The 72,089-nt window shown below is 37.2% G+C and overlaps 2 protein-coding genes and 2 long non-coding RNA genes across 4 annotated transcripts; all 4 read right to left on the reverse strand.

Annotated features, from left to right (window-relative positions):
- Positions 1-18,636: 18,636 nt before the first annotated feature.
- Positions 18,637-20,879, reverse strand: LOC127103040 (uncharacterized). Its single transcript, XR_007794747.1, has 2 exons — positions 20,304-20,879; positions 18,637-19,013 (listed from the first exon to the last, which is right to left on the reverse strand). It is a non-coding gene; the product is annotated as an uncharacterized LOC127103040 (long non-coding RNA).
- A 319-nt stretch (positions 20,880-21,198) lies between these two features.
- LOC127104102 (mannosyl-oligosaccharide 1,2-alpha-mannosidase MNS3) lies at positions 21,199-22,659 on the reverse strand. The gene is made up of 4 exons (XM_051041314.1): positions 22,542-22,659; positions 21,807-22,004; positions 21,548-21,678; positions 21,199-21,448 (listed from the first exon to the last, which is right to left on the reverse strand). The coding sequence occupies exons 1-4, from the start codon at positions 22,653-22,655 to the stop codon at positions 21,199-21,201; spliced, it is 693 nt and encodes a 230-aa protein (XP_050897271.1). The 5' UTR covers positions 22,656-22,659.
- Positions 22,660-23,712: 1,053 nt separating this feature from the next.
- LOC127104103 (UDP-glucose:glycoprotein glucosyltransferase) lies at positions 23,713-25,167 on the reverse strand. The gene is made up of 6 exons (XM_051041315.1): positions 25,122-25,167; positions 24,993-25,065; positions 24,892-24,909; positions 24,482-24,644; positions 23,933-24,067; positions 23,713-23,853 (listed from the first exon to the last, which is right to left on the reverse strand). Exons 1-6 carry the CDS (start codon positions 25,165-25,167, stop codon positions 23,728-23,730), a joined length of 561 nt encoding a protein of 186 aa, XP_050897272.1. The 3' UTR covers positions 23,713-23,727.
- Positions 25,168-28,788: 3,621 nt separating this feature from the next.
- LOC127103041 (uncharacterized) lies at positions 28,789-29,471 on the reverse strand. The gene is made up of 3 exons (XR_007794748.1): positions 29,264-29,471; positions 29,063-29,109; positions 28,789-28,925 (listed from the first exon to the last, which is right to left on the reverse strand). It is a non-coding gene; the product is annotated as an uncharacterized LOC127103041 (long non-coding RNA).
- Between the last annotated feature and the right edge of the window lie 42,618 nt (positions 29,472-72,089).

Raw genomic sequence — 72,089 nt, forward strand, 5'->3', positions numbered from 1 at the left:
TAGAGTTATTCTACAGAGTCGAGTCAAATGCTCTGGTCATGTGACACCGGGGTTATGGGATTCGATAGATAATTGATTATTATTTACGTTGTTTATGATGACTGACATGTTGAGATGTTTTGTTGAGATAATGTTGAGCCATTATTATGAATAGTTATATGATGAATGATAATATTAATGTTGTTGTCCGCTGCGAAGTTTTAAATAAAATAAATAATATGTTTTATGTTGTGATGCGAAAATTGTTATGTTGTAAGAAATGTACACTCTTCTACATGTTGTACTCTGATAATCTATTTCAATATGTCGTTTGGGTAGAAGGGTGTTACATTAGTGGTATCAGAGCATTGTCAGTCCAGTCGAGTCATAGTGTGATGTTTTCCCTGTTGGTCGATTAGTGTAAATGACACTGTCGATATTTAACGGTTGTGGTTGTGTTGTGCAGAGTATGGCTGGAGAAAACGACCGTGTGATTGCTGAGGCCTTGACTGCTATGGCGCAGGCTATGCAGGCGCAGCAGAATCCGCCGGTCGACGAGTTTAAGAATTTGGGAAGGTTTCTGAAGAATAACCCTCCTACATTCAAAGGGCGCTATGATCCAGATGGTGCTCAGATTTGGCTGAAGGAAATTGAGAAGATTTTCCGGGTGATGACGTGTACTGAAGCGCAGAAGGTGCAGTTTGGTACGCATATGTTATCTGAAGAGGCTGAAAACTGGTGGGATAACACCCGACAGAGGATTGAAGTACCAGGTACTGAGATGACTTGGGAAAGGTTCAAGACGACCTTTCTGGAGAAATATTTTCCTGCTGATGTGCGATGTAAGAAGGAGATGGAATTTCTGGGACTGAAGCAGGGTAACATGTCTGTTGCTGATTACGCTTCAAAGTTTGAGGAGCTGGTACAGTATTGTCCTCATTATAATAATGCTGATGCTGAGGAATCCAAGTGTGTCAAGTTTGAGAACGGGTTGCGTCCCGAGATCAAACAAGGCATTGGTTACCAGGAGATTCGTAGGTTTCCTACACTGGTTAACAAGTGCAGGATATTTGATGAAGATAGCAAGGCTAAGACTGCTCACTACAAGAGTCTTAGTGAGAAGAAGAATAAGGATCGTGGTAGTCCTTATGCATCTCCGAATGGTAAAGGTAAGCAGAAAGTGGTAGATACGAAGAAGCCAAGTGGGGGAGGATCTCCCATAGCTGGTAAATGTTTCAAGTGTGGCGAGCCAGGCCACCGTGCTGATAGCTGTACCAAGAAAGTGCTGAGATGTTTCCGATGCGGTCAGGCTGGTCATAGAGTTACGGAATGTAAGGATGCTGGTCCGACATGTTTTAATTGTGGCGAGAAAGGCCATATCAGTTCGCAGTGCTCGAAACCGAAGAAGGCGGCTACTGCAGCTCATACTACTGGTAGGGTGTTTGCTCTGAGTGGGACTGAAACTCCTAAAGAAGATAATCTGATTAAAGGTACTTGCTTGATTAATAATGTTGAATTGCTTGCGATTGTTGACACTGGTGCTACCCATTCGTTTATTTCGTATGAGTGTGCGACCAGGATTGGTGTGATTATGTCGTCCCTAGGCGGAAGTATGGTGATAGATACTCCTGCTAATGGTTCTGTGAAAACTTCTGTGGTCTGTCGAGGTTGTCATTTGACGATCTTTGAGAGAGAGTTCGTGGTTGATTTGGTGTGCTTGCCCTTGCACCAAATTGATATTATTCTGGGAATGAATTGGCTAGAATTCTATGGCGTGTTTATCAACTGCTATGGTAAGACGGTGCGGTTTTCTGAAGTTGGTGAGAATGATGAGGCAAGATTTCTATCTGCTAGGCAGGTGGGGGAATTTGTGAAAGATGAAGCTCAGATATTCGCTTTATTTGCGTCTCTGCAAGCGAATAAGAAAGTGGTGAGTGTAGATTTGCCTGTTGTCTGTGAATTTCAGGATGTGTTTCCGGAGGATGTAAGTGAATTACCTCCAGAACGGGAAGTCGAATTTGCCATTGACTTAGTACCAGGTACGAGTCCAGTGTCGATGTCTCCTTATAGAATGTCGGCAACTGAATTAGTTGAATTGAAGAAGCAACTCGAAGAATTACTTGAGAAGAAGTTTGTGCGTCCAAGTGTTTCTCCTTGGGGTGCACCAGTATTGTTAGTGAAGAAGAAAGAAGGTACGATGAGGTTGTGTGTCGATTACCGGCAGTTGAATAAGGTGACTATCAAGAATCGGTATCCATTGCCGAGGATTGATGATTTGATGGATCAGTTGGTTGGAGCTCATGTTTTCAGTAAGATTGATTTGCGGTCGGGTTATCATCAGATCCGAGTGAAGTCAGATGATATTGCGAAGACTGCTTTCCGTACGAGGTATGGTCATTATGAATACACTGTGATTCCGTTCGGTGTGTCTAATGCTCCAGGTGTGTTTATGGAATATATGAATCGTATATTTCATCCGTACCTTGATAATTTTGTTGTGGTGTTCATAGATGATATATTGATATATTCTAAGACGGAAGAAGAGCATGCAGGACATCTGAGAATTGTTTTGCAGGTGTTAAGAGAAAAGAAATTATATGCAAAGTTATCTAAATGTGAGTTCTGGTTGAAGGAAGTGAGTTTCCTTGGCCATGTGATTTCGAGTGGTGGGATTTCTGTTGATCCGGCTAAAGTTGATGCTGTATTACAGTGGGAGACTCCGAAGTCTGCTACTGAGATACGCAGCTTTCTGGGGTTAGCTGGTTATTATCGCAGATTTATTGAAGGCTTCTCTAAGTTGGCATTGCCGTTGACGCAGTTGACTAAGAAGGGTCAAGTGTATGTGTGGGATGCAGCTTGTGAAGCGAGTTTTGTTGAGTTGAAGAGGCGGTTGACCAGTGCTCCAGTGTTGATCTTGCCTAATCCTGGTGAGTCCTTCGTTGTTTATTGTGATGCTTCTTTGATGGGTCTTGGTGGTGTTTTGATGCAGAACGGTAAAGTTGTAGCTTATGCTTCTAGACAGTTGAAAGTTCATGAGAGGAATTATCCTACGCATGATCTAGAACTTGCAGCTGTTGTATTTGTGTTGAAAATGTGGAGGCATTATCTGTATGGTTCCAGATTCGAAGTGTTCAGTGATCACAAGAGTCTGAAGTATCTGTTTGATCAGAAAGAGTTAAATATGAGGCAGAGAAGGTGGTTAGAATTACTGAAGGATTTTGACTTTGAATTGAGTTATCATCCCGGTAAGGCTAATGTAGTTGCAGATGCGCTGAGTAGAAAGTCTCTACATATGTCTATGATGATGGTTCGGGAGCTTGAGTTAATTGAACAGTTCCGTGATATGAGTTTGGGTTGTGAAGTTTCCGCCGATAGTGTAAAGTTGGGTATGCTGAAGTTGACTAGTGGAATTCTGGAAGATATTCGGAATGGTCAGCAAGTTGATGTCGCTCTAGTTGATCATATTACTATGGTTAACCAGGGTAATGGTGGTAATTTTGAGATTGATGAGAATGGCATCCTGCGATTTAAAGGTAGAGTTTGTGTTCCTGAGGTGTCTGAATTGAAAAAGAGTATTCTTGAAGAGGGACATAGGAGTGGATTGAGTATCCATCCAGGTGCAACTAAAATGTATCAAGATTTGAAGAAGTTGTTTTGGTGGGCTGGTATGAAAAGAGATGTTGCTAAGTTTGTGTATGCCTGTTTGACTTGTCAGAAGTCAAAGATTGAACATCAGAAACCGGCAGGTATGATGCAACCTTTGAAGATTCCTGAATGGAAGTGGGATAGCATTTCCATGGATTTTGTGACGGGATTGCCGAAGACGGTGAAAGGTAATGATTCTATTTGGGTGATTGTGGATCGATTGACTAAGTCGGCGCATTTCTTGCCGATGAAGATTAATCACTCTTTAGAGAAGTTGGCAGAGTTGTATATTGAGGAGATAGTGAGGCTGCATGGTATTCCATCCAGTATTGTGTCTGATAGAGATCCCAGATTTACTTCTAGATTTTGGGAAAGTTTGCAGAAAGCGTTGGGGACTAAGTTGAGGTTGAGTTCAGCTTATCATCCTCAGACTGATGGTCAGACTGAAAGAACCATCCAATCCTTGGAGGATTTGTTGAGAGCTTGTGTGTTGGAGCAGGGTGGTTCTTGGGATAGTTATTTGCCGTTAGTGGAGTATACTTATAATAATAGTTTTCATGCTAGTATCGGTATGGCTCCATATGAAGCATTGTATGGTAGGAGGTGTAGAACTCCATTGTGTTGGTATGAATCAGGTGAGAGTGTTGTACTCGGACCTGAGATTGTGCAGCAGACGACTGAAAAAGTTAAGATGATTCAGGAGAAAATGAAGATTTCTCAGAGTCGTCAGAAGAGTTATCATGATAACAGGAGAAAGGCACTTGAGTTCCAAGGGGGAGATCATGTGTTCTTGAGAGTTACTCCGACGACAGGTGTGGGTAGAGCTTTAAAGTCTAAAAAGCTTACTCCGAGGTTTGTGGGTCCGTATCAGATTTTGAAGAGGGTTGGGGAAGTGGCGTATCGGATAGCTTTACCGCCGTCGCTTTCTAATCTGCATGATGTGTTTCATGTATCTCAGTTGAGAAAGTATATTGCGGATCCTTCGCATGTTGTTCAGTTGGATGATATCCAGGTGAGGGATAATTTGACCGTTGAGGTGTTGCCAATTCGGATAGATGGCCGAGAAGAGAAGACCCTGAGAGGTAAGAAGATTGCTCTAGTGAAAGTTGTTTGGGGAGGTCCAGCTGGTGAGAGCTTGACTTGGGAGCGTGAAGATCAGATGAAGGAGTCGTATCCGGCTCTATTTGCTTGAGGTATGTTTTCGAGGACGAAAACTCTTTTAGTGGGGGAGAGTTGTAACACCCCGATTAAAATAAGAGAATTATTTAATTGAGTTAATATTATTTTATTAATTTAATTAAATAAAGTTGAATTATTGGATTATTTTTATTATTATTATAGATGTTATTTATTTTAATAATAATTAAATAAATAAAATAAATGGAATATGAAGAGTGGAAGGGTAAAAGTGGAAATTGGATAAAAGAGGCCAAAGTGAGGACTCAGGTTGTTTTCACGTGTTTTGCCTCAGAGTCAGAGAAAGGGGGGAGAAACGCTGAAGAGAAAGAGAAGGAAGAGGAAAAGGCCAAAGATTGCTCAGAGCTTCCTTCAATCCAAAGAGGTAAGGGGTCTGAACCTTATTAAATAATAATATGCTGAAAATGGTGAAATATTAGATGAACGAAATTGGGATTTTAATCGAAGGAATTCGTAGAAATTATATGCAATGATGTTAGGATTTGTGAAATCGAATAGGAGACTAATTGTATTAGATGATATGAGTGATTTTGTGCGAAATTTGGACTGTAGAAGGATGAATTTGGATAGATCTCGTAGCAGAGAAGCCATTGCAGATCTGGAGATCTGGTTTCTGGTCATACGCGTATGGCACTAGGCAATACGCGTATGAGATGGCCTGGTACGCGTATGGCACTAGGCAATACGCGTATGGATGAGGAAGATGATGTTTTGAACGTGTTTTGGTCTCTGTTGGTACGCGTATGGGAATGTGATACGCGTAGCATACGCGTATGGACATGGGCAATACGCGTATGGATTTGGGCAGGCGTGGGCAATACGCGTATGGGCATAGGCAATACGCGTATGGGCAGAATTGTGGTCTTTCCTGGGCTGTTGTTGTGCAGTTTTGGTTGTTTAGGCTGAGCGAGGTAACTTAGCTGATGCATAGTATACGAGGGATCAATTCCCGTTGCTTTGAGTGGTATAGACATTAGTAGAGTGTGATAATACTGTGTTTGATTATGTGGCATGATGTGATATGCTTTTGTGATAGAATGTGTTAATGATGATGATAACATGACTATATGATGCTGTTGTTGCTATGTTGATTATGATGCATGCTTGGTGTGCATGCATTCATGAAAGGCCGATGCCTAGTGATGAACGGACTGAGTTCCAATGATGTTGTTGACTCCGGGCTTGTTGAGAGGCTTGGTTCCTTACGGGGAACTCGGATTCTATGGTGATGAATCTGGGAGTGGTGATCCTGTAGTTGGTCACAAAATGGGTATACCGAGTCGTGTTGAGTCATGCATGGGTGTGTGCATTGCATTTGATATGTTGTTTTGTTGATGTTCATGAGTATGTTGATTATGATGAATATGATGAGCTGTGTTGGCATATGTGAAATATATTTATGTTTATATTCCTGTCGTTATATTATTATTTAATAATGTAATTCTCACCCCTTCTGCATGTGTTTATGTTCATCTATGATGAGCAATGTGCAGATAAAGAGGAGTAGCTATTGTTGAGGTTTGAAGGATAAGTGTAGAGTTATTCTACAGAGTCGAGTCAAATGCTCTGGTCATGTGACACCGGGGTTATGGGATTCGATAGATAATTGATTATTATTTACGTTGTTTATGATGACTGACATGTTGAGATGTTTTGTTGAGATAATGTTGAGCCATTATTATGAATAGTTATATGATGAATGATAATATTAATGTTGTTGTCCGCTGCGAAGTTTTAAATAAAATAAATAATATGTTTTATGTTGTGATGCGAAAATTGTTATGTTGTAAGAAATGTACACTCTTCTACATGTTGTACTCTGATAATCTATTTCAATATGTCGTTTGGGTAGAAGGGTGTTACATTAGTGGTATCAGAGCATTGTCAGTCCAGTCGAGTCATAGTGTGATGTTTTCCCTGTTGGTCGATTAGTGTAAATGACACTGTCGATATTTAACGGTTGTGGTTGTGTTGTGCAGAGTATGGCTGGAGAAAACGACCGTGTGATTGCTGAGGCCTTGACTGCTATGGCGCAGGCTATGCAGGCGCAGCAGAATCCGCCGGTCGACGAGTTTAAGAATTTGGGAAGGTTTCTGAAGAATAACCCTCCTACATTCAAAGGGCGCTATGATCCAGATGGTGCTCAGATTTGGCTGAAGGAAATTGAGAAGATTTTCCGGGTGATGACGTGTACTGAAGCGCAGAAGGTGCAGTTTGGTACGCATATGTTATCTGAAGAGGCTGAAAACTGGTGGGATAACACCCGACAGAGGATTGAAGTACCAGGTACTGAGATGACTTGGGAAAGGTTCAAGACGACCTTTCTGGAGAAATATTTTCCTGCTGATGTGCGATGTAAGAAGGAGATGGAATTTCTGGGACTGAAGCAGGGTAACATGTCTGTTGCTGATTACGCTTCAAAGTTTGAGGAGCTGGTACAGTATTGTCCTCATTATAATAATGCTGATGCTGAGGAATCCAAGTGTGTCAAGTTTGAGAACGGGTTGCGTCCCGAGATCAAACAAGGCATTGGTTACCAGGAGATTCGTAGGTTTCCTACACTGGTTAACAAGTGCAGGATATTTGATGAAGATAGCAAGGCTAAGACTGCTCACTACAAGAGTCTTAGTGAGAAGAAGAATAAGGATCGTGGTAGTCCTTATGCATCTCCGAATGGTAAAGGTAAGCAGAAAGTGGTAGATACGAAGAAGCCAAGTGGGGGAGGATCTCCCATAGCTGGTAAATGTTTCAAGTGTGGCGAGCCAGGCCACCGTGCTGATAGCTGTACCAAGAAAGTGCTGAGATGTTTCCGATGCGGTCAGGCTGGTCATAGAGTTACGGAATGTAAGGATGCTGGTCCGACATGTTTTAATTGTGGCGAGAAAGGCCATATCAGTTCGCAGTGCTCGAAACCGAAGAAGGCGGCTACTGCAGCTCATATTACTGGTAGGGTGTTTGCTCTGAGTGGGACTGAAACTCCTAAAGAAGATAATCTGATTAAAGGTACTTGCTTGATTAATAATGTTGAATTGCTTGCGATTGTTGACACTGGTGCTACCCATTCGTTTATTTCGTATGAGTGTGCGACCAGGATTGGTGTGATTATGTCGTCCCTAGGCGGAAGTATGGTGATAGATACTCCTGCTAATGGTTCTGTGAAAACTTCTGTGGTCTGTCGAGGTTGTCATTTGACGATCTTTGAGAGAGAGTTCGTGGTTGATTTGGTGTGCTTGCCCTTGCACCAAATTGATATTATTCTGGGAATGAATTGGCTAGAATTCTATGGCGTGTTTATCAACTGCTATGGTAAGACGGTGCGGTTTTCTGAAGTTGGTGAGAATGATGAGGCAAGATTTCTATCTGCTAGGCAGGTGGGGGAATTTGTGAAAGATGAAGCTCAGATATTCGCTTTATTTGCGTCTCTGCAAGCGAATAAGAAAGTGGTGAGTGTAGATTTGCCTGTTGTCTGTGAATTTCAGGATGTGTTTCCGGAGGATGTAAGTGAATTACCTCCAGAACGGGAAGTCGAATTTGCCATTGACTTAGTACCAGGTACGAGTCCAGTGTCGATGTCTCCTTATAGAATGTCGGCAACTGAATTAGTTGAATTGAAGAAGCAACTCGAAGAATTACTTGAGAAGAAGTTTGTGCGTCCAAGTGTTTCTCCTTGGGGTGCACCAGTATTGTTAGTGAAGAAGAAAGAAGGTACGATGAGGTTGTGTGTCGATTACCGGCAGTTGAATAAGGTGACTATCAAGAATCGGTATCCATTGCCGAGGATTGATGATTTGATGGATCAGTTGGTTGGAGCTCATGTTTTCAGTAAGATTGATTTGCGGTCGGGTTATCATCAGATCCGAGTGAAGTCAGATGATATTGCGAAGACTGCTTTCCGTACGAGGTATGGTCATTATGAATACACTGTGATTCCGTTCGGTGTGTCTAATGCTCCAGGTGTGTTTATGGAATATATGAATCGTATATTTCATCCGTACCTTGATAATTTTGTTGTGGTGTTCATAGATGATATATTGATATATTCTAAGACGGAAGAAGAGCATGCAGGACATCTGAGAATTGTTTTGCAGGTGTTAAGAGAAAAGAAATTATATGCAAAGTTATCTAAATGTGAGTTCTGGTTGAAGGAAGTGAGTTTCCTTGGCCATGTGATTTCGAGTGGTGGGATTTCTGTTGATCCGGCTAAAGTTGATGCTGTATTACAGTGGGAGACTCCGAAGTCTGCTACTGAGATACGCAGCTTTCTGGGGTTAGCTGGTTATTATCGCAGATTTATTGAAGGCTTCTCTAAGTTGGCATTGCCGTTGACGCAGTTGACTAAGAAGGGTCAAGTGTATGTGTGGGATGCAGCTTGTGAAGCGAGTTTTGTTGAGTTGAAGAGGCGGTTGACCAGTGCTCCAGTGTTGATCTTGCCTAATCCTGGTGAGTCCTTCGTTGTTTATTGTGATGCTTCTTTGATGGGTCTTGGTGGTGTTTTGATGCAGAACGGTAAAGTTGTAGCTTATGCTTCTAGACAGTTGAAAGTTCATGAGAGGAATTATCCTACGCATGATCTAGAACTTGCAGCTGTTGTATTTGTGTTGAAAATGTGGAGGCATTATCTGTATGGTTCCAGATTCGAAGTGTTCAGTGATCACAAGAGTCTGAAGTATCTGTTTGATCAGAAAGAGTTAAATATGAGGCAGAGAAGGTGGTTAGAATTACTGAAGGATTTTGACTTTGAATTGAGTTATCATCCCGGTAAGGCTAATGTAGTTGCAGATGCGCTGAGTAGAAAGGCTAATGTATACTGATATTCGTTCAATAGGCTATAATGATGGATGATGTATAAATAGATGAGATTAGATGTCCGGTTTTTTATAACAAGGTCCTACCGGTTCCTCGGTCTCTTGCATGAAAATTTTACCTCGTATCCCTACAATTGTATCCATATCCTATAAATAATTTTTTTTTATCAAAATACCCTCGTATAAACAGGGTATATTTTTCAGAAATAATTTTTTTCAGTTGCGTTTGAAAACTTTCGGAAGAGCATTTTTTGGCATTGTAAATCGGAACACTAAGAGTAAATCTTCCGGTTCACAAAACGTATACCGGAACACTTCTTCAAAGACTTCTGATTCGCTGCATTTTTTGGGCATTGAACCGGAACTCTTTAAGAAAGTCTTCCGGTTTGTAAGAATATATACCATAACTCTTTCTTAAAGACTTCTGGTTTGCATGAACTAAACTGAAACTCTTTTAAGAAGTGTTCCGGTAGTCAATCAATTTTTTTCCACACTGGAACTCTTTTAAGAAGTGTTTTGATGCGTTTTTTTGTTTTTTATTTATTTTTATTTATTTATTTTAATTATTTTGTTATAATATTTTTTTTATAGTGGTTCGAAGACGAGGTGCAGATGGTAGGATTCCAGACCGCAGTTTAGGCCGGACGCATCTTCATCTGCAGTAGAGCCGGCTGGATATCTATGAGGGTCGTACGATAAGTCTCTTTTGGTAAAATACGAGCATCATGTTGCTCGCCATTTATGGTTTGGTGAGGTAAATAAATGGGATATATTTGAAAATGAATAATATTGAATATTTTAAATTGTGTTTTCTAATATGTGTTTTAATTGTTTTTAGGAAAGAGGTCTGAAGAAAGAGTTAAAGGTTGCTGGACACGGGCTAAAGCTGACATTGAGGGTTCCACTAGCTCTTCTACAACAGGTGGAGAGTTGGGTATCTAGATCTGGGTTATCTTCACTTCAAAAAACTAGTCTGAACAAGATAGACATAAATCTGGTATCTGTATTTGTGGAAAGATGGCATCTAGAGACATCTTCATTTCACATGTCGTTTGGTGAAATTAGCATTACTTTGGATGACGTCTCATGTCTGCTTCACTTGCCCATCAGGAGTGTCTTCTGGAGTCCTCAAGATGTCACAGAAGAGATTGTTGTTGACTACTTAGGAGTGTCACATGGTGAGGCACAATCACATGTTCGTAGTTGCAAAGGTTCTTATTATAAATTGGAGTGGTTATACGATTTATTCGTACAACATAGAGCTGCTTCTAGCTGGGCATATGCGACCAGAGCATATTTGTTGATGTTGGTGGGTTCCATAATTTTTGCCGACAAGACCTTTACACTTGTCGAGGCACGATATCTCCTACTGTTTACGGACTTAGATAGATGTTCGGGATATAGTTGGGGAGCAGCTGCACTAATTACCCTATACAGATACCTTGGAGATGCGTCCATGTTCAGTTGCAAACAACTCGGTGGATATCCTACTCTCCTATAGGTATATAATTTAATTTTGTTTATTAAGTGTTGGATTCACTTTATAAAGTATGTTAACTTAATTTATTTTGTTTATTATGTTTTTATTTTGTAACAGTGCTAGATTCACAAGTACTTTCTAACTGTTGGAAAAAGAGGAGAGAATTGGAAACCAGCTGATAATTGTGGTCTTCCTCGAGCGATGAGATGGTCCAATAGGCAAGGAGTCCCGAAGGTTGATGATTTACGATCTATTTTGGATGGGCTGAGACCTGCCGGCGTCATATGGCGTCCATTTGAGGATCATAGAGGATGGCGTCAGTTTAATGAGTTATGTCTGTACATGGGGTGTTTGAAGTGGGGTGACATAGTTGTTCGATACTTGCCTGACAAATGTTTACGCCAGTTCGGGTACAAGCAATATGTTTCATCCCCGCCTCTTGATTGTATGATGGCGACTGATATTGATGTTGATTGGATTGGTTACCATCAGAGCGTTATTATTGTGATCCGTCCAACTACCCTGGCCACCACTCCATATGATATAGAAGATGGTTATCTGGAGTGGTATTATTGTGTTTCGCATCCACGTTTGGTCTCTCCCCATCGTGACGAACCAAGAGAGGTACCAGTTCCTGTTTATGACGCAGGACCATCTGATCCTAATTGGGCTCGTGTATCTACATTATTTCATCGTTATCTGAGACAAGTTAATACCGAAGAGGAAGATCCACAGTTTGTTGATTTATTTGAAGCTTTGCATATTTCTCGTTCACATTGATTTATGTATTAAGTTTTATAACTGAATATAATAGATATAATATAATATTCATATTTTGATTACATATTCATGTTTTGATTACATATTCATGTTAATATAGGCGTAAGTAATTGCCAATGTTGTAGACGTCCTGCAAATCCTAACATCCAAGACGTTGCTGCCTGACAACGAAACTTCTTCCAATCTAATGTGACCGGTGGCAACGGAAACCCCTCTTTCATGTTAACCTGATGACAATAATTAAAACATATATTTAATAAAGTGAAATGATTAAAATATTAAGTCATATAAAATCAAATACGTACCTGAACCCAATGTTTTTGGTTAACAAAACCAATGCAATAAATGGAGACATTTGGTGAATGTGAACTTGTCATAGGAAATAAAGTCATGCACGGATTGCCTAAACAGACAAGTACAACATTATAGCGATTCACTATCAAGTAACCCATATCTGGTAGAGTCATCCATTTTTCAGGTGGCTGTGAACCAAAGGATTCTATCATCAAAGATTCTCTCACTTATGACAACAAATTACAAAATAACTTGTCATACAAAGTTGACCTATCCTTGTCTATTATTTCCAACCCCAAGTCTCTGCGAACCATTGACCAACCATCCTCACCATATCCATGCAATGATGCAATGACTCTAAATCCACAATTACAATCTGATTCAATATTAACTACATCTTCAATGTATGACCTAATATGATTAGGAAATTGAAGAGTGAAATGTTTTTGTGATTGTGGTTGCTTCTTTGATAGTTTTAATTTCTTCGAAGTCTGTGATGGTTGAGATTGCCTTTGTGAAGATTGAGATGCCTTATCAACATACTCATGATACGAAGGGTCCCTATAAACATCATATTCTGCTGGTTTTTTCCCTTTCTTCTTCATTCCTCCTTTGGTTTTTAATTTCTCGGGTGGTGGACACAATGGAGTCATTGTGGGATATACAAGTTCACATACCCTACTCTTTAATTCCCTTTTCTCAATAACATCTATTTACCTAAACCGTTTCCACAATTCATCTATTGCACAAGTCATATCCACCTCTGATCCATCATTTACACCTACCTCTAACTCAACTTCCATAGTTAGTTTCCTCCAATGAACATGAACAACATCTATGGGTATCGGTATACCACCTAGTGCGTATCTTCCTAACTCACAAGCATAAGGTAACCCATACGATGTTCTAAGAGTACAACCACATATTTTCCTGTTAGTTCCAACATAATCAACTCTCAATAACTCTTCAGCAATACGTCTCAAAGCAGCTCGAGACACTGAACCACGCAAATAACCATAAAATAGACTTATGTGTGCATCCTCAACTTCGTAAAAACTCTTTTGAAAAGAAGCTCTAATGTTGCCCAGTTGTAACCTCAAGTTGTTATTCATAGCTTCCCAACATTTGACCATGTCACCTATACTGTTTCCTAACATCTGCTTTAACTTCCAATGAGCATATTCAACCCTAAAAATATTGAAAATAACACATAAAAAAATACATAGAAAAAATATCACATATAAAAATAACATAGAAAAAATTATAACACGTACCGATAAGTCGTCGTGTTACCCAAATGTAGCACTCGATTAATCCATGCTCCAACAAATTTATGTCTATGTCGAGTCAACCATGTGTCTTTCACATAATTAATAAATCCACTATAATCAACACATGCTTTCTCAAGTTGATGCAACCGTTGACCATACTCAACCCCATCACTATCCCAAACAACTTCCATCCATAATGTGTCTATCGTCTTTTACAGGTCATTCACCACATGTTGTTTGCATTTTGCACAAACATTTTTGTTAATGTGAAATCTACATAGCAAATTAATCGACCTGGGAAACACAATTTCAATTGCTTTCATCAAAGCAAGATCTCTATCTTTCAAAATCACTTATGGACACAAATCTTTCTTCACAAACAATTCTTTTAGTTTCTCCAATACCCAACAAAAATTCTCTGTCTACTCAGACTCCATATATGCAAATGCAACATCAAAAATCAACTCGGTTGATGTCATGCCAACAATTTCAAACAAAGGTTATCTATATTTGTTTGTCTTGTAAGTGTTATCCATAACTAACACAATAGGAAAAATATTCAACAACTTAACTGAATCAGGATGGGCCCAAAATATCTCTCTCACAACTTCCGAGTCATCCTTTTTTCTACTCCAATACACATATCCTGCATCCTCAATAAGCTTAAAAAAATGTTGTATCTCACTTCTAGGACCTCTTATCTCTTTTTGTATCATAATCTTATGCCTGTATACTTGCGTAATTCGAGAGACATTCTCAGGATCTCGGTCTTACAAGGAAAGCAATATATGTCTATGTGGTACATGTCTCTTTGTCAAATCAGCGACATGTTGCTTCTCATCTATGGTCAACCTACCAATAAAGGAATGACCATCTAATCTATCAGGTAAACCATGATTATGGAACCCACATTTTACATCAATTTTCCAACCAGACCCATCTTTCGCTGGAGTCGACCTGATTTTAAATGGGCATCCACATTTCTTGGACGCACTTTGGGTTACACTATCAGTATTCTTATTTTTCCCACCTTTATCACAACCAAATATTAATTTGTTACTTCCCCCTCTCTTGTCTGTTTCAGTATTTGAACGAGTGATAATAACGGTTACTTTATTATCGATTCCAACCTCTTTAATCCATCTGATCACCTCTTCTCGTGTACCAAATCTTTCAGTCGTTAAAAACGCATCAAAAGTATCTACACATATTTGGGGAAGATTTTCCATTCCTGCACAATATAAAAAGTCAAAAAAAAGTTTTTAAAAAAATGCAAACCGGAAGTCTTCAAAGAAGAGTTCCGGAATACATAAAAATAATATCGGAAGATTTCAACAAAGAGTTCCGGTATGTGTCACTTTGTTTACCGGAACTCTTTGTTGAAATCTTCCGGTTTGAAAAAAATACATATCAGAAGTCTTTTTCCAGGAATTCTGGTGCGAGGGTAGAATGTGTAATTTTCGGAAGTATCAATTAAATGGTAAAAATGAAATGGTAAATTGGTTAAAACCAATTAAGGGTAAAATTGGTATTTTTAAAAAATTGTTGGGGTATGAGTCTAAACTTAGGGGTATGAAGTAAAATTTTCCTGTTGCATCTGTATTATAAATTGGGTCTTACAATTGAGCTTTTGTTGGGTCTCACAATTGAGTTTTTTTTTGTCTTTGGTTGATCCGAAACAATTGTCTCACAAATCCTTATTGTTAATAGATGAAACAAGGATTGTATTTCCCGGGTCATTCTTAATTACCTTCTTAGTCTTTCTAGTAAGCCTTTAATTTATGGAAGTGACAAACTCACAAATCAAATAGAGATTTAAACCGGCTAATATCAAAAATCAAATAGAGATTTTCATAGGTTAATCTCAATAACCAAACAGAGATATTACTCAAGAGAATCACATTTTTGAATAAGAACAAACACAACACAACACCGGTACAATCAAAATCTTATAAGTATTTTTCACTCTCTTGACACTAAAACAACTTTGGTGAAAGAATAAAAAAAGTAGAAGAAGAGAGTAGAAAATGAGAAAGAAGAGTTTCAATTTCGAAATCTAGTGTAAAATAAAATAAAGATAAACTATATTTATATAGAAAAAGATTTGGCTAAAAAAGGAAACAATTCTAGTTGTTAATCGATTGTCAAAATATAAAAAGTCTTTTAATACCACTGTCATTAATCGATTAAAGACTTTCTCTAAATAATTAGAAGCATTACAAATATTTTAATCGATTAACTCTAATTTGGTCATCGATTAATCAGTGTAAAAAGCACTCTTAATTGATTAAACAATGCATTAATCAATTAAGTTCACGTATAAAAAGTTTTTTATGTGTTTTTTTAAAATAAAAGTTGTCTTAGTATCTTGAGAATTACTCATATACCTTTACATTAAATTGAGCAATCAGGCATGCGATATGCATGGTACCAGACGAGCTTTCATACTTCATATATTTCACAACTTTGGAGCTTCAAGTCCTTTTGCTAGATTCATCAATGACTAATCACTTAGACTAGAACTTGACTCTTCTAACTGATGAGACTTGAGATAACTTCTTTGATCATATGTCATCATTAGAGGTTGTTGGATATTTGTCACCATTGACTTCAACGAACACCGTTTGACATAAGGTGTTATCACCAACAAAACCAACAAGATCATCTAACGATTATAGGCAGTTGTAAATGCAAGCACATAAATCCACATTACCATCTCTTTTTACGATGACAACACATCTCTCAGGAAGGTGGTAAGAATAAAATATATGGATAAAAGATTTGAGTGGTTAAACTTCTCACAAATAAAAAGAGTATACTCTACTGTCTATGAAAGTATAATTCTCCTTCTTTGGCAAAATGAAAAAGGAGGGGGAAATGTGCAAACACGTAAATCATGTAAAAAACATAGAGAAAGTAAATAAGAAGAATGGGAAGAAACATTTAACAAGTTTAATCCACGCATCATTGGTTTAAGATTCCTAATTCAACTCTTATTAAAAACAAATTTTCTTTAGGAAGAGGTTTAACGAAAAATATATGTCAGTTGATTAGATGCGGACACAAACTCAAATACGCAATCCCCTTTTTCAACACGATCCCTAGTGAAATGATGTTGAACCTCAATGTGTTTAGTCCAATAGTGGAGTACTGATATTTTTGTGATGTTTATGGTACTAGTGTTGTCGTATTTTATCGGGACAACTCCGAGACCAACTCCCTAATCACTCAGTTGTGGATAATGCTACCTTTCCTATTTCCTGTTATGCCAAGAGACAAGCAAGTTACCAAGTAAGTGGCACATACCGCTGATACTTCTTCAGATCCAATTTACAACCAACGAAATCATAATAAAGTATCCAACCAAGGCATAATTCACTCCTTTAGGGTTTGCTTGAAAACAAGCACAAATACTTACAAAAAAATGATATAAGGACGATATGCAATAAGGTAAAGAAGAGATTCGATCATACCTCAATATTTTCTTTCTTCAACTGGATTTCATTCCTCACTTTATCCAAGCTAAATGAAGTACTCAGAGAGTTGAGAATGAATTTTTTTATCCATGATTAATCTCTTCATTAGTTCTTTACAATACTTGGCTTTATTAGAGAATGTCCCTTCTTTAGATTAATGAATTTGTAAGCCTAGAAAATACCAAAGCTCACCCATCATCGACATCTCAAATCCATTATGCATCATATCAGAAAATTCATTACACAAGGATTCGTTAGTATCACCAATATGATATCATCAACATAAATTTGAACTAGTAAAATGTTAAGTTAAATTTTTTTGATAAAAAGAGTTTTATCAACCTTCCCTTTTTGAAAAAATGTTTCAAGCAGAAAATTGCTCAGACGATCATACTAAACTATATGAGCTTGTTTCATACCATAAAGAGGCTTTTTGAGTTTGAAAACAAGATTAGGGAAAGAAAAATTTATAAATATGGGAGGTTGATATACATTTCCTCATGGATGTAACTGTTCAAAAACTCACTTTTTACATCCATTTGAAAGAGTTTGAAATTCATGATGCATGAGAAAGCTAAAAATATCCCCATGACTTCTAATTTAGCTACATGGGCATATGTTTTATCTAAGTCTATGTCTTATTTTTGATTGTACTCTTTCGCAACGAGTCTTTCTTTATTTCTTAATTTGAGAAAATGTGTCTATGAACTCCCCCTAAAGGTTCCGTGCAATACCTCCCCCTGCAGCTAAATCCGTTTTAGCTGATTCACATGTGTTTATTTTCTTCCACCCTAAGTTTGGGTGTTGTAAACTAACCATTGTAATTCTGGGAGCATCTTTATACCTTATCTTGATCTTCATTATATCCAAAACGTCTAACTCTATATTACGATGCACTATCAAACATTTTGGGAGGATGAACTCATTTAAATATGAGCCAAGATAGTACCCATCATTATGTGAACATTAGGGGTAGAGTTACTAAACTTCCTCTCATTTCTGGGCACCCAAATGTGATCATGAGTTATGTGAGACATGTCATACCCAAAATTTGACCTCCCCTTTTTCTTTTTATCTGGCTCGTGATCTTTAAGTCATCTGCATAATCATGCCATATTCATCTATATCATTCATTCACATTAGCATTTTCAAAATAGACATCATGGATTCCTAGGTTTCTTGTTAGTTATGGTTGACATGGAATTAAACTGATGGAACTTTGATGGTGCATATAAGTGGAGAGGATTATCATTGAGATCTTGAAACCCTAATTCTTGGTGCTAGAGATCTTAGAGATTGCAAAATGGTATTTGGTTTGATCATGAAGCCTAATCCATGGGTTTTAGTACATATGGAAGGTTTGGTTTGCATCAAAGCTTTGGTTTGCATCATGAAACTCTAATGGTTGGTTCTATACACTTGTGGATCATGTAGTTTGCATCTTGATATTGGGATTTATTTTAGAACCCTAATTCATGAAAGGTGATCCTTGATCACTGCGGATTGTATCATGTTATTGATCTTTGGAAACAATTATCAAGTGTGATTTTGGTCAAGCAGAAGTCAACTTTAGGGGTGATTATCTATTGACCATGAAATCTTGCATGGTTTTTGTTTTATTGATTATTTGGTCCAAAGTAATGTTTTTCAAAGTTCATTCAATAAGGGCATTGCAAGTTCCTATTCACAGTTATGATTTAAAGTCAAGATTCAAAATCAAGCTTGGAGGAAATTCATTAAAGATCAAGGTTTTGAAATTCATTTTTCATTACAAAAGTCATTCAAGGTTCATTTCCAAATATCCAATTACATCATAGAAGTACAAAATCCAAAAACCTAAAAAAAATACAACTTTGACCTACAATTGACTTTTTCGTCAACTCTACTAGTCCTAACCCTAATTACAAAAATATCTTCAATCCCAAGCTACCCCTAGTCTTGTTCTTCATGATTCTTGATGCATCCCCATCTCTTCACTACATTATCCCATGCCTTGATTAAATCCATGCCAAATCCATGCCTTCACTACATTATCCCATGCCTTGATTAAATCCATGCCAAATCCATGCCCAAGCATTCTTCTATCCTATAAAAACAACCCACGATTAGCATACCAAATCAAAATTTAATTCCAAACCATTCAGACACAAACCATAATGCACATAACCAAATTCAGCATACCTACCACACTCATAGATGCAATTTTCTAATAGTTGAGTCACCCATCTTTAGTCTCTAAGTAATTAACATAACATGTCCATTAACACAAATTAATTGGTTCCGCAACTCTAGACAGTTGACATTTCCAACACCAACAGTTAACAATCATCAATTAGCATAAACACAACCAAAATAGTTCATTTAATTCTCCAAATTCTAACCCAAGTCAACCATTACTAGCATAAAACAAGTTGCATAAAATAGCTAGTACACTTATCATATCCATTAATGCTCAAGATCAACAAGCCAGTCACAACAACTAATGAGTTTTACAACTGATTTCAAAATATTACAAACCTTAACATAACATTCTAATATCCATCATAATATCAATCAGATTTCAATTAAGTTAAGTCTGCTAACATACTAACCTATTGACTTCAATTTAAAGATGATGTAATGACAAGTTATTAACATTCTAATTCATTAATGCATTTCACAAAATCATCAACTTCAAGTCTCATAGCAATGCAAGTTTTCATGACATTTCAATTTCAACAGTCCACATACTGATCTAATAGCATTCAGTCTCCAATTCACGAGCTTGTCACATTAACAGCCCTACACCAAACTGACATTAACCATTTTTCTATAACTAAACTCATTTTCACTAACTGAAATTCTAACTATACTAACTGCATTCAAAACTAACTAAACATAATTTAACTATGTTAATCACTGCTAAACAACCCTAACTAAACATAACTGAGTTCCTAAATGATGCAGAACAGAGTTTATCAGCTAACCAACTTCAACATGAAATTTCTAACAGAGATTAACACTACCATAACCTCTGCCCCAATTGCCCTATTTAGTTACACTATCCACACTTTATAAATAATCATCATCACCAATCACTACGATCTTCAACCATTTTTTGATACAAAATCATTGCTCAATCATCTTCATCTCCCTCATCCATTCTCTCACTCTCTCTCTGAAACTCTCACCCTCACCATACGCTCACCATCATTATTGTTAGAGCTTCAACATTTGAAGCTCTAAACAATTGAGCTGAGACCTCTCATACACTCCTCTCACGCACGTGCCAACAACAAGTCATAACAACATCAAGAATCACAACCTATATACTACAACAGATTGGAAGAAGAGGAAGAGAATTGAAGTAAGAAGAGTTCGAAAGCGTGACGTTTACCTGGACACTCTTTATTTTTCTTCGAATTCGGCCTCATTTTCTCCCTTGCAACGATCTTCGGGGCAGTTTCCTACATGCAAGTAGGTGCTTCAGTTTCCTCTTGCTCTTACTTTAATTTCAATTACCAAAATATAGAGTGACACCTGAGGAATCAAAGCCCTAAGAAATTAGGCTTTGATTCTGCCTATAATGCATTTAATTTTCACTTAGATAGTCTAGGGTTCCTAAGTGTATTTGGCTCGGTTTGGATTTTGAGTGGAAATTGGGAGAAATTAACATGATAAGATGAGAGACAAGAGAACAATGATGTGTGGATGTGAGGTTTATGTTGATTGGCCCTCCGCCGTCGTCGGAGGCGATTTTCGGGGCGACATAGCTAATGAACTCTGGCCAGTGTTATTTGAGGTTGAAACACGTTGAACTGAATAGAGAGAATGGAATGAACAGAATGGAATGAACTGTTGTTGAACCTAGGGCTGGACAACGGGCCGGGCCGAGCGGTTTCGGGCCCAAAACCCTCACCCAGTCCAACCCACGGTTCATATATGAAGGCCCATTTCTGCCCAATATCAACACGGTTTGGACGGGTTCGATTTGTGCGGATTGCGGGTTTGTTTAAGCGGTTTATTCGGGTTATTAGGTTGATTCATTTTAAGTCCAATGATACATTTTGAGTATTTGTTCAGAAACTAAAATTATTCTTATCATATTAAAATTAATACTTAAGTACTCTTGCTCAGTACTCCTTTACAACCAGAAGCACTCTTGCAACCAGAAGCACTCTTGCTTAGAGTCAAAGAGATGCCATAGTAACTTCAAAGAAGCATTTCACATTGTGCAAACGCGATCTGGATTTCTAAAAAACTGTCTATTGAAAGCATTTGATGAATAAAACTCATTTCTTTAAATTGATTGGTATAAGATGTGCTTCTGTGTTGAAAACAAACTTGTCCAATGGAATATGGGAGCTTTCCCCAAAAAGCAAGTATAAATACTTAAGTGTTTCTCCTAGAAAGAAAGTCTCCATTTTATCTCTTTTAGGAGGAGGAATAATAGTTACGTCGTCCAAAGAACTATATCCACCGCTATCGATCTTCATGTACTTTTCAAAGGCTTCAAAGATTTGCCAACCCCATTCACGATATCTGTAAAACAATATATACACATATGATTATTTCAGAAAAATATTAAAATGAAAATTTAAGCCCATATTTGCTGTTTCTTGTGTAACAAGAAATAAAAACATTGAAGAGGACATGAGTAATGGAGCACGAGATAGCATTATGTGAGCATGAGATAACATTATCCTGGGTTTCAAAAGCATACACCAGAGGCTACATGTTAGGTCTCCATTTTCACTATATATAATGCAGCACTAGAAAATAAAACCACGAGCAGCATCATTGAGAAGAGGACATGAGTAGATAATGAAATTCCATGCTGATTTTGAGTGTGATCTATTATAATTTAACGAGTCAAAAATGTCATAGAAGTCCTACTAACCTTGGTATGAAAGTAAGCAATTTCAGGAGCTAGACCAGTTGAAGTCACTGAGTACATCTCAAAGCATGTTTTAGCTAAATCTTCTGCAAGCTTCAAGTTTTCTAGGTCTTTAAAGTTAAGCATATTGTTTTCCATTGCCTGTTTCTTTGTAAGGCCTTTAGTGGCACCAAGTGCAAGAGTTCCAGATAAGAAACACACCTGAGTAGACATCATCAAAGAAGAAGAGAAAGATAAAGACTTATGTGACAAAACGCCATGCGAGTTGGTGCTTAATTTGTAAATAACCAAAACGCTTTCCCATAACTATAAAATCCAGTTCTTCACATGTAAAACATATTATTGACACATTTCAAGTGTTTAAGGAATGAAGTTTAAACCATGGACGTAATGGAGCACGAGATAGCATTATGTGGGCATATGATAAACTACAGTACAGTGACAGAAGTAAGTCTCTGCTATGTCCGTGGCTTAAAACTACAGTATCATGATATTAGACGCAAAAACAAAACTGAAACTGATACTTCATGAACATAAATACAAATCGATAACTTCTAAAGAAAAAAAAGAACATCACAGTTCAGGATAATCAGATAAATACATAAGTGTGTTATACTACATACAAAGCAATAACTCTGACAGTTCTTTGCACTATTTCGACTCAATTATCTGTTCAATCAACTAAAGCACTAAATAAATTTCATGCAATAACAAACTTCAAAATTGGTAAATACCTACCAGGTGATCCATTTTCGGGTTGAACCCACCATTTGGTCCAGAAGGCAATTCTCCAACAAAAACTAGTTCATTTGGAACAGATTTCTGAACAAGACGATGCCTAACAGCGTTCATTGCTTCCTTAATGCAGCCCCAACTCGCCAGAAGCACGCCGGCACTGCATCGAAGACAAACCGAAGCGAAGCATGCCATTCTCACCATCTTCAGAGGCCTTCTCAGTTTTTGGAGCGCTCAGGTATATCCCCATCTCAAACTGCAATCACAAAACACACAAAAGAAAAAAACCAACACTGAGTCACAAGGGTTGTAGACAAAAACTTCCCTGCCTGATAACAAGAAGTCTCATTAGTGCAAACTTTCACGGTTAATGAACAATAAAAAATGTCACTAAAAGGCTGATATTTAGTTCAGAAAAGGGAAAAGCAGCCAGAAGAAGTACCTCACTCAAATGGCTTCTCACTTCATCAACAGAAAATTCTGAGAGGGAAGATCTAAAGCTCTCAGATGGTAACCCGTTAGACTCGGCAAGCTTGCAGATCTCATCAATAAATGCTTGGGTCCCATCAACACCCACAGGAGATGTAAGGATGTATTTCTGCTGATAGACTGAGGATAGCTGATCCAAAAAATTTAATGCATTCTTTTTATGGCTGCATAAAACCATGCATTCATACAATAGATATAAAATCGTGCATAAACTTAGAAAAGAAATGCATAAAACTGCAGAATCAAATAGACAAATGCCAATCAATCTATTATTAAAAGTCAATTTTAAAAATTATGAAGCAAACATATATGAGGATGTAGTAATTTCAAAAACCTTCACAAAAAGGAGGCTAAATAAATTTGTAGTATGATTGCCACTAAATAGAAGACCTACACGAGCATCTTTGGACCCTTCTATCTGTAGAATAATGTTCAAATAAAAAAATACAAATACTGAATAAGTGGCCCAACACTCCAACTAATGACAATCATCAGGCTAAAAGATAGAAGAATATTTAAAAGAAATGCAAATCAGTATTAACCATATAATTGAAGCCTTGGCGAAGTAACTTAATCCCACTCGCTAAAGTGATGTCAACGGCAAAAAGATGTGTCACGGGCTTCAAATCATCCATTGTTGCATTGGATAAAAACAATCCAAATGATAAGACAAAAGACCAGTGTGTAGGAATGGACCTGTTTATTTTAACATATCAAACAACTTACTTCCAGGAGAATGCAAATAGTTAATCCCGTTTAGTATAGATGCCTCTCCAAAAGTAAACATCGCAAGAGATATGAACCTTGGTTTGTTATCAGAAATAATCTACATCAATCAGAAACTGGTTAGCCACACATCACATTATGCAAGTTTCCCAGAAATATAAAATTTTAAAACATTATACCCGAGGATTATAGCCTTGAATACCAGCTTCTGATAGGAGCTTGTCCAATACATCAGTGTGAGATTTTATTTGTCCAAAATATACTTGTTCCTGTAATCTCTGAGTCTCATCATTCAAGGCATTTAGTAGAGCTTCCTGTTAAAATCAATTGCAAATATAATTATTAGAGTAATTAAAGTAATACCAAATTTTAGTTTATGAAACTAAAAGTTGAGCACATAAAGCAGACTGAAAGTTAAACAAGACATCAAGCACAGTAATAAAATGAATTGAATCCTCTACAGTTCAGGGTGTACATTATATACTAATGTGAAAGTGGTTAACCATTGGCAATTAAACAAGGAGCATGTTTAGGGAAAAACACATTCATCAACAGAGAAGGACATCCCTAGGAAAGTCTAAATATTGAAAACTCGGGTATTCATTACCTAGGAAAGTCTAATACAAACGGAAATAAAAAGAGCAGAACTGCAGAAAGGTTTTAAAACTAATAGTTTTGCAAATAAGACGAGGTATAGGAAAATATTCAAAAAGGTAATTACTCATTACCTCGGTGGGATCAATAAAAAGTCCATTCATCAACAGAGAACATTGAATCTTAGATAAACCAAGCTTAAATACAGTCTTGGAGCTTTCTTGTGACAATTCCTTCAACTCTGGCTCCTTCTTCAGCTTTAGTAATATCTCTTGAGGAGGCGATTTTACCTTTGGTCTACAAAAAATATTGAGAATGTTTAATTCAATGATAGAACTGGATCAGAAAAGAAAGAAGAAAATCTTTAATGAGTGACTGTAAAAATTAATTTAAGGTGCTTGAAAGACCTAGAGTCTCACAACAATGATCTAATTATATGCCTAATACTATCTTCCTGTCCTCTTTTATGATTCCTATCCTACAGCTAAATAACTAATTGCAGATCAGGTATATCCCCATCTCAAACTGCAATCACAAAACATACAAAAGAAAAAAACCAACACTGAGTCACACAAAAACTATGCACTATCAATCACATTAGAACGAAAGCAAGAAAATTATAAAACGATAAAAAGAGTGAAATACCAATGCTCAATGACGACAACAGTTTGGGCAGTCTCTTCTTTAACAACTCCAGAGCCTTCACCTTCTTCTTTCACTTCCCAAACGAATGGAGTGATGGGGAAAAAACTTAAATATAAAGCAAAATAAAACCTGTAGAAACTTTCACAGGCTCCAATGGCAACCAACCAATAGGCATTGGTAACTTTCACTGGCTCATATATATAGGTCATGCATGACTCCAAAAAATCAAAAATCATAGTCGACGGATTCTGTTACGTAGTAGCCTAGCTATTTTCTTCAAAATCCAAGAGACAAAATATAAGTACATATTCTTCATTCGGCCATTGAGTAGTGATATATATATATATATATATATATATATATATATATATATATATATATATATATATATATATATATATATATATATATATAGATCATGCATGACTCCAAAAAATCAAAAAACATAGTTGACCTGGAAATTTGGACAACATAAACATTAGTTAACAAAAATAGTAATAAAGAAATAAGTAAATAATGATATACATACATCCATTTCAAGCACAACCAGAAGGTTGTGGCTGAGACTATGATGATGAGACACCTGATACTCGTTTTGCTGCTAAAGACATTTGTTGAAACTCAAAAATAATTAAATAAACAATTTTTAATAAGGCATAATTATACAACATTACATCATATTTATTAGAAATTCAGTAATAAATTTACCTGTTACAATATCTTCTGAAAGCTCAAAATCTTCCATGAGATTCATATCTTTGAAATAGGTAAAATAAGGCCTTAACCAATTCTGGGTGCAAATTAAAGCCTCGGCCATTTCAGCAGTTAGAGAACTCCTATAGGTTTCTATGACTCTCCCTCCTGTGCTAAAAGCACTTTCAGAAGCAACAGTAGACACTGGTGTGGCTAAAATATCTTTAGCCATTGTAGATAAAATAGGATATTCGATTGAATTATGTTTCCACCACACAAGAATGTCAAAGTTAGGATCCCTTTTGACACACTTACTAGAATTATACACCTCAAGCTCATTTTGTTGATCAATCGAGTCTTGCTCCTCTAAATGTTGCTCAAAAGCATCAGCTCTAGCCATAAGTGATGAACGGGCAGCAAATGCATTTGTTTCATCATTGGAGACATTATTTCCACCACTACCAAGAGGCTGTATGGAATTATGTTCTTGGTCATAAGCTTGCTTATACCAATCATACAACTTTTGTAAATTCTCTTTTATAGATTTTACCAAGTCACTACCAAACTTTGATCCAACTCCATACATGTCCTTAAACGCCCACTCAATGTAACTCAACTTGTATCTTGGATCAAGAATAATACCAAAATATATCATCTTGTTCATCTTATCAGGACTTCCTCAATATCTATTACATTTTTCCATCATATCTCCACCCACACTTGCAAAAAAATCATTTAAGTTCAAAGTAGCTTGCTTTAACTCACAATAAATGGCAGACACTTGGTGAAAACAAGTATGCAAACTCACATTTTGAGAGGTGGAAAAAGTCTTAGTTGCTTCATAGAATAACTTTCGGAAAGCGCTAAAAGCCCTAGCAATGTCCCAATCATCATTACTAGGGGGATTACCTTTTCCAAAGAACTCCATATAGCTCGACTCTTCATCCTCAAGCTTTTCAAAAGCGAGTTGAAACTTTTCCGCAGCCTTTAGCATTAAATATGTCGCGTTCCAACGAGTTGAAACATCAAGACATACTAATTTTTTGCAAGTTATTCCAGCAAATTCAATGCATTCTTTAAACTTGGTTGCCCTATGAGGTGAGGACTTAACAAATCTAACAGCATCTCTAACACTAGTTACAAATAAATGTTTATCTTTCAAACCCTCATTTACCACCAAGTTCCAAATGTGAGCTGAACACCTCATATGAAAACACTCTCCATCCCCCGTTAACCCATTCATATTTGCTATTTTTCTCTTTAGATATGTCACAGCAACATCATTTGAAGTGGCATTATCAACAGTTATGGTTGACACATTCCTAATTCCCCAATCCCTTAACACTTCTTCAATCTTCCTACCTACAGTTTCACCTTTGTGGTTTGGAATTACGGTAAAGCTTATAATTCTTTTTTGATACTTCCATTCGTTATCCACAAAGTGTGCCGTAAGGGTCAAGTAGTTGAGATTTTGTATAGAAGCCCAACAATCAGTAATGAAGTGCTACCCTATTGCAATCAGACTTAAAAAAGGCCTTTAACTTTTGTTATTCATCCAAGTATAGCTGAAAACAGTCCCTAGCTACTGTACGCCTAGATGGGATGGTAAATTGGGGCTGCATTACTTTGGGATAAAATTTAAACCCTTCACCCTCTACTGCACCAAATGGCTGCTCATCTAGAACTACAAAAATTGACAAAGCACTTCTACAAGCTTTCTTGTCAAATCTAGAGCTAACTTGAACCAATTTACCATCTACACTTGGGTATGTTAGAATAGTTTGTGTGGAGTCAGTTGACACAACAAGGGGCTCCTTAGAACATTTTAAAATATGGTGGTTCAAATTAGTGGTGCCGTGAGTCCTAGGGTCTCACAAGTATTTTTTATGGCAGTGTTTGCAGGCTGCAGTGGGTGCATCAACTAGGTCATCGGGTAATCTAATAAAATGTTCCCAGCAAGGAGATGTTTGCCTAGAACCACTTGCACTATATTTCCTCTTCTTTATAGGTTGCATAGCTGAACCTACTTCATTAATTGGTAGATTTTGATTAGGCTCACCAGTCACTGAAATAACGAAGGAGCCAATCAAGAACTACCAATAAACAAATAACGGTTCCAATTCATAAAATAGAGACAACAATAGCAGTGCTGGCAAATAGCAGTTATAGCACAGTGCTGGAAAATAGCAGTTATAGCAATGTTATAGCAATAGCAGTTATGGCACAGTGCTGGCAAATAGCAGTTATAGCACAGTGCTGGCAAATAGCAGTTATAGCAATGTTATAACAATAGCAGTTATAGCAGTTATAACAATGTTATAGTGCTGGAAAATAGCAGTTATAGCAATGTTATAGTGCTGGAAAATAGCAGTTATAGCAATGTGCCGATCATTGGTTTACCACAGTGCTGGCAAATAATAGTTATACCAATGTTATAGTGCTGGCAAATAGCAGTTCATAATTAGCAAGGATCATATAACAAGACACCCTAGAAACAAAAAGAAAATGAAGAGAAACAAAAATAACACTAAATAAGCTAACCATCGCATAATTGTATTGGTGAGTTTATTTCTTCTCAATTTTCATTCAGTCAATTTGTTACAATGTCTAACAGCAACTTCGGGGCATTAATGTGATGAATGCTACAGATTACATGATATGAAAACTCAATTTTTAATGCAATTCAATATGTCACTACCAGTGGTGAAAATGACAAGTGTGGCAAACAGTATTCAAGTCTAATAGATGGTAATTCGGAATTCACATACTTTATTAAATTTATTTTAAGACATTCTAAAGCAAATCCTTTTTTTTTCAAATGTGTGCTAGGTTGTGTTTCAGAATTAAATTCAATAAGCTAAATATTATTGTATCAGGTTAAATGATCATTAGCATGAAATAATTCCAATAATTGTATTCAAATCCTACAACTTCATCCAATCTACTGGCTTGTTCATCTACACTTTGAGAATCAGTTTAAAATAGTCCCAATTCATATGCATACAACACATACAAACAAACCTAATTAACATACATTTCAAACAATCTCATACACTACTAATTGGTTTTAAATCAATTTGAAACTCAGTTAAAAACAGTCACAATTCAGCCCAAATTCATATGCATACAACACATACAGTCCCAATTAGCATACATTTCAAAGACACGAAGTCAAATACACTTACAATTGCATTGCTCTTGCTCTAAGACTCTTTCCGTGCTACTTTGACGTTGATCCATCTATCCAAATTAAACATCAATAACATCAATAACATCATTAGGTAATACATATTGTTGCCATCAATGAGATAAGCACATGGTTTTTAGGACAACTTATAAATTTCAAACACAATATAAAACAAGTTGAATACACTTACAATTTAGTGGATCTTGCTCTATGGTTCTTTGAGTTCTTTGACTGCTACTGTTTCCATGCTCCATATACCCAAATAAACACATCAGTGTCACAAAACAATAGTTCAAATTATTTGAAATTTGAAAGTAGAACAATAGTAGAAAAAACCTAAATAGAAAAACCTAAAAGTAAAAAACTCTGAAATTGAATAAAATTCACGAACCTTGCAACCGAAAGTCAAACAATAGAAGAAAGAAGATCAGACCACAAGTTCAAATGTTGTTGCTCGTCGTGAAAGTCAGTGAAAAAAAGAGATGAGAGTGGTGGTGGTGGTGTTCGCCGAGGTGGAGTTAATGGTGGTGGGCCGATGTTCTTTTGGGTGGAGTTGTGATGGCGATGAGTGACGATGAGCGGTGAGTGGAGAGGAGCTGCTAGGGTTTCTCGTCGTCAATGGTGAGAGAAATACTGAGCGAGAGTGAATGAGAGAGGAGGGTTGAGGGAGTAGTACAAAATGACATAGTTTTAGGCTGTGTGTCATTTGGGCCATTTGGGCGGGTCAGGGTACCTGCGGTCCAGTCTTTACTACCCGGGCCCTCCCATTTAAATCTGAATGAACCCGGTTTCATCACCCGGTGAACCCGTTGGGCCGTTTGAACCCGCCCAATTCCTTTTTTTTCTTCGGTTTTTGCGGGTTGGGTTGGGTTGCGGGTGTTTGTCCAGCCCTAGTTGAACCTATCCACCCTCTCATCTGGTCTTGGCTGCACATCGAGCATTAGGCCTATAGTTACATTGTTGCACCTTTGATCTCATGTTACACCTCCCTCTATTGGATTTGCTTCTTTGCTTTGGGATTTTTTTTCCAAGTCTAAGCCAGAATCACTAATTACACTTTGCAGTACAGGGCTGCACCCCTGCCTCCATTATTTTCTTCTTTTTCTTTTGTTTGTTTTTTTTATTTTTTCTCTCTTAATATCAATTTAGTTTTTCTAATACATCTTGATACTTGTTTCACATGTTATTTTGATATTAAAAATGCCTTGAAAAACAATGATGATACTTAGATTTTAGAATTTGATTTGTTAATCCATTTTAATAAATAATAAAAAATAGTAGTTATGGATTAATCATTCATTTTTAAAATTAACCTTCACTTAGAAATTTTTTAGAAAATAATAAGCGCATGTTCATGTAGTTTTAGGTTAGCGAATTTGATGTCTGATAATGTTTTGATTCCCTTAGATTTTTAGGCTTAAAAACCCATGTGCTTTCATAACTTGATCCTACTCCTGATTGATTAAGATGATCAAAGTCTTATTTGATTAACTAATCCTTTCACATAATGGCTAATTCCATAGTCAAATGCCTCTTGATCACTTGATATGACAGATCTTCTTTACATTGTATTGGACAATTTAAGACAAACTCAAGTTCAGGACTTCACCTTTTAGTCAATTCAAGATTGCATAATCAATACCTTGAGTACTATGGGTATTAGGACTGGAGATTGGATAACTGTTTAAAGCACAACAGAGGTCTCTCTTCAACACTTGTCAATTACAATTTGAATTATGCATCACGAGCCTTAAGTAGTAGAGAAAGGGTGAGAGGGAGAATTCCTATCCTTATTTTGAATATCTTTGGGTATGAGACGAATGACCCAGTTGCTTAGAGTATTCACCTCTATTCATATACTTTAGTGCATTTTATCAAATAATTGTCAAGTCTCCTTTGTCACAAGCAACACTTCATCATCAGAGCCACAAAAAGAATCTTCTTCAGCAACTTGTCAGTTATGATGAGGATTACACGCCACGAGCCTTAAGTAATAGATAAGGGGTGAGAGGGAGAATTCATATCCTCATTCTGAATATCTTTGGGTACGGGACGAATGACCCAGTTTCTCAGAGTATTCGCCTCTACTCATAGACTTTAGTGCAATTCAAATCAAATGATTGACAAGTCTTCTTCATACGACATTTTAACAAGCTAAATCAACAATACACTTGTCTCTTTGGACCAAACACAATATTCTCTTTGACATCTATACATTCTTTGGGTTAATCACCTCATGGTTAAATACCCATCTCTGAATCAATACCCCTCATGCATTTCCTTGTGGAGCCTCATCTCTGGTAAACCTCGTGCATTGCCCTGTGGAGCCTCATGCTCTGGAAAACCCTTTTATTTTATTTTTCCATGTGGAGCTTCATGCTCTGGAAACTCTCATGCATTGCCCTGTGGAGTCTCATGCTCTGGCAACCTTCATATCATTGCCCTGTGGAGCCTCATGCTCCCGCAACCCCTTTTTGTAGGTCTTGATCCTTGGATCTAGAAAAATCCTACAATTCTGCATTAGCCACACATTCTTTGATTCAGACACATCTACCTTATGGATACGAATAATACACTATTGGTTCAAACAATACTTTCATAACACATTCACTTCACAACTCTTTGCAATGCAAGATCTTTTCTTTTTCTATTCAATCAACTCTTTCTTTTCTTTTATAACACAGTCACTTCACAACTCTTTGCAATGCAAGATATTTTCTTTTTCTATTCAATTAACTCTTTCTTTTCTTTTTTCACTCAAACCTTTTCAAAACAAATAACTTTATTTTCATAAAAGAACTATTATAAATCGTTCCTTAGCAGTCAGACTAAAAGCTTGGAGCATCCGACCTAGGATCAAATCAGCTAACATCTATACACTTCTAGGATACGATTATAATTATTCCCTAAAAATAACCAACGCACACTTATTTTCTACTCCGAACTACAAAACTCTGATTTCCTTATTGTACTATGAGGATATGTAGTCACGAGGGCCCTAATCCTCATCGAGCACACTAACTATTAACTTGTTTTTCCCTTTTCGCAAGTAACCTTTAGATAGTAACACCCATTCACGCAAAGAACAATCAAAATGGTTCTTGTTGAATACAACGAATATGAGGGGTGATAATACCTTCCCCTTGCATAACTGAATCCCTTACCCTTTTTCTCTTCTGCTGAGTTTTATCGATAATTCCCTTTCCTTCGGGAATAAATAATGCTCGATTGCGAATCTGTTGTATCTTTGAGTGTGCAATGCGCTCATGTATTTTTTTTGGCACAACAGGACCAAGCTTCTAAAGCCATGTCTTAAAGTTGGGGGTGCCATCCTAGCACCGTCATATACAAAATATTCTCAATTGGCTTTGGTAAAACTATAATCCCAGATGTCGAGGTTATCTCGTTCCAAATAGCCACTATAAATGTGAAGTCAAAGATAATGTAAACCGAGGAATCTAAATGCTTGTTTATCAAACCACACATAGATGCCAATGGCATCCTCATCTTTGAAAATTTGAATCGCAACAAATCTTATTGTGAATGACCTCCACAATTTGAAGGACACTAAGTGACAAGGTAAACTCTTTCCAAATTTACTTAGTATAATCATGGGTATTTTAAAGAATCGCCAGGTGCCTAAACGCCTCCCTTATTGAAAGGATAATGTTACTCGTGTGCTTCCATACTAATTTATCTTGAAGATTGTCCCTAGGGATCAAAATCTTATTAATATGTAAAGCAATGTCCAATGCTCACTGGATATGAAATTAAGGATAATCCACCTTCCATCCTCGATAAGATTTCTCACCCTACTAGGCAGTCTAGCTACAATCTATAATGGAATGTCCAGAATCTCACTCATCGTCTCCCCTAACTAGTTATTATTCTAGTAGTTGATGATTTTATCATTACCTATAACCCATATAGTATCTACCATAATCATATCAAAAGGATGGTGTTTACTAGGCCAAATGGAAGAAGTAATGTGATACTGCTTTGAACGATTATTCAGAATATATCTCGACATATAGATCTTAGCCCAATCTTTGATATACTTGATAAAACTCCAAGTAAGATTTAGAATCAGAGCCTCATTCATCTAGCTAGCAAATCTAATACTCAATATGCCATGCTCAATGGGCTTACAAACATTTTCCCAAGCAACAATGCACATTTTCTGAATAAGGGCATCTCCACTCCAAATAAATGTTTTGAACCAAGTATCCAATTGGGATAAAACCTTAGTTGGCCAATTCTAAATATTAAAGGAATAAACCATCCATCATGCTTAGAACAATAGACTTTATCATATGATCTCTTCCCGTAATTAACAATAATGCTCATTTACAAGAAGCTAATTTGGTTCTAATTTTGTGGGAAATCCATTAGAAGTGGATTTGTTTTGGTTTTCCTTTGAACATAGGACACCCTAGGTACTAAAATGGGATTTGACAGTGGTGAAAACCCAAATAGTTCTAGATACTACTAGCTCTATACAAGGGCATTGCACCATAATCATTGAAGATCTTCAAGAGGAACTGAATACCTTTGTTGTTATCCTGACATAACATTATGAATCATGAACATACAACCATGAGTTGGAAGTGTCATATCCCTCGTAACCCTCATTGGTTTGATTTCCCCTTGCTGAACAGCTAGTGTCAATGCCCGACCAAGAACGTCTTCTGCCATGCAGAATAATAACGGAGATAAATGACCCCCTTTCCTAAACCCTCTTTTGCAACTAATAAAACCTCTTAGGTTATTGTTAATAAGAATTGAAATCCTAAAGGAGTGAAGAATTTCCCTAATCCGTTTATGGAACCTGGAACTAAACCTAAAGGAATACACCACATCAATCAAGAAATTCCAGATGAGAGTGTCAAACATCTTCTTTATATTAATCTTTACAATACATTACCACCCAAACTTTTCTTGTTAGTCACATTTATAACCTTTGAAGAAAAAATTACAAAACCCTCAATATGCCGACCAGGAATGAAACCCCTTTGGTTGTTAGAAATGATGTTGGATGCAACCCTCCTTAATCTCTCTGCCTAAGTTTTAGTGATAACTTGGAAGAGAAAATTTTCCAGTTGAAGCTAGCGGAAATATACCCGAACGCATCGCACGCTCGAACATACAATAGAGTCTCCATCGAACTTTATGTATTCCCGAAGGAAAGGAAAAACATTGATAAAACTCGAGGGAAAGAGATAACTGGGTAAGGAAGTCGGTTATGCAAGGGAAAGGTATTAACACCCCTAAAATCCTTTATACTCAACGGGAATCATTTTGATTATTCTTGCTCGAATGGGTGTGATATCTAAAGGATTGCTTGCAAAACAATAAGGGAAAAGGGAAAAGAATAGATAAAGTGCTCGGTGAGGATTAGGGCCCTCATGCTATGTATCCTTATAGTGCAATAAGGAATTCAGAGCTCCGTAACTCATAGAACTAATGGTGGGAGATGAAAGAATAGTGATAACAAACATGGTTTGAACCAAAGGATAATGTTGTTTGACTCCAAAAAGGGATGAAATCTGAACCCAAGAGTAAAACTGGCATTAACCAATATGTGGGTAGCCTGAAGCATTCGCCACTATATGGTATGGCCGAAAACAAAGAGAATTAAATGTTTGGTTCCATAGCAAACATCTCTTGGTTCACAAGCAGACACCAGATGATGCTCAAAGAATTAATGTATTTGGCTCAAAGATAACAAGTATATCACATGAAGTGAAAGAGGGTATTAGGTGATGAAAGATCTGGATGATGCCCTAAGGCATAAGGAGAAATAATAATAAATATGCTCATGGAAGATTCGAACCCTCGTGCCTACATATCCTCATCGTGCAATGAGAAAGTTAGAGCTTCGTAGTTCGTGGAACTAATGCGGAGAAAAGAAAGGATATATTTGATTGGATTGCCTAGAGGCAAAACAAATTGCTTAAAAAGTAAGGATGTGACATTAGGCAATGATGGTAATCAATCACAAGGTATAAATGAGATATGATTGGCCTACACACGAGAGGATTTATAAGGCAAGAGAGCTTCGTCTAAGCACGAGAGGTCTTATAAGACGAGCAATGAATAAGAGGTGATTTTCCAACACACGAGAGGGTTTACAAGGCAAAAGAGCTCAAAGGGTTCGCCTAAGGACGAGAGGTCTTAGAAGGAGAACAATGAATAAGAGATAAATTGCCAGCATGCGAGAGGGTTTACAAGGCAAAAGAGCTCAAGAGATTTGTCTAAACACAAAAGGCCTTATAATACAAATAATAATTTGGGGTTTTCTAAAGCGCACGGGTACTGATAAGGCAAACAATGATTGACTAGAGTGGGCCTAAGCACAAGAGGACTAACAATGCTCACAATGATTTAATAGGGTTCGCCAAAGCACAAGAGTACTGCCAAGGCAAACAATGATTTAAATTGATTGATTAGGATTCAAAGACTTGATCACAAGGGATATGATCCAAAGGATATCTGAATATCAAGGGGAGTATGGTTAATGTTCCACTGAGGAGAGAATGATTGATGTGCGATGGTGTTTCACTGTTGAAGTGTTGAATGATTGATGCTTGCTTGAAGAAGACTTGTCAATTGTATGATTGAAATTGCACTAAAGTATATGAACAAAGGCGAATACCTTGAGCAACTGAGTCATTCGTCCCGTACCCACATATATTCTAGACAAGGATATGAATGATCCACTCTCATCATTCTTTGTTACTTAAGGCTCATGGCGTACAACTTAAATAAGAATTGGCAAGTTGCTGATAAGAGATTATGATGATTGACGTTGATGATACAATGCTACTTGTTATATAAGAAGACTTGCTAATCATTTGATTTGAATTGTGCTAAAGTCTATGAATAAAGGTGAATACGATGAGCAACCGGGTCATTCGTTCCGTACCCAAAGATATTCAGAATTTGTTAATGGAATTCTCCAATCTCATTCATTCTCTATTTCTTAAGGCTCATGCCACACAATCTGAATTATGATTAACAAGTGTTTATACCTTTGTTGTGCTTGAGAAGTAGTACACTTTGTCAACTATGCTTGATATGTGTTGAATTTGAAGTATTGATCTTGCATTTGAACCTTGAGGTCTTGAGCTCCTGAGGTTCAGCATATTCAATACAGCTTGAGCATAATGGATTTGCCATATAAAATGATCAAGGGTCTTTTGATCACTTGAATAAGTTTGGGGGTTTAACAGCACAATATAAATGATTTGGTTGACCAAAGTGACCTTTGACCAACACTAATTAGTGAGATTTAAGGGAATCAACTTAATTATGTAGAACAACCTAATGAAATAAAGAGTTAATTGAATCAAATGATTCTAAGTATAACCCTAGACTAAGGGATCACACCAAAATCAAGAGTTGTAAATCCTAAGGGCAAAATGATGGATATGTAAAATAAGAAATCAAGATTATTTTTGAATTATCTAACCAATTAATGAATATGTGATGAGCATAAACTTAGGCTAAATTCAAAGACCTAAAATGGTCCAAAACGTCGCACATCAATTAACTAATACGAGGATCCATAGCATACGTACCGGAGAAGAATATCGACGCGGTGGCTTTCCGAAATCGACGTTGATGATCGCCTCGTAGGTATCGTTTTGTTTTTCTTCTTCCTCGACTCTCCTCCTGTTGCTTGCACTTCTTCTTCTCCAACCCTGCTATATGTGTGTTATCGTTGTTGCTTTTGTGATGAGCTTGATGCTTTTGGTTATTGAGATTTGTAGATGAATGAAGATGAGACTGAGAGAGAGTGAAAATGGAATCCCCCAAAGTGATGATTGAAACCTGATTATATAGAAATTCAATTTAACAGAGATTAACTCTGTTAAATCTTTCTCAGTTTAAATTAGTTAGAAGTTATATTCTATGTTAAATAATCTGTTAGGTTAGTTATGATTTGTTAGCTGTTAGTTAGGATCTGTTATTAGTTGTGATGCATGTTGTTAGATGAAAAGAGAGGTTAATTGTTAATTTCGATTTGTTGAGTTAAGTGAATAAAAATGTGAAAGTCCCCTTATTCATTTAGTTGATTGAATGCTATGTTAGTAGATAACATACTAGGTAATTGAATCTACATTAGATGCATTGCTGCAATTAGTTTTGACTTGAAGGTGAAGGTGAATAACATGCTAAACTTTCCTGGCATGGCCTGTTTTTTGAGCAAGGCAATTGTTTTGTAATGGCTGATACTTAATTTTGTTTTTCACCTGTTAATGTTGCTTATTCTATGTAATGACAAGAAAACTGTTAATTTTGTTTAGAAATAGTGATGGAACTATTGTGTTTAACTGAACATGGTGGTGCAATGTTGTTGCTGCAGGATTGAGATGAGATGGGCTGCAAATCTTGGCTAAATCAAAGAGTAGAATAGATTATGGTTAATGCCCTGGTATGAGTTATAGTTGAAACTGAAAAAGAAATTAATTGATTTTGCAGGTTATAAGTAAATGGGGAATGTTTGTGAAGCTCATGTGTGCTTGGAATATCTTGAAGATCGGAGAAATTGCCATGAAATTGGGCTTGTTTGGATTTGTAATGAATTGCCATGAAATTGGGCTTGTTTGGATTCGTAATGAATTGCCATGAAAATTGGATTAATGTAGAAAATTTATGGAATTTGAATTGAATGTAGAAAATTGATGGAATGTACATGGAATTAATTTGAAAATCTACCTTGAATGTTAAATTGAAAATGCTATGAATGTGAATTTGTAAGTTTAGAATTTTGTAAATTTGGAAATGGATTTGAGTGTTTAAGGATGTTGTATGGAATGGAATGAATGGTTATTGAATTGGTTTGTAATGAAAAGTTACATGTAATCTTTTGTAGTTTTGGAATTGAAACATGTTGTAAGTTAAAAAAGAAAATTAGACATGAATGTTTGAAATTGAATTAGTATTATATTTGAATTGATTTTTTTGGAGAAAACTTTTAAAAGTTAAAAAAGTTTGTTTGAATATGGATTTAAGTACTAATTAAAATTAATGGATGTTAACAAAAGTTAATGAACCTAAATGGAACTTAAATGGAATTGGAAATGTTAACCTTGAAATGGTGACAAAATGTTTGAAATGATCAAAATTGTATTTGAAAATTAAATGAATTGGATGAACTAAATAGATGGAAAAAAATGAGATTAATGGTTGACAAAATTCAATGTTTGTTAAACCAAATGCGTGACTTGAACTAAATTTGAATGGTTAACGGAAAAATCCAATGGACCTATAAATGGATGGTTGACTTTGGTTAACTAGTTGATCAAAAAGTCAACATTTGATCAAAGTCAACTATGAGGTCTGGATTAGGGTTTTCATATGTAATGCAAACAAGGCATGACTCACATGAAACAAAGGCTAATATTTAATCCACAATGAATCAGGACATATGCACCAGTCATCTGCCAATACCAAAAGACCTAGACAATGTTGGAAATATCAACCGTGTAGACATGTGGAAGATGGATGATACATGATATGATAGCCAAACATCTTTGCCCAATGAATTAGGGTTTCTACTAAGCACAAGGTGAAAAATCAAGCCACAAGGCACACTAGGATCAGACCTTCCCTGATTAGGGTTTCATGAGACATGTCTTTCAAATAAGGCCTCTAAATCAAGTATGATATTCCACTAGCAAGTCTCAATGTATGAGCTCCCAACTAGGGTTTAGGTGACCCAACAAGGCCCAAAGAGTATCCATAAGGTCCCATAACCATATTAACAAGAAAAAAAGGTTTCACTCCCAATATGATCAGATGAAAAACCAAATCACATTCTAGGGGTTTTACCCATGCACAAACCATAACTTTGATAGCCCATGAGCTTTGAATCTATAGATTAACAAATGTCAACATGAATGAATGCATATGAATGAAACATGATTGTATACAAATGAATCTCAAGTTAAAGGATAAGTGAAAAGATGAAAAGGGAAGGGCAAGTTTTGGGGTACGACACCAGTGCTATAGGTCTAAAGTTAGCCATTTTTTTCATGCCATACATCTTTAGAATAAATATAATGATATTGGTATTGATTGAATGCTCAATTTTCCCGTGAATAAGTAAATGTTGTACTGATAGAGTAACATCAGACCCAATGATATCCTAGTAAGCTTGGTAGAAAATCCCACCAAAGTCATCTAGTCAAGGGGCCCTAACTTCATTCATGCCAAAAGAGAGCTCCTGGATTTCATAGGAGGAAGGCATATGGCAAAGTTAATCATTGTCTGCATTGATGACCAGATTGGGCACCAAATCACAAACTATCCCATTCGGGGTCCAAGTATTGAGTCCCAAAAATTGAGGTAAAATAGTTAAGAATATGCTTCTCAATTTGGTTTTATTTATATACACCATATCTTTATCCCTTATATTCTTATTTTTCTTGTTGATTGATTTGATTTTGGAATTATTCCCCTTTAGATAAATTTTATAAGTATATCCTTCTAAGTCCAAAAGTTATTTTGACTATTAAGCGCCACATTCATGTTGATTTAAGCCTAGATATTTTGATCCCGAAGCTCTTGATTAAAATATGTGTTATATATGAGGCTTTGAATTAGCCTTGTTTCCTCCCTCACAATGTCCATTTGATGGTAAACATCATAGAATTTTGTCTTACTCCAACGCGGAAGCAATCCCCACAACCTATTAATTTTTGACATGATTCTCCTTATAGAAGATTGTGTGTGTGCGTGTGTATGAGAGAGAGAGAGAGAGAGAGAGAGAGAGCGTTCTTCATACTTCTCTTTACTACATACATTTATTACAACGACTCTACCGATCTACTTCTACATCTCTCTAGAATTTTCTTTGGACTGTGCCACTAAAACTAAAATAGGCCTAACGCTTTATTAGTCCAATGGATCAAATGATATTTATAGTCCAATACCTCTTCTTAAACTTGATTTGTCATTCCAAGTAATCCTTTAAGCTAGATAAAGTCTTCATGCTTGAGTGGTTTTGTGTAGATGTTAGCCACTTGATCTTAAGAATTCACATATTTAGCCTTTACATCCTTACTTTCTATGCACTCATTACCTTATGTAATGATAACATGTATCAATATGATTGCTACAATAATTAAAAGCAAGATTCTCTGCAAGAGCTATGCCTGACTTGTTATCTGCAAAAACCTTGGTTGGTTCTTCTTGTGACATTCCCAATTCCTTTAGAAGATTTTAAAGCTAGAATGCATTACAAATGCATGATGCAAATGATATGTATTCTACTTCACAAGTTGAAAATTCGGCAATTGGATGTTTCTCCGACATCCAAGTGAAATTTATATTCCCCATGAAGAACACATAATTGCTAGTACTCTTTCGTTCATCTCTATCACTACCACAATCTCCGTCAATGTAACCAACTAACTTATAGTCCTTATTTGACAAATAACCATAAGCCAACAATTATATCGAGTTTTTTGAGAAATTTGAAGGAGTGACTATTTGATAGATTGATAATTTTTATTGTTTGAGAGGATAATTTACAAACTTATTTATTTCGTTCTACTTGCTTGGTTTACAAATGATAAATTTTCCACTATTTATAGGCCTTAGAGAAGAGCTTTTCCGACATATTTCTATTTATAAAAGGCAATACAAAAATCCAAACCTAGAAGGTTGGTCGCTATTTCTATTTAAAATGATAAATAGAAACAAGTTGTGAATTTATGTGTTGATATATAATATAAGAGTATTTCTTAATGCACCCTATATGTTTCTAATGCACCACGCGAAAATATGAAAATACCTCCCAGTTTCCGGAGATGCATCTTCGGACGCACCCAATACACATTCAACATATGTCATTCTGAGTGACGCCCTACGAGTTGGTTTTTATTTTATTCCATAGATGCATTTCCGGAACGTTTGCACACCAGAACTAGAAAGCAAACCCCAAAAACATGTAATTTGACAAAATAAAATTAAAATCCATTATATAAAATAAGCATTAAATAGATGAATTTAACATAAAATTCAACATTACACTTCAATATCCAGGTGGACGCTTCAACATCTTAAGAATATCTTCGACCGATCTTGGAATCGTCACTTTCAACTTGAGCACAATTTTTGTTTCTAAATGGAAAAATGTATTCCACACAACTGTTACATTTGCATCCGTCTTGAGCTGAAAGTTGATGAACTCAATATTCCATCCGTTGTCAATCGACAGTGAACGGTACTTGAGCTTCATAATTCTTTGATTGTCTCCGTAAGGTAGGAGATAATGGATTTCGTATGTAATATCTGCAAGAGATATGTAGTCGATGAGCTTAAAGTTTCGCTCAGGAGTTCCATCTGTAATATCTACAAGACATTTGTGACATTCCATTTGATGTTTATTTGTGACATTTGAGACATTTCAGTTTGTGTGAAATAAGGAACAAGAGCACCTTAGTTTGTAGAAGTTGTAGACAATTGTGGACCATTCAAAACCTGACGTGCATATTCCAGAGAGATATCTCCAATTCTGCACCCTATTATCTTGACCCAGAGATGCATATCCGAAACCTTTCCTGAACAGGTTTGAAAACATAACCTTTCAAACATAACCTTTTTTTGACAAATGAACAAATGCTGCTATGGGAAAGATCAAAAATATATTATGACACAATATGACAAATTGAAAAAATTAATCTTCATTAATATTGAGACACAATTACATACACTTATTTTTCCGACTAAACATGAAATTAAAACGAATCGAAACATTTGTGTCCGGCTAAATCTATTGGCGGTACCCCATTTGACTTTTGTGCATTTGACTCTTTTTCAATGTTGCTCAATTTCTGGAACTCTTGCAGCCTTTCCGTAGAATGGTTTGGCCAAGTCTCGGCTTTTGTTGTTGAATGAGCCGTCCACTCTAGTGATGTAAGTGGTATATGGCATCCTGGTTTCAAATAAACTTGTACAAGATGTCGTGATTTTGAAAGTCATCCAATACAAATAATAAAATCATTTGGATTTTGAGGTGGGGCGGTACGTAATGGGAAAAAGGTTTCTAAAAAAATGTATCATGTAAGATCAACACACAGCCTATCACACACACATGTTATGAGGTGGCCCATTTCAGGGAAACACATCCATTTTTCCTTTGGTGTCGGTCCATTAAGGCAAGGAACAAGAGACTCATAACATTTATCGAAGTGTTCTTTCTTTCCGTACAGTCGTGTGTATGATTCTTTATGAGTCCTCAACTCTTAGATAAGTTGATGGCGGACAAGTGTATTATTATTTTCTCCTTTACCGAGTAAAGCCAAAACAACTCGATATCTACAATTACCATCCCCTTGAACATTGACGGTTCGCTCGATGTATTTGTGCATAAAAAATGATATCTTGTTAATGAATGGAATCTTTGGTGAAGGTGGCGTAGGAGGTGGTTTGCTAATGTGAGCTCCTTTGTAAACACTTTTTTGAGATTTTGGAGTTGGTGAGTCCCAAAAAACTCTGTCAACATGTTCAAAATATGAAGGAGACCGTGTATTCGAATTTTCATTCGGTGTAGGCTTGATTTTCTTCGGAGCACCTTCTATTTTTACTGGTTGAGAGGGTGGTTTCAAGTTGGTGGTTTTCAGATATGCAATCTTCCTCATTTGTTCTTTGATGTGGAGTTTCATGTTGTCACCAACCTTAAAAAATCTCTCTTGCATCACTTCCCATTTGGTCAAAATAGAGATATTCGATTTATCATTTTTCATGACAACGTATCATCAAACCTAAGCCTCTTCCAATGAGTGCAAACCTCATCCATTCTTATCGGGCTACCAAGTTTCACCTTTTTTGTAATAACACAAGCACATGGGAGACCATATGTTTTCACAATTATGCATTCATACTTTGCATTATTGGTGCCTATATTATCAACTCATTTAGCTCCGTGAAAAATATAATTCAAACCCACTCGAGATATGTTGCCAACCAACTGAGAATAAAGATTGATGTCTTTAAATATGTGTTCCAAAACTGTGATGCTCTCCTATGTCCAAATGATGTTTGTATCTCATTATGCTAGTTTTGAATCATTTGGTACATGGGGTCCCAATCTCTACATAAATCACCCTTACTATTCCCTAACCAAATTTTCAACATAGTATGGGCAGGCTCAACTTTGTTACTTGTTGTATTTCCAAGGTGTCTAACCTTATTAGTTCATGCACAAACAATTTTCTCCTTTACCTGGTCAAGAATTATGCTTTCAATATAATTCAACAAATTAGGAGATGCATAATGGAAACGACATATAGTTCTTTGTGGAAGAATTTACTACATGATTTCATGTATCCATTATTTTTTCCACAACCACACCGCCTTCACCATTTTCCCATCTTCATACTATATCTGTTTCATTCCTACCACGAGTTTAACCTGACCTCTCACATTCTTTGTTATGTGGTACCTGAAATTCTAGTTATCAGACTTTGGATGTCACACTGGTTGTTATGACATCCAATTCTGCACAGACAGGGATTATGCTGAACTTAACAGTAAGTGCAGTAAATAACACAAGTAATTGTTCACCCAGTTCAGTCCAACATGACCTACATCTGGGGGCTACCAAGCCAGGGAGGAAATCCACTATTAGTAGTATCAATTCAAAGCTAAACTCACCCGTTTACAACTTATCACTTAATCCCTACCCAATGCAATTTCAATCTTAACCTAAGATCAGAGTTCCTACTCACTCCCCCTCAATCACCTCAGTGATATTAAAGACACTTTGAAGTCACACTTCAAAAACAACTCTTGATTATGCTTCACAGCTTAAATCAAGATACACAGCACTCACGCTTAAAAGCTTTGAGTGACACAACACTTACAACTCAATGAACACCCTATGCCAAAGCAATCATCTACTTGATAATGGCTTGGCTTACAAGATACGTCTAATACAAGACTCACAAAATACAGCAGTGAAGAATGATGGACACACTAAATCTTCACGCCTCAAAATCCCCGAAACTGAATGAAGGAATGCCTTCCTTTTTATATTGCAGCACCTGGACTTTTGCACCTGTATTTTCCTGAATTTTAGGTCACACAAGTTCCCTCAAATTCAACATTTAGGTTGCTAACAAATAGGCTATTTGTTAGGTTCATTGAATGTAGCTTGGTTGTTGATTTCCTGGATTTTCTCTCAGCTGTTGAATCCCTAAAGAATAGCCTGAGAAAAAGCTGAAACAGAAAACTGAACAACCTACAATTTAGCATATGCTGTCAGGCACGAATGTCACGACATTCAGCTTGACATCAAGGTCCATATGCTGAGTCTGTTTTTCCAGAAAATAGACTGTACAATTTTGCTGACCTGTACATGATCAAAATGACCGTACTACAGTAACAGCTTACATTAATAAATGTCAAAGTGTCCAACTTAACATTTATACATTTGGCCTTAAGTTAGTTCTGTTATTCTCTTGAAGAACAAACTAAGTTTTATGCTGAAGTATAGCAGAACACCACTCTGCCTAATCTTCAGTAGCTGCTGTCAATAATGAATGTCACAACATCCAGTTTGACATTCAGTCAGTAGGCCTTATGCCAGGTCTGGTTCTTCCTTGATAACCAGACTGCAAATGAATACTAAGTTCTAACAGAACTTCTGTTCCTTAGTATCTGTTGACAGGTATGAATGTCACAGCATTCAATAATCCTGTGTTAGCTAGTCCTGCAGTAACTACAATGTAGTCACATATACATGTCATGACATCAGTCAAGACATTAGTGTTTTACCATATAATGCAGCCAATCAAACACCTACAAACTCCCCCTTTGGCAAATTTTTGGCTAAAACACTTTGATCCCCATAACAGAGTTCATAGCAGCGGAATAATACTAGCTAATACACTCAGAGTGGCAGCACACTCACACACATGGAAGTTAAATAAAAACTTCACATAGCAGCATACACATATTAGAAGTTGCACCTAAACTTCAACATCAGCTGCAGGGGGGGAATCTTCAGATTTGTCATGAGAGTCTGTTGTAGAGACCCACTCTGTTTGTCAGGGGTATTGGTGGTTATTACTCCCCCTTTTTGTCAAAAATGTTGCCAAAGCCAGCAACATAGCCAGAGCACACTGACAGAGTTCCAGACTTGGTTTTACTTCACAGTTTCAACCAAGTTCACATCCACTTGATCTTGCTTCACAGCTTCGATCGAGTAATCACCCACTTTTGCTTTACAGTAGGTACCACCATATCAGATGCCATGATTTTGTTTCTGACATCCAGAACCACTCCTGCATGAACAGCATCCTTGAACTCCTGCAGGTACAGTGGCCTTCTCTCTGTAGGGTGTCTCCATACCCTCTTGTAACCACACTTGTTGTAAGCAGCATAGCTATGATCTGTTGACCCATCATAGCCTAGTACAAATTGTTTAATAGGCAGAGATATTAAACAATTTATCCCAAACATCAGTGGTTGCTATAAGGTCTCAGAGAGACATATTCCCAGTTTGCTCCTTAAGTTTTCAAGCTGAGTAGCATCCAGAGCCTTTGTAAATATGTCAGCCAGTTGAAGATCCGTGGCTACATGTTCCAAAGTGATCACCTTGTCTTCCACCAGATCTCTGATGAAGTGGTGCCTAATGTCAATATGTTTGGTCCTGCTGTGTTGGATGGGATTCTTGGAGATATTGATGGCACTGAGATTATCACAGAACAATGTCATGACATTTTGAGAGACATTGTACTCAGTGAGCATCTGTTTCATCCAGACCAGTTGGGAGCAACTGCTTCCTGCAGCTATGTATTCAGCCTCTGCAGTGGACAGAGAGACACAATTCTGCTTCTTGCTGAACCACGATATGAGGTTTTCTCCTAAGAAGAAACATCCACCTGATGTGCTTTTTCTGTCATCAGCACTTCCAGCCCAATCAGCATCACAGTACCCAGATAAGACAGGCTCAGACCCATGTGAATACAGCATCCCATAGTCACACGTCCCATTGATGTACTTGAGAATCCTTTTGACTTGATTCAAGTGGCTCACCTTGGGCTCTGCTTGGTATCTGGCACACACTCCAACTGCATAAGAAATGTCAGGTCTACTTGCAGTTAGATACAGCAGACTACCTATCATGCTTCTGTACAGGCATTGATCGACACTAGGTCCTCCATCATCTTTGGTTAACTTCAGATGAGTAGGAGCAGGAGTCCTCTTGTGCCTGGCATTATCCATACCAAACTTCTTAACTATGTTCTTGGCATACTTGCTTTGGGAGAGAAACATAGAGTCCTCCATTTGGTTTACTTGCATTCCAAGGAAATAGGTCAGTTCTCCCACTAGACTCATTTCAAACTCAGACTGCATCTGGTGAACAAATTTGTTAACCATTTGTTCTGACATTCCACCAAAGACTATATCATCAACATAGATTTGAGCTATCATGATTTTGCCTTCTTCATCCTTCACAAACAAGGTTTTGTCTATGCCACCCTTTCTGTATCCATTTGTGGTCAGAAATTCGGTTAACCTTTCATACCAAGCTCTGGGTGCTTGCTTCAACCCGTACAAGGCTTTCTTCAACTTGTATACATGCTCAGGTTGGTTAGGATCACAGAACCCTTTGGGTTGTTCCACATGGACTTCTTCATTCAGGTAGCCATTCAAGAATGCACTCTTCACATCCATTTGGAATAGCTTAAACTTCAGGATGCATGCTACCCCCAACAGCAATCTGATGGACTCAAGTCTAGCCACAGGAGCAAATGTCTAATCAAAGTCTACTCCTTCAACTTGAGTGTATCCTTGAGCTACTAGTCTTGCTTTATTTCTAGTAATTACTCCTTTCTCATCAGATTTGTTTTTGTAGATCCACTTGGTACCAATGATGTTGGATCCTTCAGGTCTTGGAACCAACTCCCATACTTCATGCCTTGTGAACTGCTCGAGTTCCTCTTGCATGGCAATGATCCAGTATTCATCAGTCAGGGCTTCTTTCACATTCTTTGGTTCAACCTTGGAAACAAAGCAGGAATTTGAGTTTATTCCTCTTGACCTGGTAGTTACACCACTAGTGGGATCCCCTATGATAAGATCCTTAGGGTGGTCTTTCTGAATTCTGATAGATGGCACTTTGGTGGGTGCCTCTACTTCACATTCAGGAGAAGGTTCCTGTACTTCTTCAGACTTGACTGGACTGTCAGTTAGACTGTCAAGGAATGTTTCAACATCCTCCATGACATCGGTTCCTTCCTCTTTATCATCCACAATGACATTTATGGACTCCATCAGGACATTGGTCCTGTAGTTGAACACTCTGTAGGCTCTGCTGTTAGTGGAGTATCCCAGAAATACGCCTTCATCACTTTTGGGGTCTAGCTTCCTTCTCTGTTCACGATCTGTGAGAATGTAGCATTCACTTCCAAAAATATGAAAGTACTTCACAGTGGGTTTTCTGCCCTTCCATATTTCATACAGAGTGGAGGAGGTTCCTTTTCTCAAGGTGACTCTGTTGTGAACATAGCACGCGGTATTCATTGCTTCAGCCCAAAAGTGCATAGGGAGCTTCTTTGCATGAATCATTGCTCTGGCAGATTCTTGAATAGTTCTATTTTTTCTTTCAACTATTCCATTCTGCTGAGGAGTTATAGGGGAGGAGAACTCATGGCTTATTCCTTCAGATGAGCAAAACTCATCAAACTTGGAATTCTTGAATTCAGTACCATGATCACTTCTAATCCGGACCACACACCTGTCCTTTTCCCTTTGAAGTCTTATGCACAGATCTTTGAAGACATCAAATGTATCTGACTTCTCTCTGATGAAGCTTATCCACGTGTATCTGGAATGGTCATCAACCACCACGTAAGCATACTTCTTCCCACCAAGACTTTCAACCTGCATAGGTCCCATTAGGTCCATGTGCAACAGTTCCAGAACTCTGGAGGTTGTGGAATGTCCCAGCTTCGGGTGTGACATCTTGGTTTGCTTGCCCACTTGGCATTCTCCACAGACTCTTCCTTCATCAATCAGAAGCTTTGGTATTCCTCTGACTGCTTCCTTGGATATGATCTTCTTCATTCCCCGTAAGTGGAGATGTCCAAGTCTTCTATGCCACAGCTTCACCTCCTGTTCTTCCTTGGCTGAGGAGCATGTTGTGGAAAAGTTAGAGAGATCAGGTTCCCACAGGTAGCAGTTGTCTTTGGACCTGGTTCCTCTCATAACTTCCTGATTGTCACCATTTGTTACAATGCACAGCTCCTTAGTAAACTGAACATGAAAACCTTGATCACACAGCTGACTTATGCTGATGAGGTTTGCAGTTAGTCCTCTTACTAACAGCACATTGTTCAGTTTTGGCACTCCAGAACAGTCCAGTTTGCCCACACCTCTTATTTTTCCTTTGGCACCATCACCAAAAGTCACATAGCTGGTAGTGTGAGGTTGAATATCTACCAGTAGATTTTCCATACCAGTCATATGTCTTGAGCATCCACTGTCAAAGTACCAGTCTTCTCTGGAAGAAGCCCTTAGGGCAGTGTGTGCTATCCTAGCATACCATTGTTGCTTCTTAATGGGAACACATCACTTACGTGTTTTATGCTTAGGTCTGACATGTGAGGCTCTGTTAGGGAAACCATGAATCCAGTAGCAGAAGGCTTTTATATGTCCAAGCCTGCCACAGTGGTGACACCTCCAATTCTGGTATTTCCTCTTCTGATGATCATTCATCCTAGCTCCTCGATGTTGAGACATTGGCTTTGACATCTGCTTGAACTTCTGAACTCTAGCCTTTGGGCGTTTGTGTTCAGCTCTTTTTCCAAATCCTAGCCCAGATTTGGTTCCCGACTGCTGTCCCACTTTTAGAATTTCTTCCAAGGTGTCAGTTCCCTTATTCATCATTCTGATGGATTTGGTCATCTGGTTCAGCTTGGAGGTCAGCAGGGCTATCTCATCATTTAGCCCCTCTATGGCAGACAGTTGCTTCTGTCTCTCATCTTCCAGTTCCTTGATGAGTTTCTTCTGCTTTTCTCCTTGTGCACGCACTTCTGCACTGGTGGTACACAGCTTCTTATATGCTGCAGCAAGTTCATCAAATGTCAGCTCATCTGCACTTGTGTCATCTTCAGAGACACACACACTGGTTAGTGCAGTAACATGTTTGGCAGATTCTCCTTCAGATTCACTTTCAGAATCTCCTTCAGACCATGTGATAGCTAGCCCCTTATTTTGCAATTTGAGGTAAGTAGGACATTCAGCTCTGACGTGTCCATACCCTTCACAACCATGACACTGGATTCCCTTCCCATGGTTGAACTTCTCCTCAGAAGTTGATCTTTTCTTAATGTCAGACGGGATGTTCTTGACATTAGGTCTACCTCTTTGATCAATCTTCTTCATGAACTTGTTGAATTGCCTCCCAAGCATGGCTAAGCCTTCTGATATACTTTCATCACCTCCAGTATATCCTTCTTCTGACTCCTCTTCAGCATTAGATATAAAGGCTATGCTTTTCTTCTTCTCAGCATGCTCACCTAAGCCCATTTCAAAGGTTTGGAGAGAACCAATGAGCTCATCTACCTTCATATTGCTGATGTCCTGAGCCTCCACTATGGCAGTGACCTTCATAGCAAACCTCTTAGGCAAGGACCTGAGAATCTTTCTTATAAGTTTCTCTTCAGTCATTTTCTCACCTAGTCCACCAGAGGTGTTTGCAATTTCAAGAATATTCATGTGAAAGTCATGAATAGTCTCATCCTCTTTCATCCTCAGATTTTCAAACTTGGTTGTCAACATCTGAAGTTTGGACATCTTCACCTTGGAAGTACCTTCATGAGTTACCTTGAGGGTATCCCAAACTTCCTTAGCTAGTTCACAATGGTGCACCATCCTGAAGATGTTCTTAGTGATTCCATTGAACAGTGCATTCAAGGCTTTGGAATTTCCAAGAGCTAATGCCTCTTGTTCCTTGTCCCAATCTTCTTCAGGAATCTGCACACTGACTCCATCTTCATCAGTCCTCGTTGGATGTTCCCATCCCTTGTTGACAGCTCTCCAGACTTTGCTGTCTAGAGACCTTAAGAAGGCTATCATGCGAGGCTTCCAGTCATCATAATTAGATCCATCCAACATGGGTGGTCTGTTTGAGTGTCCTAAATCCTTGTCCATGGTACTAGAAAGTAACTTCCCTAGATCTCACCCAGAACTTCACAGGCAGGGTGCCTGCTCTGATGCCAATGGAAATTCTAGTTATCAGACTTTGGATGTCACACTGGTTGTTATGACATCCAATTCTGCACAGACAGGGATTATGCAGAACTTAACAGTAAGTGCAGTAAATAACACAAGTAATTGTTCACCCAGTTCAGTCCAACATGACCTACATCTGGGGGCTACCAAGCCAGGGAGGAAATCCACTATTAGTAGTATCAATTCAAAGCTAAACTCACCCGTTTACAACTTATCACTTAATCCCTACCCAATGCAATTTCAATCTTAACCTAAGATCAGAGTTCCTACTCACTCCCCCTCAATCACCTCAGTGATATTAAAGACACTTTGAAGTCACACTTCAAAAACAACTCTTGATTATGCTTCACAACTTAAATCAAGATACACAACACTCACGCTTAAAAGCTTTGAGTGACACAACACTTACAACTCAATGAACACCCTATGCCAAAGCAATCATCTACTTGATAATGGCTTGGCTTACAAGATACGTCTAATACAAGACTCACAAAATACAGCAGTGAAGAATGATGGACACACTAAATCTTCACGCCTCCAAATCCCCGAAACTGAATGAAGGAATGCCTTCCTTTTTATATTGCAGCACCTGGACTTTTGCACCTGTATTTTCCTGAATTTTAGGTCACACAAGTTCCCTCAAATTCAACATTTAGGTTGCTAACAAATAGGCTATTTGTTAGGTTCATTGAATGTAGCTTGGTTGTTGATTTCCTGGATTTTCTCTCAGCTGTTGAATCCCTAAAGAATAGCCTGAGAAAAAGCTGAAACAGAAAACTGAACAACCTACAATTTAGCATATGCTGTCAGGCACGAATGTCACGACATTCAGCTTGACATCAAGGTCCATATGCTGAGTCTGTTTTTCCAGAAAACAGACTGTACAATTTTGCTGACCTGTACATGATCAAAATGACCGTACTACAGTAACAGCTTACATTAATAAATGTCAAAGTGTCCAACTTAACATTTATACATTTGGCCTTAAGTTAGTTTTGTTATTCTCTTGAAGAACAAACTAAGTTTTATGCTGAAGTATAGCAGAACACCACTCTGCCTAATCTTCAGTAGCTGCTGTCAATAATGAATGTCACAATATCCAGTTTGACATTCAGTCAGTAGGCCTTATGTCAGGTCTGGTTCTTCCTTGATAACCAGACTGCAAATGAATACTAAGTTCTAACAGAACTTCTGTTCCTTAGTATCTGTTGACAGGTATGAATGTCACAGCATTCAATAATCCTGTGTTAGCTAGTCCTGCAGTAACTACAATGTAGTCACATATACATGTCATGACATCAGTCAAGACATTAGTGTTTTACCATATAATGCAGCCAATCAAACACCTACAATACCTACAAAGTAATGCATTAGAAGTAGGAAATACCTTTGCAACTGAATTCATCTAGGCGTTGTCGCGTTCGGTAACAATCACTTTATGCATCTCACCTTGGTCCTTCAACAATGTGCATCACACCTCTAAGGCCGAATTATCATACTCCTCTTTTTCACTCTCTAGAGGCAAACCCAACAAAATATGTCTTCTTAGTTGAGGTAACCTCAACCATCTCCAATAATGGAAGTCTATACTTATTAGTCTTGTAGGTTGAATCAAGTATGAGCACAATAGAAAACATGTTGAACACCTTTATGGAATCAGGACGAGTCCAAAATATAGCTCTAATAGTAACTCCATCCTTGCATGTTCGTTACCTAGACACGTAATTGTTATCATCCAATAGTTTCAAGAGTTATTGTACTTCAATTTTATCCCCCATAAGCGTCTTGTTAGTTTGGTACTGAATATTATACACTTGCTTGGTATTTGATATATTTTCGAGTTTTTTCTGTTTCAATGTTGCAAGTATATTTTTTGATTGAACCAAATTCAATGTCATGCAAGCAACACATTCCTTCTCTTCCGGTATGAGCCGACGCACACTAGGATGGTCGACTATTTTTCATACAAATCATGGTTATGCAAACCACATATGACATTAAACCTCCAGTTTTTGTTTTCCAACATGTTGTTGGTGTAAACCCTAGAGGCCAATACTTTTGGTACTTGTATCGAATTATTTATTAATAATAAAAGGCTTTTTCTTTATTATGTTTGTTTAATAAAGTCCCTAGAATAGATAGTCCGTTTAATGTATCAAGTGTGACTTAATCATGAGATCATATTAAACATAAGGACACTATTCTTAAAGTATCCATAGTCGAGCTTTATTGTGAAGTGGGATAACATTAAAGCATTAAGACTATTATGTATATAGACTGATGATCACATCTCATGGATCATGGATAAGGAGTTATCAAGTCTTAAACATAGATATGGATATTAAGAGTAATATTTATACTGGATTGACCCGCTATGAGAATACTATATAGAATGTTATGCAAAGTGTCATAAGTTATTCTCATGGTGATAATGGTGTATACCACCCTTTAACCTGAAACCACTATGGATCCTAGATGTAGAGTCGAGTGCCTTATTGCTGATCAAACGTTGTCCGTAATTGGATGACCATAAAGACAGTTGATGGGTACTCCACAAAGCATGCTAAGGGACATGAGTGACCTAGATGGAATTTGCCCATCCTGCGTAACAGGATAAATGCCTATGTGCCCAATATTGAACTGGACAAGGATGACACGGTCTATGCCTTGTGTTCAATATAGACATAAGGGCAAACGAGTAATTATACACATAAGTATTATCACAGAAGGATTTGTCATATCACATGACATTTTCGTGTCTTGGGTAGCAGTGATGTGTTGCTAGATACCGCTCACTGTTTATTATGTTAAATGCGTGATTTAATATAATTGTCAATGCCGCGAAAACCTACAGGGTCACACACAAAGGACGGATTGATGAGAGATAGAGTAACTAAGGAACATCGTAAGGTACGGTGCACTTAAGTAATTGTAGGACATCGTAAGGTACAGTGTACTTAAGTGGAATACGAAATATGGTAAGGTACCATGCGCTTAAGTGATTTTGGAATATTATAAGATATGGACCACATACACTTAAGTGGGCTTTTTAGCTTATAGCCCACATAAGTGGTTCTATAAATAGAACCCTTGTGCAGAAGCATTAGTGCAGTTGCAATTTCATTTCTCTCTCTCTCTCTCTCTCTCTCTCTCTCTCTCTCTCTCTCTCTCTCTCACTCAAAGCCTTCATTCGTAGCAGCTAGCACTGAGATTGAAGGAATCCGTTCGTGTGGACTGAGTAGAGGCGTTGTCATCGTTCAACATTCGTGATCGCTCCATAGATCTGCATCAAAGGTTACAATCGCCACAAGAGGTAACGATTCTATCCCTGATCATGCCTATACGTAAGGATCATTAAAGGAGAAATTTTAAATTCCGCTGCGTTTTGGATCGCCCTTCTCCTTCAGTGGTATAAGAGCCACTTACAAAACCATGCATCTGATAGCTGTTTATTTTCTGTATTTTCTGTATTAATACGATTAGAAGGAAGAATGAATCAAAGAATAAATGAGTAATTAAATTGAGATCGATCAAGTTATATATATATATATATATATATATATATATATATGATATAAGTAATCCTGATGCAAAATACGGTATATATGATATATTATTTTTGTTTCATTCATTCAAACACTTAATGGTTGTTTTCCTTTGAGCGATCAATGGTCGTTTGCATCTTGATCCGACATTAGTATGGTGAAGCAATGATGTATTGATCAATCATACTGAATCAACAGTCGAGATGTGTTTGACGGTCTGAAATTGGTGCATTAGGGTTAATGACGGCACATGGGTTGTGTTGTCAAAGAGTTATGCGATTAGGGTTGTGACTGCGCAAGAGTTGTGCTTTAAAGTATCAAGTGTTGATGCGAAAAACGCGTCGATTTCAAATTAATTATTCATTAAAATTTTCGGCCGAGCAGCGGAACACCGTCCGCCGACCGGGCAGCGGAACACCGTCCGCCGACCGGGCAGTGGAACACCCGTTCCTGCTGACCGGGCAGCGGACCCCCGACTAACTCTGCGTAGTATGATCGGTCGCCGAAATTTAATTTGGTTTTAATTAATTAAAATAATTAAAACTAATAATAATAATGTGTTTATTATTATTGTCTTGTGGTGATCGGCTATGGCCTTAGTTTTCCTTTATTTTGTTTTGGGTTTTTAAAATACGACATGCGTGTCGTGCCTCTCTTTTGATCTCATAATATAACTTCTTTTCTCATCTCACTCTTTCGTATGTAAACCGAGTTTCTTTTATGTAATTTAATGTTATGAAGAAAGAGAAGAATTCAATATCAAAGGAGGACAACCTTGAAGATCTTACTTGGAGAAGCTTAGATCGTTATTAGGTTAGCTTAGGTTCTCTCATTGGCTTGGGAGAACAATTGCGCTAGGGACCATAACTGTTTCATTATGTATGTATGTTGATGCATGTGAATGTATGTTGATGCATGTGAGAGACAATTTATATGATAAATAAGCCGGTGAGATCAGAATAATTGCAAATTCCCTCAAGTTAAATATTAAGTTTATGTTTTCCAAGTTTTAGCACTCATCAAGACTAGTATCGGATAATGTAGGTTTCGCCTATGCGAGGTGCATGTTCTATATTAGTAAGGTGCGATGGGATAATTGTAATATCCAATTGCTAAAACAATGGGTCAAACTTCACTAAACAAATTATAATAAGATTATATATGTTTAGAAGCAAGAGTTGGAAATGATCCATGTGATGGATTGGAATAAGGAGTTATTCACCCAACTAAAATATTCGAGAGTTGTATTAGATACAATTGGAAGGAGTTCCTACCTAAATAACCTAGTTTTGTGTAATCCGCCTTCGCGGACTTAAAACAAAGTGAAATATGGATCTCGACCCACTAGAAAATCTTCCAACGGGATTTTCCGAATCAAATGGTGAGGGTCATTTGTTTTTAGTAAAATAGTGGGAGCATATTTAATTAAAGGCCTAATTAAATATGTTATTGATACTTATATTTTCATGTAGATTACCATGACAACAAACACCTCTAACAACATTTTATGATCAATCCTTGACAAGGAAAAATTGTCTGGGACAAATTTTTTGGATTGGCACCGAAATCTGAGGATTGTCCTCAAACATGATAGAAAGCTGTATGTCTTGGAGAAACGTGTTCCTGAAGAGGAACCTCCTAGTTCTGCACCTAAGGCACAAAGAGATGCTTATAAGAAGCATGTCGATGATGCCAATGAAACTGCTTGTCTCATGCTAGCTACCATGAACTCAAAGTTGCAAGAGCAACATGAGAACATGACAGCGTTCAATATGATCAAACACCTTAAGATGCTCTATCAAGAGCAAGCAAGGCATGAAAGGTTTGAAGTTTCAAAAGCCCTTTTTCAAGGCAAGTTAGCTGAGGGAGCCCCTGTAGGTCCCCATGTGCTCAAGATGATTGGGTATGTGGAAAACCTTGAGAGGTTGGGTTTTCCCCTCGGAAAGGAACTTGCGACTGATTTAATCTTGCAATTGTTTCCAAATAGATTCAGTCAATTTGTCCCAATTTTCAATATGAATGATATGGACAAATCTCTTCCTGAACTGCTAGCAATGTTAAGAACTGCTGAGCAGAATCTGAAGTCAAAAGGGAAGTCCATTCTGATGATCGGAAATGGAAAGAGACAGAACAAAAGGCCCACCAAGCAGGGTGATATAGGGAAAGGCAAGGAAATTGCCAAACCCAAACCCACTGTTGCTGCTTTGAAGCCTAGTGGAGGCATAGCAAAAGAAGGCACCTGCTTCCATTGCGGTAAGACCGGACACTGGAAGAGAAACTTCCCAAAGTACCTGGAAGATAAGAAGAATGGAGTAGAGACTTCAACTTCAGGTATTTTTGTTATTGAAATTAGTTTATCTACTTCTGCATCATGGGTATTAGATACTGGATGCGGTTCTCACATTTGTACCAATGTGCAGGGACTAAAAAGGAGTAGAGATTTGGAAAAAGGTGAAGTTGACCTACGAGTTGGCAATGGAGCAAAGGTTGCTACTTTAGCCGTAGGAACTTATGTATTGACTTTACCTAGTGGTTTAATAATTCAGTTAGAGAACTGTTATTATGTACCTGCAATTAACAGGAATATTATTTCCGTTTCTTGTTTGGACAAGTTTGGTTTTTCATTTATAATAAAGAACAATTGTTGCTCAATTTATTTGAATGATATATTCTATGCTACTGCACAAATGAACAATGGATTATATGTCCTTGATCTTGAAATGCCTATTTATAACATTAATACTAAAAGGATGAAACCTAATGAGTTAAATCCAACTTACCTTTGGCATTGTCGATTAGGCCACATAAATGAGAAACACATTTCCAAACTCCATAAAGATGGACTGTTGGACTCTTTTGATTATGAATCATATGAGACATGCAGATCTTGTTTAATTGGAAAGATGACAAAGTCTCCATTCACAGGAAAAGGTGAAAGAGCTAATGATCTTTTGGCCCTAATACATACTGATGTATGTGGACCACTGAACCTACCAGCCATAGGAGGTTTTCAGTACTTCATCACATTTACTGATGATTTCAGTAGATATGGTTATGTGTATTTAATGAAACACAAATCAGAGTCCTTTGAAAAGTTCAAGGAATTCAAGAATGAAGTACAAAACCAACTAGGTAAGAATATTAAAACTCTTCGATCAGATCGAGGTGGGGAGTATTTAAGCCTAGAGTTTGATGACCATCTGAAAGAGTGTGGGATCCTATTCTAACTTACTCCTCCTGGAACACCCCAATGGAATGGTGTATATGAGAGAAGAAATCGAACCATGTTAGACATGGTCCGATCCATGATGAGTCACGCCGATCTTCCAAACTCCTTTTGGGGACATGCACTATTGACAGCAGCTTACACACTTAACCGTGTTCCATCCAAAAAGGTTGAGAAGACACCATATGAGATATGGAGTGGTAAGAAACCACATAAGTCTTACATGAAGATTTGAGGTTGCGAAGTTTATCTGAAACGACAAATTTCAACTAAGCTTGAGCCCAAATTTGACAAATGCTTATTTGTGGGGTATCCTAAAGAAACAAGAGGGTATTACTTCTACAATCCTTCTGAGGGAAAAGTGTTTGTCGCTCGAACTGGAGTTTTCCTAGAAAAGGATTTTATTTCCAAAGGAATCAATGGGAGGAAAGTAGAGCTTGAAGAAATTCAAGAATCACAAAGCATCGCTACACCTATGGAGGAATTAGAGCAGGAAACACAAGTAGTTGTGGAAGAGCAATCTGCTCAAGTAGAACAAGACCAGCATAGGTCAAGTAGGATACGTCACATACCTGAGAGATATGGATATCTCATAACTGATCAATGTGATGTATTACTCATGGATCAAAATGAGCCTGTGACCTACTAAGAGGCCATAACTGGTCTCGAGTCTGAGAAGTGGCTAGAAGTCATGAAATCTGAAATGGATTCCATGTACACAAACCAAGTTTGGACCTTGGTAGAGCCTCATTTAGGAGTTAACCCTATAGGATGCAAGTGGGTCTTCAAAAAGAAGACTGACATGGATGGTAAGGTACATACCTATAAGGCAAGACTGGTTGCAAAAGGATATAAACAAATTCATGGGGTTGACTATGATGAAACCTTTTCACCAGTTGCAATGCTTAAATCTGTTCGGATTTTACTTGTTATCGCTGCATATCATGATTATGAAATATGGCAGATGGATGTCAAAACTGCTTTCCTTAATGGGAATCTTCTTGAGGATGTGTACATGACACAGCCTGAAGGATTTGACATACCAGAAGAAGCCCAAAAGATATGTAAGTTACAAAGATCAATCTATGGATTGAAGCAAGCTTCCAGAAGCTGGAATCTTCGTTTTGATGAAACGATAAAACAATATGGATTCATCAAGAACGAAGATGAGCCTTGTGTCTACAAGAAGGTTAGTGAGAGCATGATCATTTTCCTGGTATTATATGTAGATGACATATTACTCATTGGAAACGATGTCCCTACCCTGCAACAAGTAAAGTCTTGGTTGGGGAAATGCTTTTCTATGAAGGACCTACGTGAAGCAGCCTATATATTAGGAATCAAAATCTATAGAGATAGATCACAAAAACTGCTTGGCCTAAGTCAGAGTATGTACATAGACAAAGTGCTGAGACGCTTTAATATGCATGATTCCAAGAAAGGATTCATACCTATGCAACATGGCATGTGTCTATCAAAAACACAATCCCCTTCAACTAAGGAAGAAAGGGATCGCATGAATAAGATTCCATATGCATCTGCAATAGGATCTATCATGTATGCCATGTTATGTACTCGACCAGATGTCTCGCATGCTTTAAGTGCAAGGAGTAGGTACCAATCTGATCCTGGTGATGCTCATTGGGTAGCTGTTAAGAATATCCTTAAGTATTTGAGAAGGACTAAGGACTCATTCTTGATATATGGAGGTCAGGAAGAGTTGGCTGTAATTGGGTACACCGATGCTAGCTTCCAGACAGATAAGGATGACTTTAGATCGCAATCTGGTTATGTGTTTTGCTTAAACGGTGGCGCTGTGAGCCGGAAAAGTTCAAAGCAAGATACAATTGTTGATTCTACAACCGAGGCCGAGTATATTGCTGCCTCAAGTGTAGCAAAGGAAGTTGTTTGGATCAAAAAGTTCATTAGTGAACTTGGCATAGTTCCTAGCATTATGGATCCCATTGGTCTCCATTGTGATAATAATGGTGCTATCGCACAAGCTAAGGAGCCTAGATCTCAACAACGATCCAAACACATACTTAGGCGTTATCACCTCATTCGAGAGATAATAGATAGATGAGATGTGAAAATATGCAAAGTACCAACACTTGACAATATTGTTGACCCACTGACAAAGCCTCTTGCGCACAGAAGCATGATGGCCATACTAGATCTATGGGCATTAGGAGTATGCCTGATTGGCTCTAGTGCTAGTGGGAGATTGTTGGTGTAAGCCCTAGAGGCCAATACTTTTGGTACTTGTATCGAATTATTTATTAATGATAAAAGGCTTTTTATTTATTATATTTGTTTAATAAAGTCCCTAGAATAGATAGTCTGTTTAATGTATCAAGTGTGACTTAATCATGAGATCATATTAAACATAAGGACACTATTCTTAAAGTATCCGTAGTCGAGCTTTATTGTGAAGTGGGATAACATTAAAGCATTAAGACTATTATATATATAGACTGATGATCACATCTCATGGATCATGGATAAGGAGTTATCAAGTCTTAAACATAGGTATGAATATTAAGAGTAATATTTATACTGGACTGACCCACTATGAGAACACTATATAGAATGTTATGCAAAGTGTCATAAGTTATTCTCATGGTGATAATGGTGTATACCACCCTTTGACCAAAAGTTGTCCGTAATTGGATGACCATAAAGACAGTTGATGGGTACTCCACGAAGCATGCTAAGGGACATGAGTGACCTAGATGGAATTTGCCCATCCTGCGTAACAGGATAAATGTCTTTGGGCCCAATATTGAACTGGACAAGGATGACACGGTCTATGCCTTGTGTTCAATATAGACATAAGGGTAAAAGGGTAATTATACACATAAGTATTATCACAAAAGGATTTGTCAGATCACATGACATTTTCGTGTCTTGGGTAGCAGTGATGTGTTGCTAGATACTGCTCACTATTTATTATGTTAAATGCGTGATTTAATATAATTGCCAATGCCGCGAAAACCTATAGGGTCACACACAAAGGACGGATTGATGAGAGATAGAGTAACTAAGGAACATCGTAAGGTACGGTGCACTTAAGTGAATTGTAGGACATCGTAAGGTACGATGTACTTAAGTAGAATACGAAATATGGTAAGGTACCACGCGCTTAAGTGATTTTGGCATATTATAAGATATGGGCCAGATACACTTAAGTGGGCTTTTTAGCTTGTAGCCCACACAAGTGGTTCTATAAATAGAACCCTTGTGCAGAAGCATTAGTGCATTTGCATATTCGTTTCTCTCTTTCTCTCTCTCTCACACACACACACACACACACACACTCAAAGCCTTCATTTATAGCAGCTAGCACTGAGATTGAAGGAATCCGTTCATGTGGACTGAGTAGAGGCGTTGTCATCGTTCAACGTTCGTGATCGCTCCGTAGATCTGCATCAAAGGTTACAATCGCCACAAGAGGTAACGATTCTATCACTGATCACACCCATTCGTAAGGATCATTAAAGGAGAAATTTTAAATTCCGCTGCATTTTGGATCGCCCTTCTCCTTCACATGTAACCACACATCTTAAAAGAACATCCACATTTTCTTGAACCAGTGTCGTCTCTTTTAAAGTTCCAGATATGAGTTATATATTTCCTGCTTATTTTGCAAGTCATTGTCACAAAAGCGCATCTTTTATCCGAACCATTATTGGAACTTCTGATGACGACACCAAGTCAAAGTTTAGAGGCCTTCATACAAATCCCTTGAAGCATTTGATCACAAGATTCAAACTCTTGCTCGCTTTTAAATTGGTTGTCAACATCTACTGCCTTCAAAACAACACCTTAGACATTTGGTGAAACAACTTGTTTGGGGAAAACTTCAGGGTGCACCATATCCAATGAAAACAATTACAACATAACATTTTATAAGCGCCACTGCTGGAAACAAAATCGGAAAATGAACACAAACTACTTTTAGAAATGCATCTCGGGAAAAGTTCATATGTGTTCCAGAGATACATGTTCGGACAAAACCCATGTTTTTTCAAATAAAGAACATGACTGATGTGAGCAATACAATGTGAAATAAATGATCTTTACCTGAAGTTTCATCTTCTTTTGCTCCATTTGATGTGATAAACCACAAGATTGGAGATTTGGAGTGAAAAGTGGATTGAGGATGGATGGGTTTTTGGTAAGGGTCTATAGAGGAAAACAACAATGGCAACAATGGTTGTGTGATCATGAAACTGTGTATTTTATCATATTATTCCGGAGATGCATCTCCGGAAATATGTGACATGCAAAAGAGACAAAATATATCAAAATCCCACCCAATCTTCCGGAGATACATCTTCAAAATGTCTACTCAACTGATTAATTATGAATATATTTCTTGAAATATCCTAGAGATGCATCTCCGGAATAAAGAAAACCTAAATAATAGGCCGCCACTCATAATGACATGTGTTGAATGGGTATTTTGTGCGTGTGGAGATGCATCTCCAGAAACTGTGGGCACTTTAGAAATTTTGTGTGGGGCCTAAGAAATATATAATGTGCATTAAGAAATCCCCATAATATAATCCAAGTTGTGTGTGACCCAAACCCAAAAGATAATTAGGGTTAGGATTGTTATATTCGTTACTTAGTAGTCAAGTCACTTAGGTGTATATAAATAGATACTTTGTAGTTCAGTTTGTATATCATTCAATAATACAATCCTTATTTCCTTATTCTTTCTTTATCTCCTCACTAAAAGTGACCACACACTAAAAACTTGGTATCTAGAGCTCCAGTTAGATTCTTGATCGTGTTTTCAATAATCACACGTCGATGATCGTGTTTTCAGGATCGTGGGTTGTTAATCAATCACTGAAAAGATGAATGATACTAATGGCATTTCAAGTTCTCTTCCAATTATTGATGACAAGAATTGGATTCTATGGAGAAAACAGATGCAATCTCTGTTTGGCTTTCATGAAACCCTAGAAGTGGTTACTAATGGCATCCATGAGCTTTCTGAGAATGAAACCGATGCTCAGAAAGTTACGAACAATGAGGCGAAGAATAAAGATTGAAAGGCTGTGTCCTGCATTCAATCGACGAAAGATTTGGTGAATTTTGACAAGTTCTCTCTAGTGAATCGGCGAATGAGGCATGGGATATTCTTGTCAAGTACTATGAAGGAGGTGAAAAAGTCAAAGTTGTAAAATTTCATACTTTGCAGTGGAAGTATGAATTGCTGCAGTGGGAGAAGATGAAAAGATTGCAAGGTATGTGTCAAAGGTGCATAATCTCGTCCATCTCATGAAGGGTTGAGGTGAAACCCTAACTAATATGATAGTTAATAAGATAATGTGTATGTTGACCTCTCACTTTGATCATGTTATTATAGTTATTCAAGAATCCGACAATCTTGAAACCATTAAATTGGGAGATTTGGTTGGTTCGTTGGAGGCGCATGAGATTAGGATTGTCGAAAGGAAAGGGGTTCAAGAATCGATACAAGCATTGTAGGCTCGGGCTTAGAAAAAGCATGGTGGTTCCAACAAATTCAAAGGCAAATGAGAGAATACTTAGAGCAAGAATTATTGGTTGAAGCCTCAAAAGCATAAGATCGATGATAGGGCTTCTGAATCCTTGAAAAGAGGATAAGGAAACTCCTATAAAAGAGACAAAGAGAAAAATGGTGTGCAATGCTATGACTTTGAAAAAATAGGGTCACTTGGCCAAGCACTGTTGGTACAATAAATACAAGGGAGTGACAAAAGGAAAGGAGGAATGAGCGAACCTTGCATGTCAAGATATAGATGATTATAAAGATATGATGGTTATGGATGCAGTTAAAGATGACCATGTCGACTCCAAGATCCGGTTCCTCGACTCGGGCTGCTCGAATCACATGAATGGTCGAAAATATAGGTTGGCATATTTCAACTCGTCGAAGAAGAGCAAGGTCAAACTTGCTGATAATAACTCGTTGCAAGCAGAATGTACTGGCGACATAGTTATTAAAAGGAGCAATGAAGGAAGACTATGATCAAAGATGTACTCTATGTACCTAGATTAAAGTGCAATATGCTATATGTTGGACAACTAGTCGAAAAAGGTTTCTAATTGGTTGTGAAAGATGGCTCCTTGGAACTGTTTGACAATCAGAATAATTTGGTCTTGAAATCTTTTTTATGGAAGAATAGGACATTCAAGACCATGATCAACTCGACTGAAGTACAATGTCTAAAAACCGTTGTCAACCACAAGAATAGTTGGCTGTGGCATTTGAGGTTTGGACATCTGAACTTTTGATCACTCAATAAACTTATCACTCAAGATATGGTAATTTGCATACCAAATCTGGAGATGCCTGACAAACTTTGTGAAGGCTGTCTAGTCGAAAAGCAATCCAAAAAGTATTTCGTTTCGACTATGCAATTGAGATCCTCCTGAATACTCGAAGTTGTACATTCAGATGTATGGAACTTTTGAGGAGAATATCATTGGTGGAAACATGTACTTTGTTTAGTTTGTCGATGAGTTTAGTAAAAAGTTGTGGATCTATGTCATTAAGAGAAAGGACGAAGTATTCGAAATCTTTAAGAGATTCAAGATGCTTGTCGAAAACCAGAGTGAGAAGAAGATCAAAGTTCTGCGAACAAATGGAGGTGGCGAATACACATCCAAGATGTTTGAAGAATTCTATGCAGAACATGGTATTGATCGTGAGGTAATTTCTCCTTACACACCTTAACATAATGGAATAGTAGAAAGAAGAAACATGACCATATTGGACATGGCGAGATGCATGTTGAAGCAGAAGAATTTTCCAAAATCCTTATGGGGTAAAGTTGTTTCCGCTGCTGTTTATATTCTGAACAGGTGCCCTACCAAGAAATTGAAGAACAAGGTTCCTGAAGAAGTTTGGAGTGGAAAACAACCATCAGTGAATCATCTGAAGGTGTTTGTCTCTATGTATTTTAAGCATGTTCCTGATGCTAGAAAAAGGAAACTTGATGACAGAGTGGACCTATGTTTCTGTTAGGATATCATAAAACAGGTGCATATAGGTTGTTTAATCCAATTAATAAGAAGACCGTGATGAGTCGAGATATTGTGATTGATGAAAATTCTTCCTGGGATTGGAATTATAGTGATACAATTGACAAGCCATTGATGAGATATGATTTTGACGAAGCAAGTCATGATGTCAAAGTCAAAGATATTATCTATATTCTAGTTGAATTCGAAGCAGATGCTGACATGCCCGACACAGTAGAAGTCGAAGATGGTGTAGCTAGTACTAGTTAAACACCTCAAAGCGCTAGATCTCGCCCAACAAGACTTCAATATTATGAAGTGACTGGTGATGATGAAGTCACACTAGATGGATAATTAGTTCATTTCACCTTACTTGCAGGTGTTGAACCAATCAACTATAGCAAAAATTTAAATGATAAACAATGGAAGTCAACTATGGTCGAAGAGTTACAAGCAATCAAAATAAACAACACATGGGAGTTAGTCGAATTGCCAGTTAATACAAAAGCTATCAAAGTAAATTGGGTTTTCAAGTTGAAGCACAATCCTAATGGGTCGATAGCAAGACATAAGGCGAGATTGGTAGCTCAAGGTTTTCTTCAGAGAGAAAGAGTTGACTACTCTGAAGTATACACACCACTAGCAAGATTGGAGAGTGTTCGACTAGTCTTCGCCTTGGCATGTAATCAAGGCTGGTCAACATTTCACTTAGATGTGAAATCAGAATTTTTGAATGGTACCTTAGACGAAGAAGTCTATATCAAACAACCTTTTGCGTTTGTGATTTAGAAGGAAGCAAGGAAAGTATAAAAGTTACACAAAGTTCTCTATGGTCTCAAGTGGGCACCTAGGGCATGCAACAAGAAGATCGACTCATACTTAGTTGAATTGGGATTCGTCAAACGCAAATCTGAGTATGGTGTCTATGTTCAGGTTGTGGCATAAGATATAATAATCATTTACTTATATGTTGATGACTTGCTAGTGACTGGAAATAGTTTGGAGAACTCGTCGAAATTCAAAGAGTTGATGAAAAAGGAATTTGAAATTTCAGATCTGGGAAAGTTGTCGTACTTCCTAGGCATGGAATTTCAAATGTCGAAGCAAGGTATGGTTCTAAATCAAAGAAAGTATGTCAAAGAGATACTCAAGAGATTCCAGATGGATGATTTATCTCCTGCATTTTCACATGTCTAGCCAAATTTGAAGTTGGAGAAGCATGGAGAGAAAGACAAAGTCAATGCAACTTTGTTCAAACAAATTGTTGGATCTATGAGATATGTGTGCAATAGTCTACCTAATTAGATTTCTCAGTCATATTAGGTAGCAGATACATGAGTGAACCAAGGGTGTCACATATGAAGGCTGCAAGAAGAATCCTGAGGTACTTAAAAGGATCGATAAACTATAGAATTCTATTTCGAAGAGACTCTGAAAGTAAAGAAGCTATGGTTACTTGCTATTTAGATGCTTATTAGTGTGGAGATAAGGAAGATCGAAGAAGCACAAGTGGTTATTTCTTTCAAGTATTCGGTGCCCCAATCTCATGGTACTCGAGAAAGAAACCTATGGTGGCATTATCATTGTGTGAGGATGAATATATAGCAGGATCATATGTTGTTTGTCAAGTAAACTGGATCATATTTGTGCTTGAAGAAATGGAGGTTGAATTGAAGAAACCTATGGTGCTGCAGATCGACAACAAGTCAGCCATAAAGCTTGCGCATAATCCAATTTCTCATGGAAGGAGTAAGCACATCGAAGTTAGATTTCACTTCTTAAGGGAGAAGGTAAATCGAGGTGAACTTGAAGTAAGACATTGCTCAAGTGAAGCACAGTCGGCCGACACTTTCACCAAAGGATTGAAGATCGATAAATTCCTTAATTTGAGAAAGAAATTAGGAATAATTCAGATGAACTATAATTAGTGTTTGCTCGACACTTTGGATTATATGGGGATATGTTGAGATATAATATAATCCAAGTTATGAGTGGCCCAAGCCCAAAAGATAATTAGGGTTTAGTGTTGTTATATTTGTTACTTAATAGTCAAATCGCTTAGGTGTATATAAATAGATACTTTATAATTCAGTTTGTATATCATTCTATAATACAATATTTATTTCCTTATTCTCTCTTTGTCTCCTCACTAAAAGTGTCTCATGTACTAAGAAAATAAACTTTCAATTAAGTTGAAGATGAAGATTAAAACACATGTTTTTTAAACTTGAGGAACTTATGAAACTCTTTTTTTTGGATAATCTTTTAGATGTTACTTTTTATTATTTGATGAGTAATATATGTACTTTAATATAAGTTTACGAATATTACACTTTATTATGGCGATTTAGTATATTTTTCTTTATAATTAAATTAAAATTTTAAATTATTGATGCATTTATGATTTTACATTTTGATTTTACCTAAGCAAAAAGAGTCAAAGTAAAAACTCGATTATAACTATCTTAAAACATAAAAAAAAAAGATTTTTAACAATTAATTACTTAAGAACCAAACAAGAGATTTTTTTCAATTAACATAAAGAAAAACTACACGGTGGTGCGCCATATTAAATAAATTGGTGAATTAGATAGAAGGAAAGAACAAAACATAAAAAATTTGGTGAGCCATATGTAGCGGTGTATTCGTCGCTATATGATTTATTGATTAAACCATAAGCAAAGCATACAATGAATTCGAGTCGCCACCGCACTTTTATTTATCCAAAGGACTGGCTAAAAAGCGAACAAAAGCCTAAGAAGTTTTACACGTAGAAAACTAATAAAAAGATCAGAGAGTCTGGGTAAGGGGTAAATTACGCAATGGGAAGGTGTTAGGCACCCACTACGTCCTAGGTACTCCTAGGGAGCCCTTTTCACACTTGTTGTATAAAATTGTTATTTGTTATGACATAAGTATTGTGCAAACATGATTGGGATGATGAGAAAAGAATATACAAGTTAATTATTTTTGTGTTCGAACGGATGAACCCGTTGCCTACGTACCTTCCATCAAAGGTAAGGATCAAAACGCCGTAGTTCGGCTAAAAGATTTCCAAAAGTTAGTGAGTTCAATTTTAAACAATAGCACTGAGGCTCTTCATTATCAATGGGAGAAAACTCGACCAAGACCAACATCCACCATGCGAGGATAGCTTCGACGTACTAGAGGGGTTAACCCTGTTTTCAGTACGGAAGTCTTATAGTCGACTCACTAAGGATAGGGTGAGGTTTACATCATCCACAATGATAATTGAAACCTATGGCTAATGCATGAAAACTTAGCAGGAATGGACAAAACCAAAACAATTGAATGGGTGAAGTTAATTGATTATGATTATTAATAAAAGGAGGGTCGAAGTATGATTAAGATTGATTCAAAAGAAGTATTATGAAATGGAGTTTGAAAAAGTCAAGGACTTGGGATCCAGGTTTTTGATTTGAAAGCATGAAGATGTTTGCACAATATTTATCTCAAGTTTTGAAAGCAATGTGTGAAAAGGTTTAGGACAAAATGGGATGAATGGATGAAAATGGATTGTAAAACTTCCTAGAATGTTCACCTCTTGAAATCATATTGAAGATGACTCAAGTGTGTCCTTTGGAATAGGCAATGAGCAACAACAAAATAAGCAAACAAGTGATACCGGATGCCACTCAATGGTCTTACTCCAATCTCACAAACAAAAGCGGATATCGGATACCAATAGATGGATTTACACCAATCTCCTAAACAAAGAAACAAGGATGTCGGAAGCCAATAGCTGGACTTATTCCAATCTCCCTAAACAAAACGAAACTTGGATACCGGATGCCAATCTGTCTGGGCTTATACCAATATCCAACGTATGATCATAGGAAAGCAAATGCCAACTTGCAGGGACTTACAATTGCGTCCTCACATACAACAAATGCGAATGCATCAAGCAAAGAGAAGATGAGTGGCCAATGAGATGGTCTTATACTCACTTCCATATCATAGGAACAATGGCCAAAGGATGGTCTTACAATTGTCCTCAATGGGCAATCAACAAGGATATGTCACAAAGACAAATGAGATGATCATGCACTAATGAGCAATTAATGAGGATAAATGCACAAAGCATACAAGCAAACATGTGTATATGAGGTAAGCAATCAATCAATTAAAGTCATTCAGCATACACTATAACCAAACAATTAGGCTCACACAAAGGGTTAGGCATTGAAGCCAACTGGAATAGGGTTAATGATGCTCTTAACCTTGCCATTGAGGGGCTAAGGTGAAGCAGATGAAAAGATATGAGGGGTGTGCCTCATTGCTCTTATCCCTGGCCAGGGAGAGCATTTGAATATCAGAAGGTGTGGGAGTTCAGAAAGTAGGAACTCTCTCCACAGATTATTGACTCGATAGCTCTTGGATTTTTACTCACTATGCATCAACACATGTGGTGTGAGCAAGGTGAGTGACACACAGAATAGTAGGAGATAGGTTGCATATCTCTTGGATTCTACCAATTGCCTTATTTAAAGGACTTTTCCTGCTTGGGACAAATGTAAACACACACAAGCATTGCCTCTTAAGGAGGACTTCAGACAGTTGCCTGGCCAAGTAACAGGCCAGGTCTTCCAGACTACATGAAGATAAGAAGTTATACCTCAATGCAAATTGCTATTAAAGCAAAGCAAAGCAAGTTCTTAAAGAACTATAAGCAACTAAAGGTACCAAATTTGGAGCACAGTGATGATTTCCTGGTTGTTTGGTTGTACAAGGCTGAAACAGATGACCGAAGTTGCTTTAGATGATGAATGGTCAAGGAATTTTAGCTCAGCAATGTTGATTCTAGCTCCAAACGAGATCTGCCATGGAAGAAGGTTGATGAAACAGTGCTTGGTAATGGCTTACAGTAGTGACTTCAGGCTTGCAAAAGGTTCCAAAATGGTGGCATGTGATGAAACAAACAAACCCAGCTCGAGTTCTTTGGAGATTTCAGCAAAAAGTTCAAATGGAGGAAGATGAATGTTTTAGAGAAAAATGAGTTTTGATCTGTTTTGTAAAAAGTGGCTCCTAGGGTTTCTGCAGAAAATGTCCATATATAGTCTGTTTAAGGTTTGCTTAAGTTGGTTAATCAAGTGGTAATTGCATTTGTCTTACATGAGCATGTTTTGACATTTGCTAAAAATCACTTCAATTTGCGTGGAGGTGCATGTACATGCACGAATTTGGGCTTTGGGCAAACTCTAAATGTGATTTCTGAACTCTTTCAATTGGTAGAAATTGTTGGAAATGGTTATTTTGAAAAGGTCATTTTTTCACCTCACTTATTTAATTCAAGTCACTTGGAAAAAGGCCATTTTGATTGGTAGGTTTTTGGTGAATTGTGATGAAAGATTTGGATAGAGCACATCAAATAGGACTTGTAGCAAAAACCCCACTCAATTTGGCCAAATGGTTTGAAAGTTATGGCCTTTTGAAGTTCAAAATTTTTTGAGAATGATTTGATCATAACTTGCCAACCATAAATGATAAATGAGTGTTCTTGGACTTTTTGGAAATGGGAGAACACGATCTTCAACTTTCATGTTGGGCAAAAATTCATTTGAAGCTTGTATGATGATGTAATGTTGAGGAGAAGAAGTTTCCATTTTTGGCAAATTCCAATTACAGGTCAACTTTCTATTTTTGGAAATTTCTTGTCTGACTTTATTTTCTTCACTGTGGATGTTTGACATGTTATATGAGGCTTATATGGACATGAATGAGACCTCTCAGACCAATTCCCACCATCAAATCACTGATTAAATGCACAGTTGACCAAGGTTGACTTCAGTTGACTTTGCTAGGGTTTTGCCTGACTGAACCATGTTCTGATGAATTCCAAGCCCCCTACCACTTGATATCTTGATCCAAAATGATGTCACAACTCATATGACCTATTGGTGAATGATCATGGTGCCCAAATTCTGCAAGAATGGCCACCATCTATCTCAATGACTGTCTTTGACTGATTTGACCTAATTTGCTTCATCTGCAAGTAACATGGTTAGATGACAATATTTTTGTACTTTTGGTTAATAGACAGATGAAAGGCAATGATATACAAATGCAATACATGTTTGGTGATCAAGAACCACACTCACAAGATACCCACCCACTAGGAGGGAAGCTAGGGCATGCAATGATCCTTGAGGCTATGATATGATATGATATGAGCCATGAGGGATCTTAGGGCAAAAATTGGGGTCTTACACCATAGACCGCCCCATAAAAAATAAGGGTAAATTAATATATGACTTGTATTCGATCAAAATTGGACACATATATAATTCACTAATAATTTATAATAAATATCTTAAAATTAGAAAATTTGATATGTACTTTGTCTTATTTGTATTTTAACCTAGTGACAATTAATACTATTTTACTTATCCAACAAGAGTAGTATCCGTCTCTCTGTTTGTAATTTTTAAAATTAATATAATTAATTTATATATTTTATATTTTTCTTATTTTTGATTAAATACTATATTTCTAAATAAAAATATATATAATCTCAATGATGAGTTTGTTGGGAAAAAAAACAAGGCATAGAAAAAGAAAGAGGAATACAATAATAATACAAGGGATTAACGTGGAAACTCCAAAACCGGAGAAAAAATCAAGAATGTTGTCAATAGACAACCAGAAAACAACACTATGTGAAAATTGTTACAACACATGATATACCCTTAACTAACTCAGGTCCCCAGTACACTCACACCCTCCGAAACAAATATTTAACTATATCTCACAACACTCTAATACAATAGTATAAGAGAATAAAGAAAGTCAAATACAAGCTTACAATGATTTTGACCGGTGCATCTTAGAATGAAGAACTTGAATTATATATATATATATATATATATATATATATATATATATATATATATATATATATATATATATATATATATATCCAAAACCGGAGAAAAAATCAAGAATGTTGTCAATAGACAACCAGAAAACAACACTATGTGAAAATTGTTACAACACATGATATACCCTTAACTAACTCAGGTCCCCAGTACACTCACACCCTCCGAAACAAATATTTAACTATATCTCACAACACTCTAATACAATAGTATAAGAGAATAAAGAAAGTCAAAACAAGCTTACAATGATTTTGACCGGTGCATCTTAGAATGAAGAACTTGAATTTTATATATATATATATATATATATATATATATATATATATATATATATATATATATATATATATATATATATATATATATATATATATATATATATATATATATATACCTGGAGTTCCTCTTTATTCACAAAACTAAGCGATTGGGGACTTCAAATAACTTGTATCCTATATATAGCTTTGGACTCTCTCTTCATTCACAAAATTAAGTGATGCGAGACTTCTTCAATATGTATATTTTCAACCAACCCCGATAATTTCCATGTTGATTGAAAATGATACATAAACTTTCACTGTCTTCACCAATAATCATACTCCGCCATAAATAGTATAACCACTTGAAGCTACACCACTCCAATAATTTGCACATTATCTTTACCGACAATCATAGTTTTAAAAACTATCACACTCTCTCATGAAAAATATATTTCACTTGAAGATAAATCCCTTCAAGAATTTCACATTGTCATCACCGACAATCATATATTTTAGCATGAAGAATAAATTTAATTTAAAACTAAATCACTCCAAGAATTTCACATTATTTTCATCGACAATCATAGTTTTAAAAAACTATCATACTCCACCCAAAGAATAGTATATTTCACTTGAAGCTAAACCACTTCAAGATTTTTCACACGTCAAAAACCATGTTGAAACATTATGGTGCGACCTCCTTGTTAGCAGGAAGCTCTTCAACCACCGACATAATCTTGCACCTTGTGCAATGTTGATTGTATCAACACATATTTGACTTGAACTTTCCACAAGTAAAAAAAAAATCTTCCATCAATTTTCTCTAGGCCAAACTACACAGTGGAATTTGTGACCACATCTCAACAACTCTTTCACAAAACTTCCCTTCTTTTCTGATGTGGAAGATCAGACAAAACTACAACCACATAGCATACTAAGAATACTTATCCCTGGATCAAACCAAAAGCTTTGATACTAGTTGTTGGGGAAAAAACAAGGCATAGAAAAAAAAGGA

The sequence above is a fragment of the Lathyrus oleraceus genome, chromosome 7 (genome assembly GCF_024323335.1).
Source record: "Lathyrus oleraceus cultivar Zhongwan6 chromosome 7, CAAS_Psat_ZW6_1.0, whole genome shotgun sequence".
NCBI lineage: Eukaryota > Viridiplantae > Streptophyta > Magnoliopsida > Fabales > Fabaceae > Lathyrus > Lathyrus oleraceus.

Excerpts from the sequence above, each read along its gene's own strand:
- LOC127104103 (XM_051041315.1), bottom strand. The coding sequence starts at position 25,167 with ATGCCTATTGGTTGGTTGCCATTGGAGCCTGTGAAAGTTTCTACAG. Across the intron at positions 25,066-25,121 it reads GCCTGTGAAAGTTTCTACAG|TGAAAGAAGAAGGTGAAGGC; the intron begins GTTTTATTTTGC and ends TCGTTTGGGAAG. Across the intron at positions 24,068-24,481 it reads TTTTTATTGATCCCACCGAG|GAAGCTCTACTAAATGCCTT; the intron begins GTAATGAGTAAT and ends TGATTTTAACAG.
- LOC127104102 (XM_051041314.1), bottom strand. The coding sequence starts at position 22,655 with ATGAACGCTGTTAGGCATCGTCTTGTTCAGAAATCTGTTCCAAATGAA. Across the intron at positions 21,679-21,806 it reads TTGCTTACTTTCATACCAAG|TGCTGCATTATATATAGTGA; the intron begins GTTAGTAGGACT and ends TTTATTTTCTAG. Across the intron at positions 21,449-21,547 it reads TTACTCATGTCCTCTTCAAT|ATATCGTGAATGGGGTTGGC; the intron begins GTTTTTATTTCT and ends ATTGTTTTACAG.